The sequence below is a fragment of the Lytechinus pictus genome, chromosome 16 (genome assembly GCF_037042905.1).
Source record: "Lytechinus pictus isolate F3 Inbred chromosome 16, Lp3.0, whole genome shotgun sequence".
NCBI lineage: Eukaryota > Metazoa > Echinodermata > Echinoidea > Temnopleuroida > Toxopneustidae > Lytechinus > Lytechinus pictus.
The window spans coordinates 474853-546941 of record NC_087260.1 but is presented as its reverse complement, the minus strand read 5'-3'; the positions used below and the strand labels follow the sequence as shown (position 1 = coordinate 546941).

Below are 72089 nucleotides of genomic sequence, written 5' to 3'. Positions count from 1 at the left end.
ATTAAAAAGTGATTTTTCTTTGCCACTTTCATTCACGTTTTCATTTGAATTTCAAATTGTCTTTGGTATCATCAGAGTGACAAAAAATTTAGAAGTTCAGGAACAGAAAACAATAAAATTTTTGAAAAATGGACCTAACCCCTTTTGACAAATGAGTTCTTCAGAAGAGTTTAGTTGCAAAAGGGGTTAGGTCCACTCCAAGAAAATCATTTTTTAATTCTCCCATATCGCAATATTCTTATACGAAACTGAATTTTCATGATACCCTATCATGAGAACATAAAATTAGGTATAAGAAAAATTTACCTGTCTTTATATTTTTTAAGATATTCTTTTCCAAAAAAATTATGTGTGGACCTAACCCCTTTTGCAAATAAACTGAAATGGACCTAACCCCTTTTGAAAAAAAAAGGTTTTTCTTTGCCATTTTAGTTTACTTTTTAATAGGAATTTCAACTTTTCTTTGGTATCATCTTATAGAGCTACTAAAAATCTATATATTGAGACATAAAAATCAAATTTGATGAAAAATGGACCTTAACCCCTTTTGCAAGTGAGCTCTTCATGTGTAGACCATTTCAAATCCGACTAGATATAGACGCCAAGTAATTGCAACGTATTGCTACGATGCATAGATACAACCTGTAGTGAGAGCACCGTTGGGTTTGGTAAATTTCTACAAAAACTTATGTCCATTGTGGAACACGTTTGAAAATTCAAACGCATTCCATTTGCGGTTGACCTTTCATGTAGTTCAGTAAGTGCAGACAAGAGTATTGACGGTGCTCTCACAGGACGGGTCTCAACAAAGGTAAGGTCATTCACGTATTTGATATGATTTACACATATGTAATTGGTCCTTGATAAACTGAGTTCATCGGCTCCAGCGTCGTTTACCACGGCCAGAAATACAATTGGACGTAATTTCTTGCCCTGGGGTACGTCCGCTGAAGTGATACACCAATTCGACAGAGCTCCTTTGTATTTCACCCTTTGATGGCGCTCTGAAAGAAAGTTCTCGATCCACTCCACATGACTGCCCTGCACGCCCATGTCTAGCAGTTTGCTGATTGCTACAGTATGATCCACTCGATCGAAAGCTTTAGAAAAATCGGTGACGAGGACTGTAGAGGCTGAACCACCCTTGTCAGTATGACTATGGAGGATGTGCAGAATGTCAATCAAACAGTGACTAGGGGAAACACCCTTTACCAAACTGAGCAGGGTCCATCCTTGGCATCATTGATTTAAGAACATCCCTAGCAACAAAGTGCTCTGCTACCTCCGCAAAGGTATCTGTCAGTGCAACTGGTCGCATACTGTCTACATGAGCAGGTGTTTTCTTTGGAAGAGGCGTAATGTGTGCTCGCTTCCACATTGGCGGAATAGACAGTTGGGTGTAGGATGCATTGATGATATGGGTCAGAGGTTTAGTAAGTTCATATGCAAATATCCTGATAAACCTTGATGAGATTCCATCTGAACCGCAAGATTTCCTAACCTTGACTTTCCACAGCTCCATGAAGACTTCCCATAGAATGACATGTCGAATAGGTTGTGATGGAAGGTAAGCTGGCAATCGTTCTCTATTGTATGGACAAAGATCATATGCCACAGAAGAAAACTTCTCACAAATTGTGTTTGCAATCTCTTTGTGATCTGAGGGATTTAAATTCGGGACGCAGATTGCGAACGATGTGTCTTTAGTCGATTTGACAGTCCCATAGGCTCAATACAGCAACCTAGAAATGTTCTTTCCGATGAAGTTTTTTTCTTCTTTTTTTCCCTCCCATCTTTTTGCTCCATTTTTTATTTTCCCTCCCTTATCCCTTCTCTTTCTCCTTTTTTCTTTGCTTTGCGCTCCACCTTCCCTCTATTCTCTCTATCTCACCTTTGCCTTTTCCTCCCCTCTATTTTCTCTCTCTAATTTCTTCATCTTTTCCTCCTTCCTTACCATCCATTCTCCTTTTCAACTTTTCCTTTTTTTTTCTTTTCTTTGTCCTCCCGTTCCCTCCAAATGGTCTCCAAAGTGGCATATTTCCACATATTACATGTATATCTATGGGAAAATGTGCCATTTTGGAGCCCCAATTGAGGCAAAAAGTATTTCTGCTATGTAGAAAGCCACTTTTCTTATTTTGAAACTAAGTGGAGTCAAAGTAGTAGACTTTTCTTTATCTGCTGCTAATAAGTGCTGGCACAGCAAAGCCTATCCCCATCAGGGCGTTGCCAAAATCACCCACCCGTTTTCCGTATTTTTCCAATATATGGGAAAATCTGCCAATTTCGGAGCCTCTGAAGAGGGTAGAAGTCGATGTGCCAACACTTTTTTACATGTAGGAAACAGAGAAAAGCATTTTATTTAATTTTTAAGTGGTTTAACAAATAAAAGTGGCTTTACTATCTGACCAGAAATGCCCTTTTGCCTGAACGGCGGCTCAAACACTGCATTTTTTTTCAATAAAGAGGGAAAATACGCAAAAAGTTAGGGAGACTTCGGCAGCCCCTTAAGCGGGAAGGCTTCGGTGTGCCTGCACATCTTCATTTAGCTGATAGAGAAATCCTACCTTTTCATCTGCATGTGCTTACAAAACAATAAAAGTGGCTTTACTGCATAGCGAAAACGCCTTTTGCCTCAATAGTTCTCCAAAATGGCGAATTTTCCGAGAAATGGGCAAAACACGAAAAAGACATAGGGGTGACTTTGGCAGCCCCTGATGAGGTAGGCGCCACAGGGTAATTAGAATTACATTTACTTGTGCGTATCTTAAAATGATACAGATTAAAGGACAAGTCCACCCCAACAAAGCGTTCATTTGAAAAAAAAAAAAGAAAAATCAAATAAGCATAACACTAAAAATTTCATCAAAATCGGATGTAAAATAAGAAAGTTATGACATTTTAAGATTTCACTTTATTTCACAAAACAGTTATTTGCACATCCTGTTCTGTATGCAAATGAGGCGACTGATGACATCATCCACTAATTTTATTATACGAAATAATATATTTTCCTCCTCTTTGTCAAGTGAAACAACGATTAATTCCTCAATGAACATGTGGAATTAGCATTATTTAATACAATATGGTTCAGTCAAGTTGGTAATTTTTGTCACATCTGTAAAAAAATGAAATATTGTCTATTTCAAACAATACAAAACAGAAGAAATAGTGAGTGAGGGACATCATCGACGGTCTCATCTACATGTCACTGAGATGTGCATATCACTGTTTTGTGAAAATAAGAGAAACTTTAAAATATCACAACTTTCTTATTTTACATCCGATTTTGATGAAATTTTCAGCGTTATGATTCAAATCAACATCTTCTGGGGCGGACTTGACCTTTAGTAGAAAGGTGAGATAGAGACAGTTAGAACGTGCTTTTTGTGAAATTTGTGGTGAATTGTGGTGAATGATAGTAAAAGATGATTGATTAAGATTATTGATTAATTTGAGGAGTAATTTTTTAATAATAATAATGATAATAATGTGACTTATAAGGCACCAAATCGACTCTGTAGATTGATCAGGGCGCGTAAAGAGCTAAGAGTTAAATAAAACAAAGTTTTTAGAAGATTTGTTAAAGTCCCGACAGAGGAACATTTTTAATGTCTTCAGGAAGGCTATTCCACAAATTGGAACATGCAAAAGCAAGTAATAATTCCCCCCTCCCAAGTTTTTTAAACTTTTAGTATAACAAGGTAACCAGAAGTGGATGAGCGCAAAGACCTACCAGTATCGGCCGCACAGAAACGCTGTTAGCGTAACATTTCGCTAACACTGCGCTAACAAAGGGCCATGTTACAGCCGGTAATGTCGCCGCGATGGCTAATGTCAAAGTAATGCATTATTTACATCTGGGATCAACGCTTGACATCCCAATCTGGATATCATTCATTACCAAATCAGCCACTAACATAATGGGTAGAATAATAATAATAATAATCCGGTTTTTTATATAGCGCTTAATACATCGGAACAATGTGTCTAAGCGCTTTACAGATATATTATTACCCCGGTCATCGGATTCAATCAGTCATTCACGCACACAATGTGTGCACATCCTCCACTCCCTGGGGAGTATTAGAATGACCGCTCATACGGCAAAGAAAGCACTGTTAAAACGCTGTTAGGCGAGAGTGTTGTAAGGGGATTTGAGTTAGGCAAAATCTATAATTTGTGCGTAGTGATCTAGATTTAACTTAAGATTTAGTTATGATTATTTGCACATCCTACAAGTTTAAATCTTGTCTAGGAAAGGGTAAATGAATTTAATTCATTATCATATATCATATAGGCCTTCAAAAATTTTCCTTATTATTACATTTTCAAACATGAAATGACAGCAAGTAGTTAATATATATTTACTAATTTAATGTAAAAAATATCGAATAAGCTTTAAAAAGATCAATAATAATAATAACAATAATGTATATTTATAGGCGCTAAAAACAAAAATTAGCCTATCATGATATTACGATGGAGATTCTGTACCAAAAAAAAATGCAATCCCGCTTTTCATCAGTTTCTTTTGTTTGAAAATGCCCTTCACAGACTTCACTCATCATGTTCATGATATAGTATTTGCCAATGATGATTATCATGCGATAAATTTCATCAGCTACATGTATTGTTTTTCTTTCTAATGTAGGGTCTGTTCTTAAAAATCTCTTCAAACACTTAAAAATGATATTATATCTTGGAACCAAAAAAATGATGAAAAGGATCATATCTTGGCACTAATCAACATCCCCTGCTCAGGGGTACTCCAGGCTGAAGAAAATAATACGGTTTGAACAGCAAAGTGAGACAAACAAAACACTGACAAATTGGTATAAATTAATGAATACAAAAAATTATGGTATCTTAAAATTTTGCATTCGGCCCTATTTCGGTGAATTTTTTTTTTCTTTGTCTTCAGGAATATGCAATGAGGGTCTATTGTATCGTACAAAATTAGGTTCATTTAAATTTTGTCCACCCAGAATATTGCTTCAAAGATCATCATGTTGCTCGTGCGACAAACATACATTTGAGACAATTACGAGTTAATTTTAATAAAATCAGAAAAAGGGGAAAGAGTTAGAAGGATATGGCACCATCGTTTCATTGATTGCATATTCATGGCCACATGCTGCTCAGTAATATAATTTGCAAAATACAGTGTTAAAATTAAAATATTCAAGATTCTTTTTTTAATCAGATTTTGATGACATTTTCAGCAATTTGCTCATCTTATTTTACTCCATTTATTCACATATTGTTGTGTTGGCCCGGAATACCCCTTTAATTCGGTCGAGGTCTATTTTAAATTACTTGGTATAAGAAAGGGAGACCAGTTTAAAAGGGAGAAATTATTCACTAACATCGTCACTGTTGGTGCCCTTAGCACTTGGCGGCCGCATAGAAGCGTTGGGACATTTCGCAGTCCTCACGGACGCTAATATTAGGGTCCCCTAACACAAAACTTAACGCTTAATCATACACTTGATTTTTAAGATTGATTGTGCATTATAGTCAATAGAATCAAACGTAGAAAACTGCTCTACAATCAATGCTAAGCTTTGTGTTACAGGGGGGTTACAGGCCCTACAGATCTGCTTTTCGTGTGCAAAATCCTTTTCCGCGACACCCACCATACATGCATGTATATTACGACTGATGGCTGGAGATATTCGAAATGCAGGACCTAAAATAGATTATGACATGGATAAGAAAGTGGTTTTTCAAACAAATTGAGTACATATTGAGTGAGGAAAAACTTACTGATTGAAGGCTTAGATATAGATCATTACAGTCCATCGAATCGATATTACATTTAATGTGGATTATTGGTGGATCACTGGCAATTGATTTCATGGGTCAGATCAACCTCTCCAGCCGAAAATTTCACACGCGTTGATATGTGCACAGCATATGCAATACGTTTGAACTCGTTTCTTTTGTTTCTTTGTTTCTTTTGTTTACTCCTTCTACACAAACGATATGCCTCTCGCACACGATGTTATGGGCATTATGTTTTACTTTCCCCAGAAATGGGGGATTAGATTCAAATTCCGGGGGGACCACTTCCATTGATGAGTGGATACCAGGCACGACCATGAGGTTTCGAAAAGTACCCTAAACAAGGGAAGCAATTCTTTTCCAGATTATGAAAATGCATCTCTTAACAAGTATTTGGCTTGTGAAACCCTACAAGTATTGGATATATATCCTTTTTTTCAGCATTTTAAACATCGTTTTGACACCCTTATTACGTTACATAGGCCTATAAGTAACGTACATGTACCTGCCCACTCTGTCTCCTTTAACGCGTGTTCGCTCCTGGTATCCACTAATCAATGGAAGTGGGCCCCCCGGGCGGCCTCTCGAGCTCTAGGAGGAGTCAAATGTGGCTTTGGAAAGTCGTCCTCAATCGGATATATCGCTGTTACCATAGTAGCAACCAGAATTTTGCACACGAAACGCATATTGAATGTTTCCGTCGCAGATGCGAAACGAAAAAAATAATCTCATGTCACACAATTTGCATTGCAGGACAGAGTTTTACGACCATGATGACAAGCCCAAAAAGTCTCTTCCAAAATCAACTACCGTCGTAAATAAGCGTGCGCGTCTTCAAACGAAAGGTCGGGGTTAGCGTAACAGAACGCTAACAGTAGAGCCAGTCACACCTTTCACGGGCAACCACTGCTAGACGCATTGTTTTCACTAACAGAGCACTAAAAGTAGGCCTACCGGTATCGATAAACTTACAGAAGCTTAGCCGAATTCCTAATAATCTAACAATAAAAGGCCCAGCAGAAGCTAACAGTGGCGCTAATGTTAATAAAAATCACGTCTGTAGTAATTGATAAATGAAGGACTGTATTGTGGAGCTGATCCAAGAATACTATGAAAAGCAAGCAACAGAATCTTAAAGATAATCATATTTTTTTTATAGGGAGCTAGTGCAGCGGATTGAAGATGGGAGTGAGATGAGAGCGTTTATTTGACAAAGTGACGATTAATAGCAATTACCATGATTACCAAGGGTATGTGATTACTCAAAGACGGAACAGTTCAACGGACTTGATTTTTGTTGGCTGATACCCTGTTTCAGCATGTGCCTTTCAGTCAACATGCTTCATATATGGAGCAGCAAACTTGAGAAGCAGACGATTTTTATGATATAAAATATGATATCATTCGATCCGCTCACACATGCATAAGGGCCTCAATAACATTGAGCGATACACGATCTATACATGTTATGTGCCACGTATATCTGGAATATTATGGAGAAACTTGGGAAAATCTCATTTTAAATGGTAAAATCAATAATAAAAATAAAATAATAAAGGATTTGTATAGCGCACGTATCCACCTTGCTATTTGCTCAAGGCGCTCCTATATTACCCCGGCTAAGCTATTCTACCAATTCTGGTGCGCACAGCTTTTTTGAGGAATTACTTCCTGCCGGTACCCATTTACCTCACCTGGGTCGAGTGAAGCACAGTGTTGATAACTTTCTTGCTGAAGGAAAACACGCCATGGCTAGGATTCGAACTCACGACCCTCTGTTTTGAAAGGCGAGAGTCAGAACCACTAGACCACGACACCCCCACGATCAATCCCAATATTGCCTCTACGTTAAAATATTCAGACATTTCCCCAAATAAAACACATGGAACTAAGATTAACAAAGGTAAACAAAAACTGCACATCGATTTTCCATTATTTCATTCATTTGTTATCAACTGCGCATATAATTTGTGAAATATTAATGTCCAATCACGAACTGCTTCAGTCCCTTCTCACGGTGACGATATAGGACCAAAGAAGACTAGTATGGAGAAAATGTTATTCAGATGATAATTACAGTCAACTGTTAGTGAATTCATTATCTAAGCGATGAATGTCCATTTCTTCATAGGTCTATGGTACAATGAACGTGTCCAAAGTTAATTTACATACTTGCACCTGAAAATTCCCAAACACAAAAGCCTATCCTAGGATGAATAAAATAAGGCATGCAGTTCAATTAACACTTGCATTGAAGACTCTATAGACTAGACCCTTTCACACTAAGAAATTAAACCTCTTACAGCAAATCTATTCACAGACATTTCAATGACCTCTGGCCTATTATAATAAAATAAATGACCTCTTTCACATTAGAAAATTAATCCTCAATTTCATCATTTATCTCATCACTAATCTCATTTAATCATCTTTCACTATCATTCGCCACAATTCACCACCAATGGCAAAGAAAGCATGTTTTTATTCTTTATTTCACCTTTTTCTTAAGCTGTATTAACTTCAGATATTCACAAGTAAATGCAATTCTGATTCCAATTCGACACATGATATAGGTTCGTTGAAAACTAGGCTGAAAACGTAGCATATAGACTGTCCGGCGGGCAATCAATCTTTTCTGAAATCATATATTCGTTAGCAGAGACATAAGATGAAAAGATGTTGTTTGGAAGATTTAATATCATGCAAAATGGTGGAAACATCAATAAAGTAGGCATATCATTCGCACACTTCAGCTATATGGTGAAAATAGGCCAAAAACGCACGATTTCTTTGTCCGCACCATATTAAAAAGGGGGCTGAAATCACAGTCTATAATGTCATTTACAATTACTGACATATATATTTTCTAAAAGTGGAGATATAAATGAGGAGAACGATATTATGCTTCACAAGAAATATATCAAAGAAAGTACACTAAACAAGTAAAAAATTCTGAATCGATATTCGACAAATTTTGAGGCAAGAAATCTCCCAAAGTAATGATATGCACATTTTATGACCTAATTTGCAAAGGTAAACAATAATTGCTGTTCTTGAAATTGTGCATGTCACTTGTGCATCAATTAAACAACATATTTTGAAAGTTTTATAAAAAGAAAAAGTTTGGCTTGGCTGAGATATTTTACCTTGACTTCATGCTATGTGTAGAATGTCTAAAAAATGCTGAAATAGGGCCATTTTGTAGTGACGTCATACATTACGTCATTAATCATCAATATCAATATTCATGATTTTCGTCTTCGGCTGCATGCATTAGACAGGTCCAGATTTGAGATAAAGACAACGTTAATGCCCTAGCCTAGGCTATAGCCATAGCCTAGCCTAACATTTTGTCCTGTCCACGCGCATGCGTAGTCTTATTCCGAAGACGAAAGTCATGAATATTCATATTGATGTCCACAACTGCGGTGGGAAAAAATAATTTCGCGTCCGGCTTTCGGTTGAATAAATCTCCTGGGCTGCCGAAATAAATATATGGTAATACCATATTTCGAATAAAATGCGACTAGAGAGCGTAGAATTTAAAGCATGTTGGGGTTTCATTTTAGTTTTAACTTCTCATCAGAGTAGGCCCTATACAAATTATGTGAGCGGGAACTGTTATTACTTTACCAGAGGTGGATCCCGCTTATGCCAATAGGGGGGAGGGGAAGGGGCGAAAAAAAAAATATATGTTTCTCTATCTGACATTCTAAGCACTCTTTTTAACCGTGACAATGACGGGTATACGTATATCTGTGCGAGCGCAAAGCGCGAGCTGAAAAATTGACATTCTGACCTCAAACTTGGAAAGTCTATATAAAGCACTTTTGTTAATCAAGAACAGGGCGGGTATCTATCTCAACATTTTAAGCGAGAATGAAGTGCGATCTGAAAAGGTTTGAATATCCGACCTAAAACTGGAAAATTTTAGTATTTCTTATAACCATGAGGAGGATGGGTGTCTATTTAAATAATTGATGCGAGCGCGAAGTGCGAACTGAAATTTTTAGCTATTTTGACCTAAGATTATGAACTAACCATTAATTGTTGATGCAATCGCGAGCGCCAAAATCATGTTTCACATGAGTTTGCCCCCCCCCCGGTTGAACGTCAAATTGACGCCCCAAAGGTCGGATATCAACTCGACGCCCCAACATGCCCAAGGACAAACATTAAATTGGCACCCAAAAGGTTGGACATGAATTTGGCGCCACTCCCTAAGTTGAGCATGCATTTGGCGCACCGGGACGAACATCAATTCGGCGCCCCCTAGGTCGGACATCCTTTCGGCTCCCCCCTCCAAGTCGAACCTCAATTCGGCGCCCTCAGGTCGCCCCTCCCCCTTGGTTGAACATAAATTCGGCTCCCATCTATGTCGAACATCGATTCGGCGCTCCTAGGTAGAACATGAATTCGGCGCCCAAAGGTTTAAGATTAATTCGGCACTCCTATGCCAAACTTTAATTCATCGCCCCCTCTATGTTGAACGTCAATCCGGTGCCCCCAAGTAAAACATCAATTCGGCGCGACCCTGTGTCGAACATCAATTCGGCGCGTCTAAAGTAAAACATCAATATGGCGCCCCTTAGGTCGAACATCAATTCGGCCTCCCTACGCCGAACATTAATTTGGCGCCCCTTCCACCCAGGTCGTACATCGATTCGGCTTCCCCTATGTCTAACAATCGATTCGGCTTCCTTTGGTAGAACATAAATTCGGCGCCGAACTTTTATCATTAAGATGGTACAGGTGGGAATGTTTATTTCAAATGCGATTACATTTGGGTGGTGTAGTGTGCTGCGGACTTAAAACTTCCTGAATGTTATCCCACTTACGCACATATAGAACGACGCGAGTCTGGTCATGCAACTTTGCTATACCATGTTACATCGTATTACTTTGGTTCCTAGGTTTGACTTTATTCTCACTGCTAACCAAACCATTGGTAACTACTGGTTGAGAGTAAAAGGCCTTGCAGATGCTATTGCGGTTCAAGAATTGGCCGTCTTGAAATACGAGGGAGCCTTCAGCGATGACCCAACAGAAGATGAACTGTATGACAGAGATGGAATCGTGCTACAAGACCTCAACACTGCTTCCTCGGATACGGACTTTACTTATAATCAGATGGTATCGAAAGGTATGATAACTGGACTTAATCATTACAGTCTTTTTGCAGATACTGTAAAACGGTGATGTTAGAGCTTAAATCAATTTGGGTCCCTAGATCAGGGACCACACCAAGAGTTGCTAAACAAATTACCCCTATTAATTGTGAATACTAGTTGTGAATCTTTTATTGGAATTTTGTGAACATTTTTAAGTAGAAATAGTCGCGATGTTTCACCAACTACTGTTGGCTTCATCAGGCAAATGAAATACCAGCACATCTATCCAAGCGAAACTGCGTCAAGATCATTCTGAAAAACATGCACTTACGGTGGCATTGCATTGGATTCCATTTAAATCTTACACTGCACTTGCTGAGCTAAGTAATCTTAACAATCAATATGAGTTGATTTCTAAAAGCTTGAGTTGAGATGACACCGGGAATTACTATAAGTGTGTGATGTGACACATGTGCATGCCGCATATATTGTTAACATGCAATCGCAAAGAAATTGCCGCTCTACGTGGCATATCAGAGCGGATGCTATTTTGCTTGATGACGGTCTCAGATTCCGCGGTACAGAGAAATTTTAGGAGGTCACGCATGCGCAGATCGATTTTCGGCTGAAGTTACCATCCCGGTTTTCTCCCGTCGCATAACGATAGCACTTTATTGGCAGAGGTAAAAATGCCCGGTCTTAAATACAAATCCATTATTGCCCTGCATTTCTCATAATAGGGAAGTGTCCTGGACGTATATTGTATTCCTTTAATGTGCAGATTTGCAAATAACAACACAATATCAGAGTAAATTGCAAACATTTGAATAGCTTGTCCATTAAGAATAGTTGTATGATAATTTTAATGTAGGACTAATAAAAAGTGTTACATTTTTTTCAATAATAAACAGATCATCGACACCAAATTGATACAGTAATAAATACTTAAATAATTAAATACCGTATTACAGTATCCAATCTACATTGAAAGTTTTCATTTAAAAAATAAAATAGTAAAATTGAACAAAAGAAAACAAGAAAATCAACTCTACAATCTACTGTAGTGGTTCTCTGAGTGAGGGGCGGAGCTTAGAGTTGTCACAACACAAAGCAGTACTGCAAAGTGTTGCTGCCCTCTATATTCGTTGCGCTTATAGTGAATGCAGGTGCAATACGCGTAGCCGGGCTTACTGGATGAAATGCACATTGCTGCTGCAAATCAGGTGCGCGTTTGAATGTGAATTTATTAACAAGCTTCATTCATTTGGCATGAACAGTTTGTTTTACAATGTATACAATGATAACATTTTAAACAAAAATATCTGTAACAATATGCCATGTATGTCGTATCAAGAGATCAAGATATTTTCCATAGATTTCCAATAAAAATGCATATAATCTATATACAAATAGAAATGACGTATTGAAATTTAACATATAAGCTATCTCCAGTATTTATCGAACACGGATCAGGTAGTAACCTATTGTAAATATCATGATAGAAGATATAGGATTTTAAATAGCTTGAACGAAAGAGACTTAGCAGGTGATGTTAAAACCCACCTCTCTTATTTATAATGATGAACTTACAGAAATAATAAATTATGTTTTAATTATGAAGTTTGAAATAATGTTCCTTTTCGTTTCGGAATTGTCTTTCCTATTTTCATCAATTTACGTAGGAAAAAATTATTGTTCGTATTTTCTTCAACTTCAAATATTCTTATTCATGCAATGGTGCGACATTTCGCATTCGGTGAAAGAAAGAGACACTTTATTCAACCCGGCGAACACCTCGTTGAATAGAGCATCTTTATTTCACCTCATGCGAAATCCCGCACTATCGAACTCATGCCTATTCACTATTTGTATAATAGTTTCATATCAAAATCTATTGGCTGAAAAAACCCATAAGTATGCATGCATTACATTGTCAGTACAATATACTTTTATGGCAACGGGTGGAACCCGTGTAGCTGGAAGTATTTCCACACTTTCCAATTCCAGTGGGTTCATTTTAGCTCAAATTAACTCATGTGAAACCTTCAACGGTGGTATTCTTAAAACCGTGTTAGCACAAAAACGGTGTTAGCTAACACGATTGGTATTCTGAAAATCGTGTTAGCCAGCGAACGTAGAGGGCAGCCACACACAAGCGTGTTGCTCTAAGGATAGTCAACTCAATACGCGCATGCAGCTGAGCTGCGTGCACATTTTATTATTCATGCCAACGAAATCAAACGCCGATCAAATAAAACAACAAATAAGCGATCACGAAAACAATATGAAAGGATATAACTACAACGATATCAAAGATAACATTAAAAAATTACCTATTGGATTATAAATACTTTTAAAAACATACATTGATATTCAAAACTTTACAAATATAAGTTTAAAAAATAAAATCATTACCAACTCGGTGATTGTTGTTATTAGTGATTTCAACAGACTGTATTAAGTGATTTGCGCCGAGACAATTTTGTGACCACTCGCAAAGCATTTCGGGATTGAATATGAACACCTTATTTTCTCTGAGCTCTTCGCTGAACCCATCATCACTCTATGCTTAAGCTACGTATGTTCCGTCGTCTCCATAGCTCTTAAACTCTAGTCTAGCACTGGTACTTGCGGCTAGGCGGGACACGACGCGTCGTGGCGACCAACCCGTCGATCAGCATTTATCCACAAAACCCAAAGGCTGTGACTCATTTATTTATTTATTTCTTATATATAAATAAAGAGCCGGCATCAATGCCAATGGGTATTAAAAAATGGATTCACGTATATCCATAATGTTATAGTTTCTTTTCAGCATTTTCCCAAAACTTCTAAATCTAGATCTACATCCAATCATTACTAAGTGAAGTCTACATCTAGCTTAGATATTGATCGATAGACCTAAGTCTAAGATATAACTTTATTAGTCTAACTAGAAAAAAGGCTTTGAACAGTCTCGATCTGTTTTTCGATGTTGTTCCACACTGGATATCTAAGTAGATCAAGCACTAGTAGAATCTACTACGACTTGTTGGTAGGAGATATGCAAAAATAAAAAAAATAATAATAATTAACTCAAAACAGACGGATTTCACCTGTCTATAGGACTCCTAGATCATAATTGAGGGTTGGTCCATGCAAGCCCGATGCTCGGTTTGGTCCAATTAAGGCCAGTCTGCATGGGCTAGGTTAGGATTTTTTTAGTCCGTAGGCCTACCTGAGGGTTAATTCCTTGACACTCTTCTAAATCTAGAAGATTCTATGGTTGACAAGTATCCGTTAGGCCTAACGTTAGACATGAAATCCTCAAAATTCACTTTAGAGAATGCATAAAATCACAAACTCAGTCACTTTGCTCTTTCGCTTTCGAGTTTAAAAAAAAATGGTAAAGTTGCGCGCTATGCCGGCCAAGCCCAAGCCAGGCCCAGAAAAATTTACATTTGCAATATGATAAACAAATCATGTAAAAGTCTTTAAAACATTGATTTCAGAGAATCAATGATCAAATTAAGATATACATGCCGTCTATCAAAACGACTTCTGCCCCAACTAAGAAACTAAGGTCTAACGCAAAATGGTGATGGCACTCCGTGGCACGCTGCAAAACGATGTAACATTGCAATCAGTTTGGCTCAATTGGCTGATTTTTCTCAGAATATTATAGAAGTAAACCAGGGAAAATGTGGATAGGTGGCCGTTATTTAAGCTTTAATATGGCTTTAGAAGTTTGGTTGCTCGAACGACCTTCGACGCAGCCTGGCTGTGCAGCTACAGCGCAGCGCGCGGCCAATGCAATGCATCCGATGCATGGGTGTGTTTTTTCGCCGTCCATGCTATGGTCTCGGACTCGGAGATGAAATTTCGACACGAATTTCGGGGACACAGCACCTTTATTTCAGATGTTAAGACTTAAAAGTCAAATTTGAAATCTAACCTTAAACAATCATCGTTGATAAACGTCAGTCCTGAAGCCATTGCACTTAAAATCAGACCAGGCAAATTAGACGCCATCGTCTATGTTACTAGAAGATCTATGACGAGTCGCCTGGAGCCCCAGCACAATCAACTTCACTAGCTATATACGCGACCGGGCCAGACTCGGCACAACCACGCCAGAAAAACGACCTCGATTATGACGGTGCTTGTCTATGCATATATTATTGGTGCAGCGAAATTTAGCAGAATAAAATAACAGACCAAGAGTATCCTCGTTATAATCTTATTATAAAATGAGAAAAAAAAGATAAATCATGATTATTAAACTATTTTTTTTCAAAACTATTAATAATATCTTTGATATTATTACCCAGAATGACCGATCTAAAAAGGATCCATGAACAAAATGTTTAAAATTAGCAAATGAAAAGAAAAATCAATTCTACAAAGTTCGATAAAACCCACCTTAATTTTTAGAGTGGTCACTAATTTCGAGCGGAGAAGACCTTCCTTAGAGCAACAAGCTTGTGTGTTGCTGCCCTCTACGTTCGTTGGTGTTAGCATGAAAACACGTGGCCCAAATTGTAGCACCGCGCCTTTGCACCGCGCAGGTCATGAAAAAAGCAGTGCGCAACGCGCAACTCCCATGCGCGCTGTTAGGGAGGAAGATGACACAAAATTTGGTATACTTATGGGGTGTTGCAAGAAACTTGCGATTGAACGCAACTCCAAAAATTGAGCGTAAGTCCTCCGATTAAACGCAAATCTGCAATTGAACGCAAGTTACGTTCAATCCTGTTGCAAGAAGAATTTGCGTTTGATCAATTGAACGTAGATCAAGCGCAAGCTTTGCAATTGATTGCAAATCGAACGTAACTTATGTAAGATTTTGGAGGATGCGCACAATTTGCGTTCGATTTACGTTCAATTGATTGTCCATAGGCTTGTGTACCAAAAATTCTCCAAATTTTTTTGTTTTGTATTTTGTTTAGAGAATTTGTGTAAATTATGCCATTTTCAATTTTCCATGGGTTTTTTTCAAGAAAAACTTGAAATAATGTTATTTTCAATCTTTATAGGCCTCTTCAGCAATTATGCCATTATTTTCACACAATTTAAGAACATTCTCTCCTAATATCATTTGAAAGTGTGTCAATCAACAAAAATACTCTGATCTTGTTATCAGAGGTCATGGCATATTCAAATTGTGACTTCTGAAATAATTTGTATGAAGAAATGTTGAAGAAATAATAACTCTCCATAGGCACAAAAGCCACTCTTTATTCAAACACTTCATGCACTGGCAAATGCTTATCAATATTTCTGAGCGTTTGCAGTAAATACAACTCAGAATTTGTTTTGCAAGAGCACTAAATTGCTTAAATGCTTTCATTCATACATATCATAATGAATAACATGCCCAATTGAGTTTTTTTAGTTTGATTTTCAAATAAAACATACATTTCAGGAGATTGCTACACTTCAAAATCTGAAGCTCTCCTGCTTCTCTCTCTTTAATCATGAGATTGCATCGTAGATATATATCACACTTGCATACAGGGATGAGGTCGAGGCTGATTCTTCCGAGTCATGAGGCAGCTTGAGAGAACTTCCAATAGATTCTGTACAGTGACTCGGACCAAGGCCAGCAAAATGTTGCCGTGAGGTCAGCATTGACTACATCCCTGCTTGGACTTGAAAAAGATCCATTGATCTGTGCACAAAAAAGAACACTGCTCAAGACATTCATTATTGATGGACCTTTTATTTTCATTTTTCAATGTTTCTTGCTCCCGAGGAATTACTTCTGAGATTCAGTTATATGAAATGAAGTTTCATATCATCTACATCAAGTGTTTCACCACAGAATGTCTTGTTTGAAATTGATGTGTATCATGCAGAAGACCACAGTCCTTAAGGTTGGCATGAAGAATCCATAGAAGTCCAGTCAGGAAAGCCACTAGCGTCTCTGCTTGAAGGAACAAATCTGGTTTCCAGAAGCAGTCTAATTTGAGATGAATTTAAAGAGGTCCATGGAGTGAAGTTTTTAAACAAGCAACGCCCTCATTCTCAAGTCCACTCTAATAATGATGTTACTATACAGACAGGAGCAGCTCTGAATTCAGTTCTGATAATCAACCTGTTCATAAAAAAATAATAATATGGGAAATAATGCAAGCCCATAACTATACATAGCTTAGGTTAGTTCAAATGTTGTCCTTTCAGTGCAAGAACGCCCTTAGCAAAACATTTGTGTGCACCCCATCGATGCAGAAATGCCCCTATGTCTGCTGGTAAGGGCGTTGTTTGCACCCAAATGATGATATGATAGAGGGATAGTGGCTTACTCCTGAGACCATAGTAATTGGCAATTTGCCATGATGTAATCTAAAAAAGTGTGAACTGATTGTTTGTCCTCAAATGAATCATGAAAATTAAAATATGCAATAAATTAAATCAATAAAAGCAAAATACACACTTTCATACAGTCTACCTTGGATGAGCATAACAACCACCCCCTCCCCTCCCCCCCCCCCCATCAATGGGGGTGTCTTCATTGCTGAGAAGTCCAATTCAAGATAGAGATTTGTGTTTGCCTTTTTCATTTTGCATTATCCTTGGGTCAATGTGTACAGACTTCACCCCCATCCTCATTACGATCATGGTGAATTATTAATAATAATACAGTTTACATGTAACCTACCATTCAAGAGTTGATAAAATGAATCAATCAGCTGGTTGCAAGAACACACATTGTAGCAGACACAGTTATGGTGGTTCTGAGGTTCCAGACTTCTCTGTCATAACTGTAGTAAGCAATTAAAAGCAAAAAGCAAAGAGATAAAACATGTTCATGAAATTAATATACAAGTTAAGCTCAGTTGCCAGTGTGTTAATCATTATAGTAGTCCAAGGGTGTTTTGATTAAAGTCACTTCTGGCCTGGGGAGGGTCACTATGGTTCCTCAGCCATGGGTGGCACAATAAAAAAATTATGAAATCATACCTTTTGCTTTAATTTACTAAGAAAAGCTCGTAATAGAATGCCAAACTTTGGTGTACATATTCCTTTCTAGAGCAATCCTAACAACTTTACTTTAAAAAATCTGGTATCAAAATAAATTCCTTTCAATTTTAAATTCATTTCAAATATTTTTTCTTAACTTCTTAAATGTATTTTTTTAATTGTTATTTTCAAGACAAAGTTCATCAGTGACATTAAATTACTATTGTCAATAAAAAAATAAATTCCCCAGTTATGAATATTGACTTTTTACATGTAATCATGTTTTTGTCTGACATGTACTTAAACAAAACATAATGTTGCGAAATTTCCTGACCCTGTACCTGGGAATGGCAAATTTGGTATCAAAAGTTGTGTGAGACTTGAAAGTAAAACGTCAGTCAGCGGTGCGGTAATAAAATTTTGAGTGGCAGATTTATTCTGAAAAATGTCAAGGGGGACCATATGCCCCCCCCCGAGTATTGTGCTTAATGTAAAAGGATGTAAAAAAAATCATGATTATGCATTCAATATTAATAATGATGCACCATATGAGACACCCTTTAACTGAAAGCACCTGGAAAAGCACTGTAATCATCCATTAAACAATCTAAAGTGAAAAAAAAATGTGTCATCTATATAGCACCTCATGTGCTTGCATAAAAATCAAGAGTCAGCTACATAGTAGCCCGGGGGGGGGGGGGGTACTCACGAAATAAGGCATATGGGGATATGCCGCAGGAATGGGTCGCCTTTTTTGAAGAAATCGCTAAACATGGGGTATGGTTTTATGCTGGAAAATCCCTACGCATGGCCCAATTTTTAGATAATGTCCTTAAACATGGGTCAATATTCTACTCCAATGTCTTAGGTTCAAATACATGTACAAAACGACCTTACATTTTGGGCGATAACCTTTTTTTTTTTTTGCTTGTCAAGTTTTTCCAGGCGGAAATGTGCCCCCCCCCTTTTGGAAATCCTGGATCCGCCCCTGTAATGAATCCCTAATAATGGGTATCTTTTTAGCCAAAATGACCTGTAAATATGGGTACGGGTTTCGAACTTTCAGCCGCACACCTTTGTCTAAACCAAATCCAAGTACCCCCCCCCCCCGGCATAGTAGATCTACATATTGAATCTAAAAAATAAATGTATTTACATGTATATCTTTTTATATTTATATGTGATGGATATTAAAAATGTGACTCATACGGCACATCATTACAAATCAACGACACAAATAGACTGTCCTTGCAAAGAACCTTGTGTGCAATCTGCCCGTAAGAAATTTAAAAAAGAGCCCTGGGCGGGCAACATCCTATTCAATGTTAAAACTTCCCCAAGAATGTGGCAGATGTGGCCAATAGATTCTGAAAAGTAGCCCGATACATATAGACCCCCTATACCTTTTTTTTTTCTTGTCTGGCGAGATATACGGAGTCTGGAGAACCCCCCCACAAATAAAATAATAATAATAATAATAATTTTTTGTTTTAATCCTCCAAAGACAAAAGTCGAAACAGCAAAATTTTCACTTTATCCCAGGCCAGGCCAAGGAAAGTCATAAAAATGGAGGTTAACGGTAGACTACCTCGAGCGAAGTTCGTGCAGGCTCCACTTCACTACCGCTACACTACGCTCCACCTACCCGAACTTCGAGACCGTGAACTCTATCTGATATTCCGGGTGACAAAGGTGGGATTTTATGGGGGGAAATTATAAAATTCATGCAACATCACGATCTTTAAAAACAATTAAATTTAATATTCTTACTTTACACCAAGTTTCACTTCTTTTCCATGGCCATGCTTCTATCAGTCTAAAAATGGGTGATTTAGAGCCAACATGAAGTTCCTCACACGTATAAATAATTCGCTGCCGATTTCAAAACATTGCATGCACGCGCGATACGGCAGCGAATTATTTGTGTGTGGAACTTCATGTTGGCTCTAAATCACCAATTTTGAGACTGATAGAAGCATGGAAAAGTGAAACTTCTTGTAAAGTAAGAATATTAGTTTTAATTGTTTTTAAAGATCGTTATGGTGCATGAATTTTATATTCCCCCCCCCCATAAAATTCCACCTTTTTCACTCGGAATATCAAATAGAGTTCAGTCTCGAAGTTCGGGTAGGTAGAGCGTAGTGTAGCGGTAGTGGAGTAGGGCCTGCACGAACTTCGCTCGAGGTAACGTTAGACAGACTCTTAAAAAAAGAGACAAATGGAGAGGAATCTTTTTTTTTTTAAATGTCTAGACTCTAGTCTCTAGTAATGGAAGTCTTTAAGTTTAAGTTTAATTTCTATTTTACTGGATGGCTATTCGCCGTTAAAACCGATATAACTTAAAAAATCATTTCAAATAGGAACAAAAATAATCTTAAAATGTCATTTTCGATGTTTCATACATAATTAGAGCCTACACATTTACTTGCTTCTGGGTGATTTTTAACAGCACTGCACCGGCAATGACCTGCCGTGTTGTTGATACAACCGTGCATATCCGACATAAAAAGTCAAGTGTGGGACTGATTTTTGATATTGTACGGTAGAAAATTTGTTGAAGGTGACATTTCGACCGGCGATAAAGATACATTTTCACCTTTTTCAAAATAATTTTTTTCCCTGGCATAGGTCTACAATATATAAATTCTCTAAAAACATACATAATGGAGAAAAAATTGTCTGAAAAATGAATATTTTCTACTTTCTTCCACAAACAGGATTATTGCAAGGCATTATTTTGCTTTTTCGGCTAGTCTTGTGCTGCAGACCCTGTTTACAGCTGCAAATCGTCTGCAGATCAGCTGCAACTTGCGTTCAATCGCAAGCCTTTTTCTTGCAACGCAAGTTGGCGATTGATTGCTAGTTGCAGTCGATCGGAATCGGCTGCAAAGTTGCAGTCGATTTGCAATCAATTGCAACATAACTTTCTTGCAACGCCCCATTAAAGTGGTGTTAGCTAAAATCAACGAACGTAGAGGGCAGCAACACACAGCAGTGTTGCGATTAGGAAGGTCCACTCCGCTCAGATTTTGTAACCACTCTTAGCTCCGCCCCTCACTCAGAAAACTATTTGGGTAGATTGTAGAGTTGATTTTTTTTTCATTTGTTCAATTTTATTATTTTTCATGGATAATGCAAACTCCAATAAACAATGTTTAATATTATTTTAAGAAAGTAAATGTATTTCGCAAAAAAAAGTAAGACAAAAGGTTATCATGATTTTTGCACATCAATAAAAAATACACAGTCTGATGACTTTGTATTTACCGTTCATCTGCTTAATTTCGCTTCCCCTACCAAAACTACACCAGCCAACACCAGAGCCAAGACCTTGATATTCTGTCCTGACACCGCTGAAACTTCGCCGGTCGTCACATATTGGTACGTGCGCGCACTGCGCGAACGACAGTGCTGGCCGCATACTCGATGCGAATCGACCAAGCTAGATATTGACTCGAAGGATGTGGACTTAGTCTGTCACTGTTTTGGCACTAAGGCAGTTGAGCAACGATAGATTTTCAAGGTTAAAGTCTTAAATTTTAACTTCCAGTGTAGATTGGAGTCTAAAAATAGGAATACAGTATGGAATAACCAAAAAATCCGACCCAGCTTTTTGCAATCCATCAAGCGGAGATCGAATACGGCCATGAAGACGATACATATATCAACAATCAAATAATGCGAGCGCGAAGCGCGAGCTGAAAATTTGACATTCCGACCTAAAAACTTGACATTTTTAGCACTTTTTATAATCATGAACAGGATATGTATATACCTACACAGTTGATGCGAGCAGAAACAAAATTGAGATTTCAGACCAAAAAAGCGAGACATTCTAAGCACTTTTCTAATCATGAAGAGGATAGGTATATAACTATACAATTGATGCAAGCGCGAGCGGAAATGAAAAAGAGATTTCAGACCTAAAGACGGGACATCTTGAGAACTTTTCTAATCATGAGCAGGATAGGTATATAACTATACAATTGATGCGAGCACAAAGCGCGAGCGGAACCAAAATTGAGATTTCATACCTATTAACGGGACATTCTATTCATGTTTTGTAAATCAAGAAAATGATGGGTAATTGGATTTCTTCCTGCATTAATAATGTGAGCGCGAAGCGCGAGCAGAAATTTTTTGATATGCTGATCTGAAACCTTATAATGTAAACACGTTTAAAGGAGTACCTATACGAATGTAGTATGGTTTGAACAGATAAAGAAATATCAGACAAACAAAAGAATAAAGATTTGATCAATATCAGATAAGGAATATCAAATTTATTGCATTTTAAAGATTAGCATTATTCGGGTGAAACAGTTTTAGGCATGTCTTCATTAATATTCAATGAGCAAACTGATGATGTCATATCCCCACTTGTTCTTTTGTATTTATTATATAAAATTAGGTTTATTCAATATTTTCCCTTCAAGAACCAAAACAGTTGAATTGACAACTGATTTAGTCCATTAGATATTCTTTGCTGCAACTGATTTTATTATAATGGAGACGTATTTATCATTCACACTGGTATGAAAAAAATGAAACAAGTTTGATTCCATGTAATGATATAATAAATGGGAAAGTGGGGGTATGACATCATCAACCCACCTATTAAATATTCATGACGACATGCATATCACTATTCTCACAAAATATTGCTAAACATTAAATTAAATAATTTAACTATTTGTTATTATATCCCTTACTTGAGATTGTTGTATTGAGAGTGTACACAAGAAGAAAAAGAATAATTTTACTACGAAAAACGTTTGCCATGAAATAGTTCATTTTTCCTGCTGACGTCACGCAAAGTCCATTTTTTTCCCTAGGGAAAAAGTGAACTATACCTTTTTTTTTACCCCCCCCCCCCCTACCTCGCGATTCTCGAGCTGTGCGGCGCGATGCGAGCAGATCGAGCGCTGCTCAGCCAAACGGTACTCTGCACTGCATGCCACGGCAAACTTTCGGCGAGCTGCACTAACCAGGTGCGCTCGCTGAACAGACGATCCATACAGCAAGACTTACTATTTTCTCAACGATTGTTCTATATCGACTTATTAAAAATCGTTTCGCTGTAAAATGGTATGAGTGGAAGGGATATAAAACAAAAATACAATGACCCATTCTCGGAACAACCGCGTAGCCAGGATTTCATTTTGGAGGGGGCGGTAAATGCACGCAAAGCGTGCCAACACTTACAGAGCGCGCGAAGCGCGTTTCCTAGGGGGTGGGTGCAGGGAGGGGAAGTTTCCCCCTCCCGCGCGAAGCGCGAAGCATTTGGTGTTTTATAAATTAAAATGAAAAGGAGCCGTCTCTCTTGTCCCTAGTATACCTATATCAGCTCCAATTCAGTTGACTATATTGTGATTTTGAACCTTTTTTTTCAACAGTGATTGTGAACGCACAAAAGGAATACAATGGAGGAAATTAAAATCATAATAACCCCGCGCGAAGCGCGGAAGCTAAAGCGTTATATCGATTTTTTGCCATGAAAAGGGTCCCGAAAAAAGGGTATTCTCAAAGATATATTGAATACTTCCCTTGGAAAGATCAGATTTGATAACAAACAATTTAGCGACAGTGTATATCTTTAACTCGCAAAACAGAGGAGAAGAAGTGCATATGCCGGGAGGAAGATATTCCTCCCCGCGCAGAGCAATAAAACTCTGAAATTTCAAAGGGCGGACGTTTCATCAAATGCAGATATCTCTAATACCCCATCGGCTCTAATTCAATTGATTTCCTAAGATTATTAAACTTCACTACAAGGAAAATAGTGCACAAAAAGTCGAAACTTCTGTAATTTATTGAAAATAGATAAAAAAGGATGCCTAATTTCTTTGACTTATCCTGAAGCGCTTCATTTTGAATTATAAAGAAACCTAAGTGTCATTCAAAATTTCAAACTGAGGGCGCAAAACAGGACAGGAGATGAATGTGCAGGGAAATGTAATGAAGATTAATAGAATTTGATAAAAAAATATTGTACTTTTTTATTTTACGACACGAATTTTATACATTCCTCTTTTTAAATTAGGAACCTGTTTGCCCCAAAATTATGGTTGTTTAGTAATGAGCTGAAAAGCATGAGAAGTTGACTTTATGGAGGTGACAGCAGAAATCGATATAAAGATTTCACCCGCCCGGAGGCGAAATTATTTTTCCAACCGAGTTCTGGACCAACATATGAATATTCATGATTGCGTCTTCGGATTAAGAGTACGCATGCGCGTGGACTGGTCGTAAGCATTCACGTTGCTCAGAATGAATTAGCATCGTCAAATTACCGGTACCCTTACATAGTTACATAGGCCTTATAGGCTTAGATCTATGTATATATATATATATATATAGGCTAGCGCATTAACTTTACCTCAAATCTAGACCTGTCTAATGCCTAGTACTAATCAGTGTTGTAGTGCCTTGATGCTCGGCCTTGGCCTTAAGGCGCCTTAAGGCCTACCTTTTCAAAGCCTTGGCCTTGAACATTCAAGCCTTGGCCTTGAGAGGGCCTTGGCCTTGAGGATTTTGAGCCTTGAAATTTCAAGGCATTTTCAAGGCATTTTCAAGGCATTTTCAAGGCATTTTGTATTTTGTACTTTCATTTGGTTTAAATAAGTAATTATAAATGTTTCAATTGTTTTTTTTTTTAATATCTAATGACACTAATGGTCAATACTACCAGTCACCAGTAACATTAGCAGCAGCAGTAGTTAGTGTACTAGCAGTGTCATCAATTGTTATTGTCACCATTATCAAGAATTTTCAAACAAAGAATACATCAGTTATGAAAAATAGCATTATGTATTGGTAATGTGTCGTAATCATGACTAATGATGATAATGACAGTAAATAATAATGATCATGATCAAGATAATAGTGCTTTGATGACAATAATAAATTTGACATCTGACTGCAATTTTGACAAACATTTTCATACTTTAAACATAGCTAACTCTAAAGAACGATAACAAGGTTGATTTCTATTCCATTAGGATTTTCCTTGTATTATTTTCTTTGGCCAACAAGAATGTTTTAAGTCTTAATGATATTCTGAAAAGATTTGGTAAACTTGATCACAGTCTTCCATTTTGTTATATCCAAATGGTAATATGTCAATGGCATGATGAGCCAGAAACTTTGAGGGGCCAAGCATGGCATATAGAGCAAAATTTCTGTCAAATAAAGAACGAAAGCGATTGAAGCGAGCGAGTGAACGAAACTTTTCCCCCTCATTCTAGAGGAAAAGCTAATTTTGCGATAGATTGTTTAAAAACTAATATCACATTTACTCCATCTTTTCCTTTCCCTTCCCCCCTTGTCTATTCCTGGTTGTGGAACTTCTTCTTCTCTCTATCTCTTTTCTAAATTGTATATTTGTTTTGGGTCAGATTGACAAAACAAAGGGGAAAAAATGTTTACTTCTTTTTAATCATACATCGTTCAACAGTGAATTTAATTTCTCTACAGTTTCAAGGAAATAAACAACGTATTTGTTTTTGTGTCAATATGGTTTCAAGAAATAAAGATTAATAAAAAATAATAATTGATTAATTAATAATTATTAATATTATCAATAAGTATTAATAATTAATGATTGATTAACTGTTTAAAGAAATGATTAAGATTTACCCTCTCCCAACTAAGGATATGGGATGCGCCCTGTTTATTTTATATCCTTTTGAATATAACTTTATTTTGTTAGTATTCTTTATTTTGTTTTTTTAAGGTAAAATAAGTGTACAAGATACAAGAAATGAGAATTGAAATTCAAAAGTGGTTGTAAGCAGAACAAAATATGAAAACTGACAAGAGTCCTAAAATGACTCATTTTCAATTTAGGCATTTGAAACTTTTAGATTGCGCTTTGTGCTCTATTGCCCCCTGTTGCACCCACAAATGTAATAACGCCCACAAATGTAATAACACTTTACCCACACATGTAATAACGCCCACAAATGTAATAACACTTTACCCACAAATGTAATAATTTTTGATCGCCCACAAATGTAATAATGACTTTACCCACAAATGTAATAAATTTGAAGGGATTTTTGGCGAATCCGTTCTAAACTAAAATCCTATAGTAATGCGTTCATATAGCACAAAAGTGCAAAGTCTTTTTTCCAGACCCGATTAATTAAAAAATTATTATATAATTTAAAGTCTTTTTTTCCAGACCCGGTTATTTCAAAAATTATAATATAAGTCCAAAGTCTTTTTTTTTCCAGACACGGTTATTGAAAAAAATATAAAATAAATCCAAACTAGGAAACGATAATGATATTCCAGTGGAATGAAAATGAGAATCGAGCTTAGTCTTTTCTCCAGACCCAGTTAATTAAAACTGATGGAATTAATGTCTTTGTTGTTGTTTGAACTTACACGGTGTGTATTATGAATATATGCGCTAAGGGGAAATTAAGAATCAAGTGTAGTCTTTCTTCACACCCGGTTACTAAAAACTAAATCCTCATAGTGATGCGTTCATATAGCACAAAATTGCAAAGTCTTTTTTCCAGACCTGGTTAATTAAATATTTATGACATAAGTCTAAATTAAGTCTTTTTTCATGCTTAGAATGTCCAGTTTTCAGGTTGGAATATCAAAAAAAAAAATTATTTTTTTTATTGGTGAGTTATGTATCCTAATGAAAATGCAGTAATTAACTGCTTCTCTTACTGGTCAGTATATAAAAAGAATTTAGCGAGCGCAAAGTTATTTTTAGTTAAATACACATATTTTTTATGATTACAAAACCAGCTCAGAATATTTAATTTCCATGTTAATTACACGACATGTCAAGAAGTTTGAGCTGGTGGTTCGCGCTGGCAACATTGCGCAAGGATGCCCTTTTAACAATGATTAGCCCCAAAATTGATCATAAATCAAGTTTTACAACTTCAGAATTGATTTTTTTCAAAACCGCTTGCTCGCTATGCTTTGTCGCTGAGAAGTAAAACCTAAATCAAAATATCTATCTTATAATTAAAAATCACTTTAAAAAGCCTTTGCTCAACTTAATTTCTACAAAACACACAATTACTTCACGCAGTTCATAATCTCATTTTGAAAATACATGTATCTGTTTGCACACAAAACTCATTTTGATAAATGAGTGCCTTTTTGGCGTTGACCCCCCCCCCAATAATAATTTTCTGCTGCCCCTGTCCCAGGGAGTAGAGAAAAACATACGTTGAGAATGCCAGGATCAGATGACCGTGGTAATAATAATTATTGTAATGTAAATCGCCTAGAAAAATTATGGATTATGTGTACACAGGTAACTATATCATTTTTCTTTCTCGCTCAGTCCCCTCGCTCACATACATTTTACCATGACTTTGTGTGATGTCTGCCGCCTAAGTATTGTTAGTTCATTGTTCTGTATATCGTAAGTTTGAAATGTATTGGCCTTGAGGTTTTCAGGTCTTGGCCTTGGGTTTCCATGCCTTGGCCTTTGGTATTGAAGCCTTGGCCTTGGCCTTGGAGGTTTGAGCCTTGACTACAACACTGAATAGCCGACTAATGCCATGGTTAACTTCAAACTGGTTAATTCCGAACTTTACGTTTAATTAGGTTTAGACAAAGCTTATTCGCCATGGTTTGTCTAGTCCGTATACAAAACTAGTCCTAGATCAAAAAAAAATAATAATTATCTTAGTTCGAGTCTAATCTCTAGATCTAGACTCTATGCTGTATCAGCATGGAACCACTAGTGTACCAAAGGGGGGGGGGGACTGCCCCTCTGACGAGTCACAACTGATTCAGGGGACGTGCCCCCCCCCCCTTTGGGAAGCCAAATTAATAATTTGTAATGTAAAAATGCAATAAAAAGACGTACATGTATGTCCCTCTTTCCTCTTTTGAACGTGAAGATCTTTTTTTTTTTTTTTTTTTTTTTTTTTTTTTTTTTTTTTTTTTTTTTTTTTTTGGGAGGGGGGGGGGGCTTGTCACATTTTTTCGCGGGCGAAATATCCTCCAAAAATTTGCCCCCTTTTTGGAAAATCCTAGGTACGCCAGTGCATCAGTGGCGTAGCTACGGGGGGGGGGGCGAGCCTGCGATTTGGTGTGCCCCCCCCCCAGTTGTCCCCCAGAAAAAAATTGCCAGAGCAAAAAAAAAAAGGGGGAGAAAGAAAAAAAGAAGAGGAAAATAAGGGGAGGAAGGCGAGTGAATGAAATAATGTGAGGGGAAGACTTGAAAAAAAATCTTTCATGTTACTATATAAAATTTTTGCTTGCGCTTCGCGCCAGATTTGCCTGTTCGATGAGATTCATATCTTGCTCAATAGGCTGATATGGAGCGAGTTTTGAAGTCAATATACAAAACATAATTTAGCTCGGACTTCGTTCGAGCTTTCATTATTTTTTTTTCATTTACAAATTTAAGTGCTCTGTAAAATGTCCGTCTTATGGTCTACATATCAGCATTTTAAGCTCACGCTGCGTGGTCACCATTGTTTAATTTGCCAAGTCCATAATGTCTACGTGTATTCCATAATGTTCCATTAAACAAATGTATTCAGAATGCCCAGATTCTAGGTCTAAATCTAAAACATGCGCGATAGCCTGCATGTTCTTTATTTAAAATGTACTTAAATTATCCAGTTTCACATCAGAATATCAATAATTGTCTGCTCACGCTTCACGATCGCATTATTAATGAAACCCAATTAACTATATCCTATTTATGATTACAAAAATGAATAGTGTCCTGCTTTTAGGTCTAAAATCTCAATTTTTTTCCTCTCGCGCTTCGCGCTCGCATCAATTGTTTAGTTACATACCTATCCCATTTATTAATACAAAAAGTGCTTAGAATGACAATTTTTTAGGTCGGAATGTCAAAAATTGCTCGCGCTTCGCGCTCGCATTATTGAAATATATACCGTCTTCGTGGGTAACTGAAAGCAGTCCTTAACAGGTCCCTTTTTGATAATGCTAGAACAGTTAATACAAATTTCTGCTCGTGCTTGGCGTTTGCAGTAACCATCTAGTTACATACGAATCTTGTTCAGGATCACACATACCATTGCCCATAATATAAAAAAAAAATCGCTCGCGCTTCGCGCTCACACTTTTTATAAGGCTTATGAGATTGGTTCATGTTTATTTTGTTTTATAAGAATAAAACTAAGAAGTGACTGATCGGGGAAAACATAGGTGAAGATAATTTCGGGCCCCGTCCCCTATTGGCGAAAGTCCGATCCGCCCTTGTGACACATACACACACACCGGAAAAAATGGCCGGTGCCCCCCCCCCTGAAAAAGCAAGGACCCCCCAGTGCCCCCCCCCCCCAGGGAAAAATCCTAGCTACGCCACAGCAGTGCATGGAACGTTTTCTAACGTCAGGCACAAACTAACGTCAGTGATCTTGATCCCCGTCTTCACCCCCAAATTAAGGATTTCTTAGCTGAAAAAAAGAATTGACAAGCAAAAAAAAAAAGATCTTCACGTTCAAAAGAGGGGACATAAGTCTTTTTTTTTGTTGCATTTCGACATTACAAATTATTAATTTGGCTTCTCAAAGGGGGGGGGCACGTCCCCTGGATCAGTTGTAAATCGTCAGGGGCAGTCTGCCCCCCCCCCCTTTGGTACACTAGTTCTTCCATGCTGATACAGTGGAGATCAGAGTCTAGATCTAGAGACTAGACTAGAACTAAGATATTTTTTAAAGATCTAGGACTAATTCTGTATACGGACTAGACATATTAAACCATGGTAAATAAAATCAAACGTAAAGTTCGGAATTTACCGGTTCGAAGTTAACCATAATTATGGCATTAGTCGGCTATTACTATTAGTATTAGGCATTAGACAGGTCCAGATTTGAGGTAAAGTTAATGCGCTAGCCTAAGCGAGCCCTAGCCTAGCACATGTCTTGCAATTAATGGCAGCTAGTTTGATAAGTGTTTAAGAATTGGATATATATATATATATATATATATATATATATACATAGATCTAAGCCTATAAGGCCTATGTAACTATGTAAGGGTACCGGTAATTTGACGATGCTAATTCATTCTGAGCAACGTGAATGCTTACGACCGGCGCTCTGGTCGAGGCGAAGTCCACGCGCATGCGTACTCTTAATCCGAAGACGCAAGTCATGAATATTCATATGTTGGTCCAGAACTCGGTGGGAAAAATAATTTCGCGGCCGGGCATGCATGGTCGGTCAAACCACAATGGCGCTGGATTGTGTAGGCGTATTGATGTGGTGCAGCGAAATTTCGATGGAAAATGTACCAAACTCACATATCTTTGTTGCCATTATTGATATGCAAAATCATAAATTCGTAATCATCACCACGTAATATTTAAGCAAAAAAATATAAATGTTTTATATTTTTAAGTGTGATATTTGATGTAAAAACTTTTGAAGCAAAAATGTTGAAACTGAGGAAACGAAAAAAAAATCAACTCTACAGTCTACTATAATGGTTCTGTGAGTGAGGGGCGGGCAATAAAGGGCGGTCACAAAATGAGCTTGGCAACAACGGAGTGAAATTATCAGATTGTTTTATTGAATGACAGAATTCATCCTATTTAATGAAGATTAAAAAAGATTGAGACAATGATTAAAGTGATAATTTTATTTTTAAAATAAGGTTCATTTTTAGTCTTTTGTTAATATATTTTTATTTTTCTATTATCTAAATCTAGTCTAGTCATAATTTTCTATTTTAGTAATAATTCCTGGGTGTATTGTGTCGGTACGTGGTTTCGTTAGCATGCTTACCAAATTGTGCACGTACTTCAATTGTATGCGCGTATCGAGTGGACCTTTCTAAAAGCAATACTGCAAAGTGTTGATGCCCTCTACGTTCGTTGGCTAAAATTTTGTTTAAAGATAACACGAACATTTAACACTGCGTTAAGGAGAGATTAAGTTGGGGATGACGATGGCTGCACTTTTTCTTGTATACACAAACGTAAAAAAGAACATATACGGGCATATATATATATATATATATATATATATATATATATATATATATATAGCTATCGTCTGGCAGAATTTAATGTAATTTTCTTTTATTTTTCAGCTTTATTTTCCATGTACATTTCTCTCCAATAACAATGATTATTTATTTGGTAATTTTTCGCCATACTTTAAAAAAAAGACAAAAGGAGAGGAAGCCAGTTAAAAACTTTCTTCTAAAGCAAAAACAGAAATTGAAAAGAATAAAATTAGCGATTGGGGAACTCTTCTATAATATTCAAAAAATTTCAAACCCTTTTTTCAATGGTTGTATAGTTTCAATGATTACAACGTTTTAACTCTCAATGCTTCTAGGCTATCCTTCAATTATCTATCCCGCCAGTCAATCTATATGCTCCGGATGGGGGGGGGGGGGGGAAGCAAAAGTGAATGTTTTTTTTATTTGGCTGATCGCTCTACGCATCAAATTATAATAAAAAATACAATTTTGTATGTTTGATATTTCTATGTCAAGTTTGATTTTTCATGCATTTCAAGATTGCATTGCATATTTATTTTTTAAGTTCTCAAAATTATTGGGGCATGTATAAATTATGCCTGCCCCCATATTTTAGGGGGGATCGTGCCCTGCCCGCTCTACAATCGATGGAAGCCTCTGTCTCCTGATTTCGTATCCATGCTGTCTGAAATAGTCTATTCTTAATTGTCACGATCACACCTCCCACGTGTCTTTCTAGCTCTAACTTTTATTTAGCTGTATATGCGCTTACCATGTCCTTGCATGTTGGATGAGCGCACACCATGTCCTTGCATGTTGGATGCTAGCTCTCCTACAGCAACAGTTCTTTTTACTACTTCTAAGCTGAAATTTGTGTTTTTATTGTTAGCAGTAGTTTATTTAGTCATTCAGGAGCCTACTAGGAAAGAAATGGCTCTGGAGATATTTTTCTTGATATGATTATTAAAGCTAAAAGCTTTTGAAGTCTTGCTGCTTTTTTTGGCACTGTAGCCATTACACACTCTACTGTACTGTAAGTAGCCTTAACCTTGTATTGTTATTGCCTGTCTGAGCTTGAATGTAAGTACTATTATGTAATGCAATGGCTTTTATTCATGTCTGGCTTATCGTATCATTGTATGTGAGTGGTGGCTTATTGTGCGAACATCCATTCACTATTGTTGGTTGTCCTGTCAGTGATACTGTACATGTGTATCAAACCTATAGCAGGATTTGCTTTCTAAAAAGAAGAATTCCATATAATGTTAACTCGCATGCAAGTTTCCAGCTTGAACTCTTGCATGCTGGTGATGTACACCCAAATCCTGGGCCAGATAAGTTAAATAAGTCTGATGGAAATAATCATATACCTATGATAAATGCTTGTCCTCAGCAATTATCCACACAGCACATATTTAAGTATAGTATAGCTGAGCTAAAGCAATGGAAGGACAGTATTACTCAGTTACCTCGTAATGTAAATCAGACTATAAATTCTTATGGACTTCGACGTTGTCAGAAGAAAACTCGGAGGAGTTGTCGGGGAGGTAAGCGTCGAAATTGTCGCCGGGTCAGATCTAATGGTATGGCCAGTGTTCCGCAGTCACAATATACATATTTCTGTATGATCAATATGAGGTCAATTCGGAACAAAACTTCTGAATTCGTTGACTTTGTTATTTATCATGATCTAGACATTGTTGGTATCTGTGAGACGTGGCTGCATCCAGATGACGATGCTGTGATTGCAGCCCTAAATCCAGGTGGATATTGTTTCCATCATGTTCCAAGACCTGACAAAAGAGGTGGTGGAGTGGGGCTTTTATATAAGGGTAACATTGACATCAAACTTATTCCTTCCTCACTCAATATAAGCTCATTTGAACTCATTGAATTCATTGCAGTACAGAATTATGTTTCTTTGAGCCTTTGTGTTGTCTCCAGACCTCCGACTGCATCATCTTCCCTCAATCTGTTTATATATGACTTTACATGTCTGCTAGACTATCTTCTTTTTAAGAAGCCCTGTATATCAATTGTATTCACGTAAACAAATCAACACCAAACACAATACATTTCCTTGAAACTCTTGATGCTTATGACCTGACTCAACATATTCAGGTCCCAACACATATTCATGGTAATACTTTAGACTTGCTTATTACCCGCCGGTCAGATGGAGATATAGTAACTGACATCCATGTTGTAGATGGTCTTTCCGATCATCTTGCCATCATTTGTAAGTTGCTCCTAACTAAACCTGCTGCTGAAAAGAGTGTGATTCATACACGTAATCTTAAAGCTATAAATCCTGAGTTGTTTATGGCAAGACTAACTGAACTGTCTTTATTTGAAAACTGCTCAAGCAAAGATGCTTCAGAATCTGTTGATAATTACAATTCTCTTCTTAACAGCGTTTTAGATGAGTTTGCACCTGTGAAAACAAGACTTGTCACAGTTCGTCCTAATACTCAATGGTACTGTCAAGAAATTTCTGGGGCAAAAATCCTTCGTAGAAAATTAGAGCGCAAATGGCTCAAATCAGGTTTAGAGTCTGATCGTGAGAAATATCGTAATCAGCGGCAGGAAGTGCAGTCATGCGTTCGAGCTGCTAAATTATCATATAACTCCCTTCTTATAGAAAACTGCACAGATACGAGACAGCTTTTCAAAGTTGCTAATGTTCTTCTAAATAGAAAAAAGCCTACTCCTCTTCCTTCCTCGATAAATCTTGTGGTTCGTTTTAGCAACTTTTTCAAAGAAAAAATACAAGATGTTATATCAACACTCCCTAACATTGGAGGGTTTGATATACCTCGAACCACAGATAGTACGTTGGATACACTCTCCCCAACTTATTTCGATGAGATGAGGTCCATCATAATGAGCTCATCTTCTAAATCTAGTGACCTTGATCCAATACCAACATCACTTCTTAAAAAATGTCTCCCCACTATCGTACCATCCATTGTGAACATAATAAACGCAAGTCTTGTTTCTGGAATAGTGCCAGACTCTATGAAGATTGCCTCAGTTCGTCCCACTCTGAAGAAATCTAACCTTAACAGTGACATTCTCCAGAACTATAGACCCATCTCAAATTTGTCATATTTGTCTAAATTGGCAGAACGAGTAGCTTTTTCACGTCTTCGTACTTATCTCATTCAAAACAATCTGATCGATAATCTTCAATCTGCATACCGTCCATATCACAGTGTTGAAACTCTCTTAACCAACCTTGTAGATAATGTCCTTTGTGAAATGGACAAATGCAACATAACACTTCTGGTGTTACTTGACATGTCCAGTGCCTTTGACACTATTGATCACTCGATACTTGTGAAGAGACTTTACTCTCTCGGGGTATCAGGCACTGCATTACAGTGGTTTACATCGTACATAGAAAATAGAACCCAGTATGTCTCTGTAAATAACTCTAAATCTGACAAGTGTCCCCTCTCTTACGATGTACCACAAGGCTCCGTTGGTGGTCCACTATTGTTTTCCATTTATCTACAACCAATAAGTATTATAATTAAGAAGTATAATATTAACTACCATTGCTACGCTGATGACATTCAGCTTTTTGTTTCTGTTCCTCCTAAATTAGAAGTGATAGCCGAAGCATTGAAAAATATTGAAGAATGTATTCAAGATATGAAGCTATGGATGAATTCCAACAGTCTGAAGATCAATGAAAATAAAACCGAATTCATAATTTTGGGCTCCAAGAACTCCTTAATGAAAGCAAATCACAATCAGTTGGTTCTGCATGTAGGTGATAAAGTCATTCTCCCTGTCTCAAATGTGCGGAACCTTGGTGTTATATTTGATAGCAACATGACCTTTCATCAGCAGGTGTCTAGTATTTTCAAGTCAGTGAGATATCAATTGCGTAACCTGGGATTTATACGTAGGTTCTTGACTGACAAAGCATGTGAACAATTACTGCATGCATTAATTTCATCTCGTTTAGATTTTTGTAATTCTGTTCTCTTCGGACTGCCCAAACACCAGCTAAACAGATTACAGTCTCTTCAAAATTCCAGTGCGAGACTTCTTACCTACACACCTAGAATGTCTTCAATCACACCAATTTTACGTTCTCTTCACTGGTTGCTGTCAACAAAAGAGTTCATTTTAAGCTCATGTTACTTGTTCATCTAGCCATTCATGGGATGTCGCCACAATATATTAAAGATACGCTACATCCCTACAATCCAACTCGTACTTTAAGATCTGGAAGTGACAATTTGCTTCTGATTCCTCGTACCCGACATTCTTGGGGGGATAGGTCCTTCTCACAGGCTTATTATATTCACTCGCGTTCGTAATCACTCGCGTCGCGTTGGTAATCACACGCGTTTATGATTTTTGGCGATTTTTTTTTATTTCGGTGCGATTTTTTTTCTAACAGTGTCTTCAATTGGACAAACGTACTGGAAAAATAAAATGAAATTGAAATTCGAGTTTCGTTTTAAACCGGCAAGTGCCTTAAATAAGATGTAGGCCTACTCGACTACTGTTTTAACATAACAAACAAGCAAATCAGCCATGTGGCTCAACTAACTTAGAATATATCCGGACTTCTACTGTGTCTTATACGAGGACTCCGAGTCGGAACTTGCCATATCTGCCACATCGATATTACATCGTATCATTCCTATATGCGGACATGCCTGCATGCAATGGCCCCAAGGCGGCCGGACCCGGCCGCGGTCGGACACGACGTGCATCGGTAGCATGGAGCAAGCTAACGTGAGTCGAGCTGAGTTAGATCCCACGTTACATATGAGGCGCCGATTGTACCAATATTATATAGAACAATTATTTGTTATATAATCATTATTTATTGAATAATAACTATTATTTATATATAATTTACATTTTGTTTGAAAATAATTACTATTATATAAAATAAAATTTCTAATTATATATAATTCCAAGTAATACTTCATTATTTGTTAATAATAATAGTTCGACATTCCATTATTTATAAATAATGATTATTTGTTTTTCATTATTTATAAATAATGATTGTTTGTTTTTCATTATTTATAAATAATGATTATTTGTTTTTCATTATTTATAAATAATGATTATTTGTTTTTCATTATTTATAAATAATGGTTATTTGTATATAAATAACGATTATTTGTATATAATGGCAAACTGTAAAAATCGTTTATAAATAATGATTATTTATAAATAATGGGATATTGAAACAAAATTGTTATTAATAAATAATGAAACACGATGAATTTTCATTATTTATAAATAGTGAGGTAGATATTTCATTATTTAACAAATAATCGTTATTTATAAATAATGGAAAACTGGAACATTAAATAATGATTATTTATAAATAATGAAAAACAATTAATCATTATTTATTAATAATGAAAAACAAATAATCATTATTTATAAATAATGGAATGTCGAACTATTATTATTTACAAATAATGAAGTATTACTTGGAATTATATATAAATAATTAGAAATGTTATTTTATATAATAGTAATTATTTTCAAATAAAATGTAAATTATATATAAATAATAGTTATTATATAATAAATTATGATTATATAACAAATAATTGTTTTATATAATATTGGTACAATCGGCGCCTCATATGTAACGTGAGATATAACTCAGCTCGACTCAACTAGCTTGCTCCATGCTACCGATGCACGTCGTGTCCGTACGCGGTCGGGTCCGGCCGCCTTGGGGCCATTGCATGCAGGCATGTCCGCATATGGGAATGATACGATGTAATATCGATGTGGCAGATATGGCAAGTTCCGACTCGGAGTCCTCGTATAAGACACAGTAGAAGTCCGGATCTATTCTAAGTTAGTTGAGCCACATGGCTGATTTGCTTGTTTGTTATGTTAAAACAGTAGTCGAGTAGGCCTACATCTTATTTAAGGCACTTGCCGGCTTTAAACGAAACTCTAATTTCAATTTCATTTTATTTCCCTGCATGTCTGTCCCATTGAAGACACCGTAAAAAAAAAACCGCACCGAAAAAAAAAAAAATCGCCAAAAATTCAAAACGCGAGTGATTACGAACCCGCACGCGACGCGAGTGATTATAAACTGCCTTCTCACATGCTGCGGCCAAGTTGTGGAATCAACTTCCTCAGTCACTTCGCTCCATTAAAGTACATGAAACATTTAAAGTACACCTTAAGACATATATGTTCAGCATTTAATACCTTCACAACTAAATCTATATACACTGTATAATTATGTACTATTTTTAAGAAATAATATTTGTTTTGTATCCATTTAAGGTACACTCTGTGTCATCACACGCTGGTCTGACTAGTTTCCTATGGGGGCTGGTGCCATTATTTGCTAGAGCTCCTGTGAGTACTGAGCTGACCGGGCTTGCCCCTTAAATTGTCGGTGAACAAGCACAAGGGCACCAGGCCCCACCAGGATGTAGCTGGGAATTTCCAGGATGATACTTGTAGTGACTCAAGATTTCTATTTATAGTAGCTGTTTGTAATGTACGTGTATATAATATTTGCTATCTAAAGGAACTGTTGCTGGCCTAGCGCCATGAGCGTCTCTGGACGGTGTGCGCGCTATATAAAATATCACTATTATTATTATTATTACAAAATGATGTCACAATGCAGGATACATGTCACCGTGCGCGCATCCCATTTTTCCTGAAAATTTTGTGCGATTTGTTTCTTTAATATCACATTTGATTGGATTAAATAGATGCGGAGTGGGAGGAGCTGAAAATGAGAAATGAGATAACACGCAGATAACACGGTTTTCAGAATACTGATTTGGGGTATGTTAGGGGCGTGTTAAATCAGAGAGGTAACACGATATTTAACACCAAAGTTAATGTGATTATCAGAATACCGCCCAGGTGTTTACATGTGCATTCATAATCGATGGGTATGCATGCGAAGTGCTGTTGTACAAATCTACGAACTTGCCGACAGATATCCTTTTATTACTTACCTCATTTAAATCATTTTGGCCAAAAAGGTGTTTGATTTTAATCATAATCAACTAATAAAGTATAGACCATAATGACAGGACATGAGTCCATACAAGAGCTATAAAGTCAATGTGATTGACTCGATGAATCCGGTCCATGTGTATATTCATCGAGTCGGCCTGAAACCGGCGTCAAGCAGTCTCCAAAAAAATAAGAAAGTGTTTTTACACACAACCTCCGTGTACGCATACGGTACGGCCCAGAGGCAAGGGCCACTTGAAAGCGAGCAATACCGAGGCTAATACAATAAAGCTAGATCGATAACGTACACAACTATTTGCGCAAGTCAATGATGAAGTGATTCCCGAAAGCCAAGCTCAGTTCGCTTTGTGTTTACACATACGAGAAGGCGACCTGAAACCATTTCCAGAGGTGGACCGTTATCGGGGCGGCGATACGTTCAAGGCGGCGTGTGGCCGGCCTCACGCCGCCTTCTCACGTACATGTAAATGGGGTCTAAGTTATGATGACATTTCTAACTAATCTTGATTAAAAGATTTCAATGTTGACGCTACCCTCTCCGCCGTCGGAAAAGCGGCGTTTTTCCAACGGAGGCTCTATTCCCCTCTTATCTATTTCATCTTGCTAGTTTTGCCATCAAATACGTCATGTATAAAAATTATTTGAACTGTCTTTGTAACCTTGATATCTGTATATTGTTTATTTCAACAGATTCTTCGGATATACCTCAAGTAAAAAAAACAACCTTTTACATAGCTTTTGACTTTTATAAAGTAAGTACTTTAGAAACCTCTACTATCATTTGAATGTGAAAACTGGTAACTGATAACAGTTTTAAATAACGTCACTTGAGCAAACAATTATATCTTGGTTGTTGTTGTTGTTAACTTAATTTCGTGTGTAGTGTAACGATAAAATCAATCGGGTGCAAGAAAATGTGCGTAAACGACGTGCAGGGGGAGCATATTTTATTCAGTTTGATTGTACAACTCATAGCAAGTAAACGTTGCATTTAGAAGTCAAGAGTAATGATAGTGTGACATTGTGCGTGCAATTTAATGTTCAACTCAAAATTGGCCAAGAATGATTTTTTACTTTCATAATGACATCACCTTCACATTTGATGACATCACAGGGAACAATCTTCAACTTGGTGTCAAATTTCTAGTGGTCATCTTCACCATGTGATGGGTCAAAATGGGGTCAATTTTTGGAAAATGTCCCGATTGTGTCGGATAATTTATAAAATTGTTTGTATTGTTATACTCAACAAAAAGTGTGTACAGCACCATAAATCCTTGACCTCCCGTTAAAAAGTTACGACCGGAAAGGTCAACGAACTTTTATTAAATGGCAAATTACACTTAAAATGGTGAGAAATCTATTTTTTTACAAACTATTTTGTTTAAATGTGTGTACTTTTTTGTTGTTGGATAAATCTAACTTAGAAGTCACATCCAGAAGATATAACGGGTCAAGACAGGGCAATCTGGGAACAAAATACATTAATGTATTGTGCGTGGGGTGTGCGTGCAAGTATCTATAAATCTACGGGAGATACGTTTTGTTTTTACTTTACGCGGATATAGGTGTAACATGTCCCAATAAGTTTTGTTAGGAATATTTGTAGTTAACACCACTCTAACATTGACATTTACTATGCTCTTTTGCAAAAGCTGGAGACCACAATGTGAAATTGCCTGATTACTTTTTATCTGTCCAACACTGCGGTCTTTTATAGTGGTTGGGAATGTCTCGCAACCGACTAATACAAATGGATAGGTGTAATAATTAGGCTACGCAGAGTCTACTGCGTAATGGAAATCACTAGATGATGAAAAGTTATAATTGAGTAAAGTGCCACACGGAAAAGGGGGAATTTTTCAAATAGTGCTTCTAGACCATTTTTTACGCTGAATATGAATATATGAGGTAACCAGGTTGTATCCTGAAATATAACCCGTGAGGGTGCTTTATTAAAAATGGCCGCCGAATTTTCAGAACATTTGAATTTTCGTGAATAGATTTTGAAATTAACATTCAATCGCCAAAAAATTATTGTCATATAAAATAAAAATTAATTTCCTACAATTTGGTACTATTTATAGAGGACAAGTAGGTCATCTAGCTGATATTTTATTTATAGAGGACAAGTAGGTCATCTAGCTGATACTTTAAGTAGAAAACTGCATTTTTTGTAATTTTTCAAAAAGAAATTTTTGCAAATTCATGATTTTACATAATTATAAGAAAAATGAATCAATTACCTTGTAATGTTCCAGAAAACCTTATTGATATACTATTATCATTTGGATAAAATTCCAACTATGTATCATTCTTTTTAGCAATATTATAAGTTATCAAACTTGAATACTCAAATTTCAGAAATGTCGCCTTTTGTATGCATTTCCATAGACTAATACGTGTAACATGTAGAATGTATAGTTAAAAATTAAATGCAATTATTTCCGCTTGTTAATCACTTAGAGCGTTAAGAGTAGGCTTTTCTCTATCAGCTACATAAAACAAAATGTTGGCACATCGAGGCCTAACTCTCTCAGGGTGTCGAAATCCCCCCCCCCCCACCCTTGGCTATATCATTTCGTTGTATATTACCTATTTCTTGGAAGATCACTATTTTTTTTAGCACCTTTCTGCTATAGTACAGCCACTTTAATTACTTAAAAGAGTAGGCTTTGTTCTACCAGCTACATAAATAGGCGCAAGCACATCGAACCCTAGCCCTCTCAGGGGCTGTCTAAGTCACCCCCTTCTGTATCATGTATATTGCCTATTTATTGGAAATTTCACCATTTTGGATCACCAATTGAGGCATAAGGGCGTTTCTACTATATATCATACACCCCAATTCTATTTTCTTGCAATGACTTAGAGAGGAAAGCGTTAAGAAGCGCTGGTACATCGAAACCTAGCCCTCTCAGGGGCTGTCTAAGTCAACGTTTTCCCCTCTGCCTTGTATATTGCCTATTTATTGGAAATTTCACCATTTTGAACCACCCATTGAGGCGAAAGGGCGTTTCTACTATATAGTACAGCAAATTTTATTTTCTTGCAATGCCTTTGGGGGGGGGGAGTAGGCTTTGCTCTATCAGCTACATATAAACAAGTGCTGGCAAATAAAAGCCTACCTCCTCCGGGAGGTCGTAGAAATCCCCACATGCCTCTTGCAATATTGCCTATTTATTGAAAAATTCACCATTTCTAAGCCCCCATTGAGGCTAAAGGCATTTCTGATATACAGTTCTGCCACTTTTAATGCCTTGAAACTATTTAGGGAGGAAAAAATAGGTTTTGCTTTATCAGCCACATATAAAGAAGTGCTGGCAAGGGAGGCTGTCGAAATTTCCCTATCCGTTTTGCATTATTGCTAATTTATTGAAAAATTCACCACTTTGGAGCCACCATTAAGGCAAAAAGTCATTTCTGATTTTGTTTCTGCCCTTTTACCTCCCTTAAACCACTTGGATAGAGAAGAATAGGCTTTGCTTCATCAGCTACATAATGACATGCTCGCAATTAAAAGCCTATCCTCTAAGGGAGGCTGTCGAAATTACCCTATCCCTTTTGCATTATTGCTAATTTATTGAAAAATCACCATTTTGGAGCCCTCATTGAGACAAAAGGCGGTTCTGATATATAGTTCTGCCACTATTATCGCCTTGAAACTTCTTGAAGAGGAAAGAGTAGGCTTTCCGCTATCAGCAACATAATAAGAAGTGGCTCTACTATATACCAGAAACACCTTTTTGCCTCAATGGGGGCTCCAAAATGGCGAGTTTTCCAATGAATTGGCAAAAATCATAAAAAGGTGGGGTATCTTCTATAATCCCCTGAAGAGGGTCAAGCTTCGATATGGCAGCAAAACAGTGCGTCCCACAATAAAACAAAACCGAGAATTATCGATAATATATCTCATAACTTAATCACAAATACAATAGACAAGTGACCTACCATTGTAAAGCTTAGAATCTCTTCTTTCATCTAAAATTACTTACCAAAAAGTCACCTGGCGGGCTGTATCTGGGTTTCAAAAAGAACACCACATGGAGCGTTGTGGCCCAGTGGATTAGTCTCCGGACTTTGAAACAGAGGGTCGTGGGTTCGAATCCCAGCCATGGCGTAATTTCTTTCGGCAAGAAATTTATCCACATTGTGCTGCACTCAACCCAGGTGAGGTAAATGGGTACATGGCAGGAATTTATTCCTTGAAATGCGTGTGCGCTGTAATCTTAGTAATTACGGCTGCCAAGCTACAGCTGGGGTAATAATATTCAAGTCCTTTGGAAGCGCATAGAGACATTATTTATAATTGTGATATGCGCTATACAACAACTGTATATTATTATTATTATTATTCTAAAAAGTTCAATATCTGCTCTTTAATTTGATACCTCAATTACTGAAAAAAGTTAAGAAATAGCAAAGTTCTGGTTATTTAAAATAGGTAGGACATTTGTCTATTGTATTTATGATTAAGTTATGATAAAAATCATCGCTAAATCTCGGTTTCGCTTTTTGTGGGACGCACTGTATAAAGCTGAAAGAGAGGAACCTACTCTTTCCTCTCCAAGTGGTTCAAGAAAATGAAATTGGGTGTTTTATAGAGCAGAAATGCATATTGCCTCAATGGGGGCTCAAAAATTGTGAATTTTCAAATATTGCAAAAGGGGTGGGGTGATTTGACAGCCGCCCAGATGGGTAAGCTTCATTGTGCCAGCACTTCTTTATAGGTAGCTGATAGAGCAAAGTATTCCTCCTTAATTAGTTTCAAGGCAGTAAAAGTGGCAGAACTATATTTCAGAGATGCCTGTTTACCTCAACGGGGGCTCAAAAATGGTGAATTGTCCAATAAATAGGCAATAATGCAAAGGGAGGGAAGGGGGTGAGTTTGGCAGCCCCCAGAAGGGGGTAGTTTTTTTATTTGCCAGCACATCTCACTTTCATAAGGGGGTTAATATTCTTAACGGCAATTTTACATTTCAAATTTTAAATGTGCCTCTTAAAGGCACAAAGGGGGGGGGGGGGTCTTGAGTATGAATTTACAATTCTCCACCGTCTTATTTTTACTTCATTCCCATGAGATTATTCTTTCTTCCAGTTCAGCAAGAAGGAAGAAACCACGGAAGACAAAAGAACAAGCAAATTTATCCACTCTCACTATATTGAGAAACTGGTTTCGGGTCTAGTTTCACGTTGTATGCTCTGGAAAAGACACTTGATAACTTAACACAAATTGTGTTAATGACATGACAGCACATAATCAGAAATGTGTAGTCCTTCCTGGCTCCAGAGAGCAATGGTCATATACCACATCAGTATGATTTTTTTTTCTATTTATCCTCAATCGAGGTACTTTATAGTCCATAAAATATCAAAATATATAATTTTTACATCACAAAAAATCAAACCATATCGCATGACAATATTTTACAGAAAAACATACAATACAAATACGTTACTCATTCACTTGAAATAATACGCATCTTCTGTAATTTTCAGTTTCGTTAAATCTTTTCTTATAATACTTCAAGCTTAATATGTAAAATCTTATTTCTTCTCTCAAATAGATAGTTTCAATATATAATTTCCATTTAATACGTGTTTTTTATCACTGCATTGCTTGACATAATTCTTATAAACTGTAAATTAGAATAATTAAGGATGATATTAACAATTTTTTTTTGGTTACCTATATTTTAATTATCCTACAACACTTTTTTTAACAATTCAAATATCAAGATAAAAAATGTTCCGAATAAGACACGAGACTACTTTCTAAAATATCCTGACTTTCGTGAATGTCAATAAAACATGACGTACAGTCTCATGGCAGTTGCAAATATGACATAAATCATCATTCGAAATTTCTCATCTGCATGCAATCTCTCTACTCGGCAATATTTTGTGAAAAACTTGAATTGTTTATTTTCATTTATTTGCTGGAATTTGAATTCAGATACGTCACTCTAATTATATTCATTCTTTTAAAAATGTAAATTAGCAGGTTCTTCTTTGTGTTTATCTAAGAACAAACCACATTAATATGGACAATTACCATGACTACAATGATCCTGAGGGGTATTCTGAAAAGTCTCATAAGTTTGCTCATAACTTTCCTCATAAGTTACCCATATAATGGAGCGCTAATAGACCTCTAAATTCGTATTCTGAAAACTCTTAACTCACTTTTGGCCACTCTCCTACTGAGCCGAATTGGCCAATAAAATGCGCTCTTAAAACGAAAAATGTTCTACTAGCGCGCAGTGTCTCTTCACTTTATTGACTTGCAGCGGAGCGCCTGGCCCAGCTGCTGCATGTACACTGCGCCACGATCTTGGTACAAAGATTTTTTGCTAAAAAATAATGTTAAAACATCAGAGATTAGAGTTCGTTATGTTGTTGAAGTTAAGTGTTGTCTTGTCCATTTCTCTCTCATTTTTCTTTTACCGTTGTTGTTTTTCTCTTCTTTTTTTTTTTATTTCGAACGCGTTCTGATTTCCATATCCACCTATTTGAATCCATCCGTAGCTTTCTTTTTTTTCTTTTACAATATTTTATTTGCCTCTATCTCGGGGCCCTGCTCGGGGAGGGGATTCTTCTCTAACATTAATTCCTGCTTATTTTAAAAATAATATATTGTTCCTTTCATCATACGGAAAATCTTCTCCAACAAAATGCTGATATAAATAAAAAGATTTGAAAAATCAGACAAGCATGATAAAGCCGAAAATCGAATGTACAAAAGTTATGACATTTTATAGATGGGGAAAATAATGGCATCGCTCATATTTTTTTTTTTTGGTATTTGATTATAGGAGAGAATATTCATTTAAATACTAAAGGTGTCGGAAACAAAGTTTGATTCATCCCTGAACATTGCTGCACCAATACCATGATTTGGCATTCTCAATTATCTGTCAAAATGGAGTGAAAAAAAAAAACTGTACAATGCTAATAATGAAATAACATATAGGCAAAAAATAGTCATATTTCCCCTATGTTCACAATTTCTATTTCCCTTTTCCCTCTTTTCTATTTTTTTACTACCAAATTTATTCCCTATTCCTTATTTTAGGCTTATATTTGTTTCTATAATCCTTCTTTCTATTTATTCTATTCCCTGTTTATACCTTTGTCTCCTTAATTGTCTTCCTTTTGATGACAGTAGTAAACAGATTTTATGATATTTATAAGAAATGAAAGCCACAATTAGCAAGATATGATGATACTTAATGGACCTCTTATCACCATTATCTATCCCCATCGGAAAATCCGCTTATTGAGCGCTATGAAACTTTGCAGAATACCAAAAGTCTCGTAACTACTCAATCAAGTCTTCGCGCGATGATAACGGAATTGCAGGTGCGCGCAACGCAACCCTGCCAAATAAGGAAAGGGGCACTTAAGTGACTTTTAAGAATACCAAAATGCTAATTGAGCGCTAATTGAGCTTTCAGAACACCGCCCTCTACCTGTTGCCTCTTTGTCATAAATAATTGATAGCCGCCACGTATTACATGTAGAACGAGCCCAGCTTATTACGCCATGCTCAATCCTTAATTCTAATCGTATGTTAATCCAAATTTGAAGTTAGGCACCTTTCCTGGGAGCACTGATCAACTGTTGTGTAACTTATTCTGTTAATATGGTATTACCACATAACCCTGTACAATACCATTTCTTTTGATTACCTGTAAAAGCAAGTAGAGGAAAAGGTGTCTACTTCATACAGTGCGTCCCACAAAAAACGAAACCGAGGTTTAGCGATGATTTTTCATAACTCAATCAAATATACAATAGACAAATTGCAAAGCTTAGAATGTCCTCTTTCAGCTGGTATAACATACAAGATTTTTCATTTACGCATGAGAGAGTAAAAGCAATTTGAAGAAAGGATAGCAAAAAGTCATCTGACGAGGGGTACCAAAATTTCAAAAAGAAACTCACATGCCTAAAACTTTCAATATCTGCTCTTTATTTTGGTAGCAAAATGGCAAAAAATGGTCAGGAAAAAACAAAGTCATGTTTCTTCGAAACAATGCTTGTATTTCCATAATTTCATGAAACATACGTGTTTTCAACGGTCCCCCCCCCCCGAAACTATCGCACAGATAACAAAAGACTTTCTGCATGGCTGATTGTCAACAAAACGGAGTGTCGAGTAAGTCTAAAAGCTTTCCTGTAAAACCTCTTCACATCACAAAATTATTGAAATTCAAGCCTTATTTCAAATAAACAGAACTTTGTTATTTGTTGATCGTTTTCTGTGATTTGTTTTTGAAACTCAGATATCGCCCGCAAAGGGACTTTTTGGTTTCCTTTGTTCAAATTGTTTTTGCTCACTCATGCATGAATGAGTTCATTTCAAATGAAATAGGAGACCATACACTCAGCAATGATAGGTCATTTGTATATTGTATTTGCGATTAAGGCATGATAAATCATCTATAAATCCAGGTTTCATTTTTTGTGGGATGTACTGTATATCAAAGACTAATATTTTGAAATTGAATTGAACTTGAATCGGGAAACTCGGGATGAGTTGCAGTTATAACATCATGAAGATTGTAAACTTTTATGGGCACAGACAATTTGCTGGTAAGGGTTAGTAAAGTCGTTTTGAGGTATTCCTGGAATACCATGATACGTACCTTGCTTATTCAACATCTAACCCTGCATTTTATTTCAAAATGAGCTCATTTGGCCCCTTCTTAACTACCCACCAAAATTAGCCTTGTTACCGCTGTAAGTGTATTTCGCCTTGCAGAAATTTTCATTACTTTTTTTGTGTGAAAACCTCCTCCTTTTCTGTTATTTTCCAGGTCAACAATTATAATTTTCACGACCCCGAGTATTACCCAATAGAGGAGATTTCGCGATCACACCATCTGTACTCGCCTCAACTAAATCACGTGTCTTTCAAATTTGTTTCGGCCCCGCCACTAAGTCAGGGGCGTGATATTGATCCAAGTGAAATCTGTGATGCGTATGATGTGCTAAACATGACACACTGCGCAGAGGAGTATTGTGAATGCGCACAAGTGATCACGGTAGAGCTTGGTGAGGTGAGTTTAATCATGGAGGTAGAAACTTCATGGTTTGATAGGGCGGGGATGTTTTCTTGTTTTTATCTTCTTAATTTGGTTCGTTATTTTTGTAACTCATTTTATTTATCAAACTCGCCTACTTCTCAATTTTTGTTGCTCTAAATCTTAAATCCAGTCAGTCGGCAAGCCCTGAAAAAGTAGTTTCTTTTATCCAAGTGACATTTATGACTAGAGGGTTTTTGCATTGTTAATGAGCTTGGTGCGGACGAAAACACATCTTTTTATTCGGCCATTACTGCTCTAAATATTGACCAAATTTAATACCCCTTTCATAAACCTATCCTTCAATTAGCCGCCTAAGAGTAATGCGGATAATTCAATAAAAATTGCGTTCACGAACTCCAAAAATAAGCCGCATTATTTTTACAAGCGCCCGTCCTGAAAAGGCGGATAATCGTCATGACAACTGGACACGCCCCTCCGATGCGGTTGTGTTGGAAAAGGGTGACCTTGTGACCGCACCATGGCAATTATCCGCATTATTTGGAAATGCGTTCATAAACTCAAAATCTTGTCCCGGTGCTGCTATTATGCGGATAATAGCAGCATCAGAATAATGCAGATAACTCTGGTCTTCCTCCAATTTTACGACCAAATTATGCTGCTATTAGCCGCATAATTGGGTTTATGAAAGGGGTATAATGTTTTTAGTATCTTTATAAAGAAAAAAAGGCATTATTTTATGTCATGTGTGTGAAATGTTTAAATGATCTTGTAATATAGGTAAAACTTCTGATCTAAAACATGAAAGAAAATGATTATTTCCATGCAACGAAAGTTGTTACTTTTCCACTTAATTTCTGTTTGAGCCCAAATGATTTTTAAATCATGATAAAGCTGAAGATCTAAGCTTTAATTTGATAAAATTTTTATAAGAAGAGGTATTTTAGATGGGTCAGCAGCCAGCTTTTCATAGGCCAAGTACATTTAGCAGCTAAAAAAAAAACAAGAATACTGCGCTCTGATTGGTCATAGAGACCACACACCCACGCAAATTCCAATGTTCCCCACACTGTGCCTCTGCAAGGTCACACTCACATGTGGTAATCTCTTCAAATTACCCACGCCTGTTGTTTTGAAAACATTATTCAGCCAATCAGAACTCTGGATTTTATGTTACTCTGAAATTTCAGAAATCTCGTATTGCATCTTGATGGAAAACGCTGGCTGCTGACCCATCTAAAAGATGCCACATATCAAGAGTGTCATTGTAAAAAAGTATAGAGTTTGAGCTTTCTGATGATATATATCATGTTTGTGCCTAAAACTCAAAACTTTGCACAATTTGCAAGTGAAAACAGAGGAAGAAAATTCTGTTTGAGGCATCTTTTCAGGTAAAAAATTCACTTATTTATCCAAATATTTTATTCTAAAAAAATAACCAGTATAAAAGAGTAACATTTACTCTTTCCTATGGTACAACAATATACAATATTACTCAAGGAGAAAGTGGTTAAATTCTTTGAGAAAAAAGTCTCACAATTCACAAGATTTTGCAGGGACATGAATTCAGCCACGAGAGGACTTGGATAAATCTTGCTCATTTGCTCCTTAACGCAGTAGTGCAGTAGATATGTGAAAAAGATGCTCGAATCTGGCAGAAAGTGTAAAAATTGGCATACAGGGGTATTTTTGGGCGCCGATTTAAAAATTGCCGGCCCCAAGCGATTTGACCATTGGGTCGGCCGCCATTTTGAAATCCAAGATGGCCGCCATGAAAAATCATTAAATGTCATTTTCTTGAGTTTTACATGGCATGTGACATTGAAATTTGGCATATAGGGGTATTTTGAGGCACTGATTTCAAATATTGCCGGCCCCCGGCAATTTGACAATTTGGTCGGTGGCAAAATGGCCGCCATCTCGAAATCCAAGATGGCCGCCATGATATATTATTGCAATCATTTTCTCGAGTTTTATATGAACTGCGGTATTGAAATTTGGCATATAGACTTAATTTAGGGTACTGATTACAAATATTGCCGGCCCCAAGTGATTTGACCATCAGGTCGGCCGCCATTTTGAAATCCAAGATTGCCGCCATGAGAAATCATTAATGTCATTTTCTTGAGTTTTACATGACGTGTGACACTGAAATTTGGTATGTTGGGGTATTTTTAGGCAATGATTTCAAATATTGCCGGCCCCCAGCAATTTGACCATTTGGTCGGCGGCTAAATGGCCGCCATCTTGAAATCCAAGATGGCCGCCATGAAAATCATTAAATGTCATTTTCTTGAATTTACATGTGCTCTAAACTTTGGCAAATAGAGTACCTATTTTGGGGTGCTGATTTCAAATATTGCCAGCCACAAGTGATCTGACCATCAGTTCAGCGGCAAGATGGCTGCCATGAAAAACCATATAAAAATAATTTTCTTGGATTTTACATTATATATGACACCAAAAGCCAAAGTATGTGGCACTGATTTTTGCCGGCCACCAGCAACGTAACCACCGGGTTTCGGCAAAATGACCGCCATGAATTAATAGCAATGATAATTGTCTTGAGTTTTATATGAACTCTGGCCCTGAAAGTTGTCATATAGGCATATATTTAGGCTCTGATTATTGTCAGACCCCTGTTTGGTTGCCATTTTGAAATACAAGATTGCCGCCATGAAAGATAATTTGCTTAAGTCTTACGTATGGCTTGTTACACTTTAAATTTGGAGAAAAACTTGATCTTTGCATCCTTGATCAATGAAAAAACGTAATAAATAGATGCTATTTTGAATTCCAATATGGTTACCAAGTTTGAATGATGTACAACATTATAATGGTGAGTAAAACCCATGGTATTGGCACTGAAAACAAATCCAACACAACCACATCTTTGTCCGTTGCAAGGAAAATACTTTGGCACCCTTAATTGCTGATATAGATGTAAGTATGAAGCACCATAAATACACAAACCAGCTAGCTTCTTATGCAGTTACACATTTGAAGTGGCTTTGGTTGAATAATAACCATCCGGAACAATCATTTTCTGTAGAGAGGCTGTAAATTATTTCTTTGGGTTTTATATGATCTGCAGTATTGCACTTTGACATATCGACGGAGTGCGGGGTGCTTATTTCAAATATTGCTGGCCCTCAGCGATCTGATCCCCTGAGTCAGAAGCAAAATGTCAGCCATCTTGAAATCCAAGATGGCTGCCATGAAAAAAGATCATTGAAAAAAATCACTTTATCTAGTATCACGTAACGTATTATTTTAAAATTTGGCATCTAGGGATATTGAAATTGCCCCCATTAATCTGTCCAATAGATATGCTGCAAAATTGCCACCATCTTGAAATCTAGAGAGGATCGACTGTCATGAAAATTCATTAAAATCATTTTCTTGGTTTTAAATAATTTGAGGCACTGCATTTTAGACATACAGGCAGGTTTTTGGCCGGCTGGTTTCAGAATATTGCTCCAATAATTGCGATATTTTATTACAAATCGACATGAAGAAAACTGCTCCAGACTTGAAGTACTGATGGTTATATAGTGGTATGATGATGATGATGATGATGAAATTAATATTAATGATTGATGATAATAATACATATTTTATTGTTCAAAATAGAATTCAGTAACAGAAATGCTCCAAAAATTTATTTTGCCCAAACCCTGTAGATCGTGAGCCCGGCAGCAACTTAGCAGCGCCACATCGAACGTTGCTCTATCCCTTAAAAAGGGAAGTTCACCCCGGAGAAAAGTTTGTTGTAAAATCACAAGAAAATATGATATAAAAAAGATATTGGTAAATCCATCAAAGATATTAGAATTTTAAGTTTTTTATTTGTGACGTGATATACTGTACGAGCAGCTGCCCCAATATGTTGTGTGATTTAAAATGGCAGATAAAGTGTGTTATGTGTTATATGTTCATAATCTATCCATATTTGAAATTAACATACAAGTTTTTGCTTCGTAGTACCAACTTACAGTGTCACAGGTAATGTAGAATTCAGGAAAATATTTTTGAAAGATATTTCGTAGTAGCCATCTTAGATTTCAAAGTGGCGGTCATTTTCAGCTGACCCGGTGGATCAATCACTGGGGCAGCAATATTCTAAAACAAGCAGGCCAAAACCCGCCTGTATGTCTAAAATGCAGTGCCTCAAATTATTTAAAACTCAAGAAAATGATTTTAATGAATATTCATGACAGTCGATCCTCTCTAGATTTCAAGATGGTGGCCATGCATTTTGCAGCATATCTATTGGACAGATTACTTGGGGGAAATGTCAATATCCCAAGATGCCAAATTTCAAAATAATACCTACGTTTTAATTATGATACTTGATTTTTTAATGATTTTTTATGGCAGCCATCTTGGATTTCAAGATGGCTGCCATTTTGCAGCTGAGGTATCACGGGCCTAAAACATTTCCCATAGACTCGTGTGTTAAAGAGGCGCTCTAAAAAAAATAAGGATGAAATTCGAGAATTGAATGTTTACTACCTGTCCAGTGGATAGGATACATGTCTGACATTCCATATCTGACCAGAAAAGGGTACCTCGACCTGCTCATTTTAAAAATAAATCGGCATTTATGAAGACTACACCTGACAGGATCAATTTCATCACTTGAGACAGTAAAATGGCAATACTTCTTCCGCCAGTATAAAAATAGTTCCAAAGTGGTGATATATCTTCCCAATTTGGAAAAAGGAAGTTCAGTAAAGTAACCCTCCCTAGAATCAGTGTTAGATTATCAATCTTATTCATTCATTTTTGTGAATCAGCAATATCAAAATTAAAAAGTAAATGGGTTGGCTCGAATGAATATCTTTGGCCCGTATAACCATGACTCAGGGGATCAGATCGATGAGGGCCAGCAATATTTGAAATAAGCTCCCCACACTACTTCTATATGTCAAAGTGCAATACCGCAGATCATATAAAACTCAACGAAATAATTGAAATATTTATATGGCAGCCAGCTTAGAATTCAAGATGGCGGTCATTTTGCCGCTGACCAAATGGTCAAATTGCTGGGGGCTGGCAATATTTGAAATCAGTGCCTAAAAATACCCCACCATACCAAATTTCAGTGTCACATGTCATGTAAAACTCAAGAAAATGACATTAATGATTTCTCATGGCAGCCATCTTGGATTTCAAAATGGCGGCCGACCCGATGGTCAAATCACTTGGGGCCGGCAATATTTGAAATCAGCACCCCGAATTAAGCCTATATGCCAAATTTCAGTGTCACATATGTAAAACTCAAGAAAATGACATTTAATGATTTTTCATAGCGGCCATCTTGGATTTCATAATGGCGGCCATTTAGCCGCCGACCAAGTGGTCAAATTGCTGGGGGCCGGCAATATTTGAAATCAGTGCCTAAAATTACCCCATCATACCAAATTTCAGTGTCACACGTCATGTAAAACTCAACAAAATGACCTTAATAATTTCTCCTTGCGGCCATCTTGGATTTCAAAATGGCGGCCGACCCGATGGTCAAATCACTTGGGGCCGGCAATATTTGAAATCAGCACCCCAAATTAAGCCCATATGCCAAATTTCAATACCGCAGTTCATATAAAACTCGAGAAAATAATTGCAATAATATATCATGGCGGCCATCTTGGATTTCAAGATGGCGGCCATTTTGCCACCGACCAAATGGTCAAATTGCCGGGGGCCGGCAATATTTGAAATCAGTGCCTCAAAATACCCCTATATGCCAAATTTCAGTGTCACATGCCATGTAAAACTAAAAAAAAAAGACATTTAATGATTTTTCATGGCGGCCATCTTGGATTTCAAAATGGCGGTCGACCCGATGGTCAAATCGCTTGGGGCCGGCAATTTTTTAAATCAACGCCAAAAAATACACCTGTATGCCAAATTTCACACTTTTTGCCAGATCCGAGCATCTTGGCCATTTTTTGTCACATAACTGCTCCACTATAGGGGCTTGCAGACTGACTGAATCATGTTGATTGAAAAGCATTTCCTGACTCAGGGGCATCAGCCTACACAACCAATCCAGGAAAGCTGTCCCTTTTTAAATAATCAGATACGTCTTGGTAGTCCCAACCCAGATTACTGTTTCATTTATAATGTTTATACATGTTTTTCTCCTTCAATTTCACCCAAATTAATAGCTTTCTTTTTTTTTCTTTTCTAAAAAGGAAGCATTATTTCATACAATCCACTCTTTAATCTACATGTATTGTTATCCATTCAAAATTGGTTAAATATATATTTATGTTAAAATGTTCATTATGTTAAAGGTATATACATTTAGTCTACTCCTAACCTTTCCCCATTCCTGCTTTTGACATTAATTCTCCCTCTGTATACTTTTCTCTTTGTATCCCCGTTCCAATATTATACATTAGTATACTTTGTTATCATTTTTTTTTACTGTTTCGCTTGTTTGTTTACTGAAATTTTACTCTGTACAAATTCATGTAATTTAGCCTTTGGCTGCTAATTGAATTTTTATCACAATAAATACCATTTATCTATCTATCTATCTATCTATCTATCTATCTAGTCGCTATTGTCAAAACACCTGCATGTTCTCATTAAAATGCACATAATACCTGCCTCGGCGACTGATCCAGCTCATTCGATTAATGAAATGATCGCGTTGAATGTCCATGTCTCTTGGGTCTTGCTACAAGACTAGACAATGGATTTTATGCTCCTTAATTTCACAAGTTTGTTGAACAAAATAAGAAATGATCCTTCCCCATTTATTTGTCCAATTCTCATTTTCTGTTCTCTTCCATGTCTATGTTTCCCTTCCTTTCCACTTCCACTGCCTTTTCTCTTTTTTTCTCTATCTTTCATTCTATTCTTTCATCTCCCTTCGGATTTTTTCTCTTCTCTTTTTTGCTCTCTCTTCCTCATCTTCTTTTTCTCTCAACTCTTCCTTTCCCTTCTCCCTTTTCTTCCGTTTCCTTGTCTCTTTCTCTCTCTGTCCCCTTCTTTTTCTCTCCCCGCTCTATTTTGTCCTTTCTCTTTCTCCCCTTTCCCCTTCCTTACATTTCTTTTCCCTTTTCCTCCTCATTTTCTCTGTCTTTTATTCTTTCTTTTCTATTTCTTCTCTCCTTTTTCCTTTTCTCCTTTCCCCTTTCCTTCTTTCCACCATTTCACCTTCTCCTCTTTCCTTTGTCAATTTCTAATCCCCTCATTCTCATTCCCTCTTCTCTCTCCCTTTCCCTTCTTCTTTGTTCTTTTTCCCCCCTTGTTTTTGCTCTCTCGCTTTTACTTTTTTCTTCATTCCCCCTCACTGTCCTTTCTTTATTTCCCCTTACTTTACCTCTTCTATTTTTCCTTATCTTATTTTTTTTCTTTTCCCCCTTCCCTTTCCTCTCTTTCCATTATCTTCTTTTCTCTCCTGATTGGTAAAACCACGCATACAATTTGTCACTCGTTTTTTCTCATTGTTCTTTCCCAGGAAAGGCGGAAGAGGTCTCGCCTTCCTTCGTCTTCCTTCTCCTTTTCTTTCTATTCTTTTTATATCCCTTCTCCTTTTTTTGTCATCCTCTCTCTTCTCTATTCCCCTATTTTCCCCTTTCCTTTTCATTTCTTCCCTTTCTCCAATTCCCCTTTCTTGTCTTCCCCTTCTCTCTCTCTCTCTTTCCTTGAGGGGAAGGAGGGGGGGGGGTTGGTAGTCAATAGTACAAGAAGAAGTCATAGAATGAGGATGAGGAGCGTGGCGAGGAGAGAAATTTAAGACAAGTATTGGTCGTGTAACTCTTTATTCCCTCTGTAATTCAATCGCAACAAAAAGTTTGTCTTGCACCACCCCCACCCCCCTCCCCATCCAAATATCATGGCGCCCCACCTGAATTCAATTGCCATAAACCTGCGAGAATCTATCTTGAAAAATATCATACATTATCTCATTTTTTTATCAGACGGTAGAAATTGTTTTGATTGATGAGGGAGTGCCTTTCAGTGCGAGCCATCCATTCCACCTTCATGGATATTCTTTTTATGTGGTAGGACAAGAAAAACTTAACAGTTCCACAAGCCTTCAAGAAGTAATGCAGCTTGATCAAACTGGTAATTATCATTTTTTTGTAATGAAAAATGTTTCTTACCCATTGATTGGTGGACGTTTAAACCCACACACACACACACACACACTCTTTGTCACCTTTTTTTTTATATCACATCCACCTACAATTTTGTTATACTTTGCAGCGGCAGATCCAGATCCGGAGTCTCTTTATATGACAGAAAAAAATGAGAATAGAATAAGCTATTACTCAAAATTGCATCAACCCATTGATGTCAGTCGGAAGCACAAACGATGTTTTCCCTTAATTTTTTTTTCAGGGTCCCCCAAAAAAAAATTAAATAAAAAATCTCCCCTCATTTTTTTATTTTATTTTATTTTCATTTTTATTTAAGTATTCATTTATTTATTTTATATACTTTTTTTTTTTTGGGGGGGGGGGATGTTATGCCCTCTAAAGCGTGCAAAAAATGTGCAAACAATAAAAAATTGAGCTTAGGTTATTTTACACCCTAAAGAGGTACGTGCTACCAGTGTTTCCGCAAAGGTATGAAGACTGATGCATTTTACTACTCTCTTCTTGCAGGAGATGGTCTTCCACGAAACCTTGATCACGCTCCACTGAAGGACACAGTAATCGTACCTGATGGAGGGTACACCATAATTCAATTCATCGCTGATAATCCAGGATGGTGGTTCTTACATTGCCATTTAGAGTTTCATGCTGTTGTAAGTACAGCCTTTCTATCCTATCAAAGTGTGTATTCTTGAAATCGGGATATCAATTTATATTTTGTGTGGAGGGGAGGGGGGGGGGGTAGGGTAGACAGGACAATGCTGGTTTTAGTTGCAAGATCTCTGACACATAAGTTCATAGTCGCCAAACTATCATAACTTAGGCTACCAACTTGGCGTGGGTGAAAGCGTTGACCATGGTAGATATACTTTCCTGGTGTTTTAAACTAAAAAAAAAAATCTTCAAAACAATGAGGGTAATCTAATTATCTAGATTATTCTAGAATTTTTTTCTTGAGTTGACTACTCAATTATATACGAATTATACAGAGTCGATGCAGTAAACTATATAGGCCTACCTTCAGTTTACTTTTACCATGAAGGCCTATTAGTTATCGAACGAACTTGTTCCTGTTCCTTACATAAATAAATGACGTTCAAATGAAAATCAAGAACATTTTGGTGGGAATTGAATTGAATAATTTCGATTGAATAATTGTTTTCACAGATTGGCATGGGCCTGCTCATACACGTAGGTTCTGATGATGATTTACCGCCCGTTCCCGAGAATTTCCCGCGATGTGGGACCTGGCCATCAACTTATAACCAACCTATACCACCTACTGAAGGCACAGAACTACCTGCATGCCGAGGTTATGGCGGTTCTTTAAAACGTAAAAACTCTACCACAATTCTAACTTTCTTTACCACGATTATAGTTCATTTTCTTTTTAGTCTTAATTAGAATTGTGGTACAACGCGAGGTTCAGCGGAGCTCGATCACATCTTACTAATTAATGTTGCCGTTGCTGTTATTGTTGTTGGTTTTTAGTTACTAATGACCTTAAAATACTTATTGCTGTGATATAGAAAACCATGTACAAATGTAAAGCAATTCAAAGATAGCCTGCTTTCTAAGATTGATAAGCGTAATTTTAGGAGGTTTCAATCTGTAAAAGATGTAATGGAGGACCTCATTTCGTCTTTACAGTGTGTGGGTTAGAAAAAAACAACAGGGGTACCCAAAGATCCCCCACCAAATCAGATTCTATTTGTTTCAAATTTTTGTATGATTGAAACTCATTCATGTACCTTATAATCTGACATTCCGGATTATTTTGCAGATTTTGTAATATTCAGGAACGTAAAAAAATATGTGAAAATCAGAGGACAATGACTTTTATATGCTAAAAAAATAATATCGATCAGTTTAAACAAAATCTTTCTCTTTGTGATTGGGAGAGGTATTTAATAGCAGAGATATAACGTTGCAGTTCTAATACTACATCTTTTTCTTCTATCTGCAAAGCTCCGTTCGTGACTAATCAGATTGCAAAAAGAAAGATATTAAAAAGAAACCAAGGAAAACAAAAGCAATTATGAAATCAATATGTACCGAGCAGATAGTAATACCTATTAAGACAACTTACCGTGACATTATGAAGGAGTTCAAGAAATATAGTAATAAGCTAACTACAGTACTGAATAATTCAATTCGTAAATATTACAGTAAGTTGTTATATTACAACCTATGTGACATAAGCAAAACATGGAAATTGATTGGTAAGAAACAAGCGTCGAGAAATACTGAGGCAGACTGCCCCCCCCCCCCCCTGACGAGTCACAAGCAATAAAAAAGGGTAATATATAAAAAAGGAGCAATATCCACGTCAGAAGAACCAAAAAGAAAGTGAGTAAAAAAAAAGGTGCACGATACGGACCGGTGCCTTTGCCACGCTGACCTAGACAGCTTGGTATAGGCTGCGCCGGGCCTTCAGCAAACAGACCAGGCCCACTGAACAGTGGCCAGGCCGGTTACACTTCGTTATTCCGAAGGATCGTAATTCCGAAGGTTCTTTATTCCGAAGGTTCGTAATTCCGAAACACGTAAATTGCCTATACCTCGATGTTCGTTAATCCGAAAACGTAAAAGTGTTCGTTAACCCGAACATTTGTGGCGTTATTCCGAAGGTTCGATAATCCGAAAACGAAATAAGCTTCGTTGTTCCGAAGGTTCGTTAATCCAAAAACAAAATAAGGTTCGTTGTTCCGAAAGTTCGTTAGTCTGAAAACGAATTAAGGTTCGTTAATCATTTCGTTTTCGGACTAACGAACCTTCGGAATTTCGAACCTCATTTCGTTTTCGGATAAACGAACCTTCGGAATTACGAACCTCACTTCGTTTTCGGGCTAACGAACCTCACTTCGTTTTCAGAATAACGAACCTTCTGAAGTACGAACCTTCTGAATAACGAAGCTTCGGAATTACGAATGTATGCGGGCCAGGCCAAGTGCACTACGCCGCGGCGCGCCGGCTGGCCCGACCACACATAAACGCTTGTACGTATGTCGCACTCGATCTAACCCATAGAGTTAACTCTACGAGCCGCTGCGAGCTGTTCGTGCATGCGTTTGAAAAAAAAATCTATAATTCAGGTAAATGATTTACTAGAGCCAATTTTTGGTTATATGAACCTCTAAATACTCAAGATTAAACAGTCTGTTGAATAAATTTACTAGTCAACCTTTTGATCGATTTCAAGAGGATAGTTAAGATCACATTTTGCACATGTGGCTTAGCAAATGAGCCAAATTCATCACAATAAATCCACCAAAAATATCAATGCTTTCACATTCAAAATGTTTTTCTATTCTTTGTGACATTAAATCAGATATCTTTAACAAGATATACTTGTTTTCAGACTTTAATGTGTAAGTGCATCCTGTGTGAACTTCTGTAGACATGCTCTGTATATTTCAGACAAGTATATAACCACAGGCACATAATATATAATTTAGTCTTAGAGACGTTTTGAAATATGGATTAAGAGCATCTTCGTATAAAAATAAAGTAAAAGGGTATCAAAACAAAAGTGATGATGTGGCCCCTCAATACCAGGTATTACATAGTCCCTTAATACCAGGTATTACATAGTCAAGGGTAGATTGGTTTCTCTGTTAAGGGTACCAAAACTTCAAAACTACCACTACTCCATCCCTGTCTCCCCAAAAGTGTAAATACCCACGCGGACTTGCTGTTATGCAGCAATGTAAAACTAGGCAAGGAAATTCTTAGCCAAAAAATGAATTGAATTACAAATAAAAATAATAAAAAAATCCACACAATGGCCCAATGGCTTTTTGATAGACATTGACTTATGGTTCACACATGTATTATATGTAAATAGTTTTTGTTGTTCTGTTCTGAAGCGCCTTGAGCAACTAATCAAGATGGAAAGTGCGCTATACAAATCTCATGTATTATTCATTCTTATTATTTGGGAGCCTAAACACTTATAAATACTGGAATACAATGTGCTGAATCATGCCAAATCAATGCTAACTGACCTACCAAGTTGGTAAATACATTTTAACACTATATACGCGTTTTCAAACTACACTTGGATAAAAAAGTAGGAACAATACGCAATGTCACGATAAGCCATTTCGATGACAAAATCGCACATGAATGACCCCCCCAAAAAAAAATATATGTGTGTGTGTGTGTGTGTGTGTAAAGAGTAGACTAGAATCAATGAAGCAAAGTATACATTTTGTTGTAAAGTTTTCGGCCCTGGCCTTCGTCAGTTTTTATTTGCTGACATGGGTCATAACAAATTCTTCTGAATTAAGGTTGTGTTGCCTACCGTGCGTATGTTATTTACAAAGTCAACATAGCTTTACAACATAGTGTATACTTTGCTTCATCCTTGATTCTACTATTATCTTCTCACATATATTATAAACAATGATCAAAGCAATTGGTACATATATCCACGCCTCTCCCGTTTATATATATATATATATATATATATATGTATCACTTGATGAAGACGGTATGTACTCGTCGAAAATTTGTGGACTTCAATACATTTTGTTGGATTAAAGCATGAAAGTTTCAACCTTGTTTCTCTTAATATTACTCCAACACGTGGAATATCTACCCAATATATATATATATATATATATATATATATATATATATATATATATATATAACTATATATGAATATATATCAATTTCGAGATTCATCACTCATTTAACTCCCAATCAATATCAATGAAGCTTTTTTAAAGCAATCATGAAAGAGAACATGTGAAAAATAACTATAAAATTTGTAACACAATTAAGCAAAGTTAATTTTTCTCTCAAACATGGTGATTTCGTAATGAATGATAAATGCTAGGGATAAGATTTATGAAGAAAAAGTCACAAATGAATCTGGCAAAACATTAAGGAACACTAAACTCGATACAAAGCCATTTCAATTAAAAAAATCTCTGCCTTCAATATGTTTCATAATTCATTATTTTGACTCCCAATTAATTTCAAGGAAGTTTTCCTTTTTGAAGAAATCGCTTGAAACCAAGCATGTGAAAAAGAATTTTAAAATTTGAAATTTTTTACAGCTAGACTACAACAAAGTAATTCTTCTGTCCAGCATGGAGATTTTTTTATGTATGGTAAATGCAAAGGGGACGTTCCGTAGTGGTAGGCTAAAGAGTGCGTTTTTAATCGAAAGTATACAATACGATTTTTATAAAAAACGACTATCAAAGCTGATGATTTCAATATTTTGTTTGCTTTCAACGTTTGATTTAACTCTCCTGAGAAACAGCAGAAATATTCCAAATCTGTAACTATGCATTTTGTACTACATTATCATATTTTATTCAAATATTAAAATTAACTGTTAAATGTATGTTACTGAAGTAATATCCTTTCCAGGATGTCTTACATGTAAGTATTGTGTCTCTGTCATGTAAAAAATAATATGGGTCACCGCTGTGGATTCTTTTGGAAATTTGAGGTATTAAAATGAATGAATTTTTTTTTAACACAACTTTTCAATAATCGATCTCCATTGTCAGTTTTTCCCCAAAATATGGTTGTGAAATACCTTTAAAGGAGATTGAAACCCTTGGAACCAGCTGAATCCATATCAAAGAAAAAAATAAAAGAAACATATTGTTGAAAGTTTGAGGAAGATTGAATGAATAATAAGAAAGTTATAAGCATTTGAATATTGAGATCACTAATGCCATGTAGATCCTCCCTTTGGCAATGCGACCAAGATCTGTGATGTCCCACACGTACAACTCCCTTATTACTTTAGTACTTATTTCACTTATATTCTCACATTTATAGAGTCTATCACAGGGTGAGGTGTTCCCTTTATGAGAGGACAAGTACAGAGGTTTTACAACATTATATCATTGATGAATCGTTTGTCATATGATTAGAATGAGAAAAAAGAGATGTTTTGGGGTATATTTTCAGTGTCCAAAAGGGGAGAGTTGTTCATCTGTGACATCATAGATCTTGGTTGCATTGCCGATGGAAAGATCTCCATAGCATTAGTGATCTCGACATTCAAATGCTTATAAATCTTTTATTGCTAGTCCTATTTTACTCAAACTTTTGTTGATCGTATTCTTTGATTTTTCTGCTTTCACAAAAGCTAACTTGCTCCAAGAGTTTCATTCTCCTTTAAGCATGACAAAACTGCATTTCATTAGAAATAAATCCAGTTACGAATAGTTTTAAGGCAATTATAATTTCTGTTCCACTTCTGATCTATCCATGTAGATTCACGAAGAAAAAGAGGAAAATGTCCAAAAATATTGATACTAGTCATAGAAAGGTCAGCAAAGTCATTATTTTTTTTTATCTTACATTGAAACTGATTAAGTATGATTATTAAATGCTTAGGTCCTTCCTCCCAAGTTGTATCCAATACCTCCTGTAAAAAAAAACTGTAGTGAAAATCAGCATGAATAAAGTGCTAACCCACTAATGGAACTTTAAGGTGTTATTGGAGACTAAGAATGTTGGTTAATCTTCTTTTATATATCATAAGGCACAATGCCAAAATGCTCCTAAAATCAATGATTGTGTTATTTTCCTGTGAAGTTCAACAAAGAGATAAAACTAGCAAAAAATCCAGTGATAAACAAACTTAGTATGAAAATAATGCTAACCCCAACAGTATAAAACAACTAGCAGAAATCACTCATTAAATGCTTTATTTTTTGTTGATGCTTTCCTCATCTCCACTCTCATAGATTGCTGAAGAGTAAGGGTTATATGATGAATCAGAATCACCATTTTTTTCAGATGAAGCAGTGTGCTCACTTTCTTTTTGAAATTTGAGGTATTAATATGAACTATTTTTAAACACAATTTTCAGTAATCGATCTCTATTGTCAGTTTTTCCCAAAAATATGGTTGTGAAATAACTTTAAGCATTACAGAATTACATTTCATTAGAAACAAATCCAGTTACGAATAGTTGTAAGGCATTTATAATTTCTGTTCCACTCCTGATTCACTAAGAAAAAAAAGGAGTTTGTCCAAACATATTATGTCTGTTTCCCGACACCCTGCTGTCCATGGTGGTCGCCATCTTGAAAATTGAGGATTAGCACTATATTCCTGCTGAGAAAATTCTTTTTCGAGGCAAAAAATGTCTATATGAATAGACCCACTTATTTATTGAAGTTCAATATAACATTTTTATGGATAATAGAGTTAGTGATTCAGGATGGTGTAGATGCATGTTTAACTTATTTGTCACAAAAGTGGGCACGTCGTGGTCTAGTGGTTCTGACTCTCGCCTTTCAATTAGAGGGTTATGGGTTCGAAACCTGGGTAAGAAATTTATCCACACTGTGCTGCACTCGACCCAGGTGAGGTAAATGGGTACCGACAGGAAGTAATTCCTCAAAAAAGCTGTGCCTATCAGAATTGGTACACTAGCTTAGCCGGGGTAATATAGGAGCGCCTTGAGCACCTAGCAAAGTGGATACGCTATTTATTTTAAAAGTGTGGGTTAACACTTTATTGCACCGACCCCCTCATTTTATAATTTTGCTGTTATTTTTCTTTAGCTGGCTTAGATACGCCCACAAAAAAAACCTCCAAACCAAGATTCTGTCAGTGACCTCATCTGTTAATCACTACGTAATAATGCAGTTGAAAAAGAATTTGACTTCACCTTCCCCTGGATTGAGGATAACTCGTATGTTTCCATACAATGGTCAATTTGTGCCTTGTATTGATAAAACTTTCTTAGCAAAGCAACTGTCATTGTAATTGAAAATATTTTGGTTGGTATTAGGTTGGTATTATGTTGGTATTATGTACAAACATATTGTAGGAAGATTCCCATCTTTAATGGTGCATTCCAGTATCTTTTTTCAATTGCATTAGTTATTGAGCAGTGATTGACAGATGAGGTCACCGACAGAATCTTGTTTTGGAGGATTTTGGGGGACGTTTCTAAGCCAACTGAAGAAAAATAACAGGACAAATTATTATAACAATATAAGACTCACAATAAAATATTCGTTTGGTCACATAAGTGATGATAAGGGTGTCATTAATAAACACAAGTCAACATGCATTTGCGTTAAATTGGTCCTTTAAAATTTTCGGATAAAACAAATGCAAAAGAAAAACAAGAAGAAAGCACTTTCATAGTATATTTTATTTTTTGACTATGGTATAGTAGTTAGCATGAATATACGAATACTGAAATAGGAATAAAAACGTAACAGAATAGCTCAGAAGAGCATTTGATAACTAACATTTCTCTTAAAACACAGTTATCACACACACGGTACATGTTTTCGTTTCCTTATTTTTTTTAGCTCTGGGAGATTCAAATGATTATAAAGGATAATACCGGCTTTCGGGATTTAGTTTAATAATCATTTCCTCTTTAAGGATATTTATAGCATAGAATGATTAAGAATATTCCAGAATGTCTCAGTTAAGCTTTATTAGGCACTATATTAAATTATATTTTTTTTTGTTATTTCTGGAATGTGCAAAGATAAACAACAGACTCCTAGTGTCAGTGAAAAGGACAATAAAATTAGCTATGATGTTTACATTGTTAATTTCACTGAGGTCATTTAAGAGTCTTCTAGAAGTGGACTATTCTAGAAAGACAATATCATTCATTTTAAAGGCAATACTAGAAGCTTCCGGAATAGTGGGAATTTATATACAGTGCGTCCCAGAAAAAAACGAAACCGAGATTAAGCGATGAATTATCATAACTTAATCACAAATACAATAGACAAGTGACCTACCATTGTAAAGCTTAGAATATCCTCTTTCATCTGAAATTACTTAGATTATTCCTTGTTCACGCATGAGTGAGCAAAAACAATTTTTAGAACGGATACCAAAAACTTCTTTAGCGGGGGGTATCTGGGTTTCAAAAGGAAAGCCCACATTTTTAAAAAGTTCAATATCTGCTCTTTAATTTGATACCTTAATTACAGAAAATGGTCAAGAAATAACAAAGTTCTGGTTATTTGAAATAAGGCTTGTATTTCCATAATTTCATTAAATAAACGTGTTTTCACCGGTTTCCCACAGAAGCTATCGCATGATGAACAAAAGACTTAATGCATGGCTGATCGTTAACAAAACGGAGCGTCAAGTGAGTTCGAACGCGAGCCTGGAGAACCTCTTCATTTTATGAAATTGTTGAAATTCAAGCCTTATTTAAAATAACCAGAACTTTGTTATTTCTTGACCATTTTCTGTAATTGAGGTATCAAATTAAAGAGCAGATATTGAACTTTTTAAAAACGTGGTTTTCTTTTTGAAACCAAGATACAGCCTGCCAAATGACTTTTTGGTATCCCCTCTTCAAATTGTTTTTGCTCACTCATGCGTGAATGAGAAATAATCTAAGTAATTTCGGATAAAAGAGGAGATTCTAAGCTTTACAATGGTAGGTAATTTGTCTATTATATTTGTGATTAAGTTATTATAAATCATCGATAAATCTCGGTTTCGTTTTTTGTGGGACGCACTGTATATAAGCTGGCAGTTTCTTCAAGGTCATCATCACATCAGATCAGAACTCGGAGTTTCACGCCAGACTAAAGTCTGGCGTGTATTCCAGTGGGAAATAAACTATGCTCTGACATATGAGCGTCAGAGCATAGTTTTTTTTCCAACTGGAATACAACGTTTATCTTCTGTGGGATTATTTGCACGCCATCAATGAACTGTTTGTAGTTACTTTGAGAGAGGAATTCTCAGTTCTCATCGTGATCATCAACCTGTTTTGATGACCGCTTTTTAACCCCTGGATTGCTGAAATTGACTGTTAATTATCATCAACATCGTCTTCATGGACATTTCAACTCGTTACAGTGACTCTTGTTATTCATCGTGCTTCAACATCTTTTTCATCATCGCCATCATTGTGAACTTTAATTTAAGGAATCTTTGCCAACCAACTTGGATTTTATCTGGATTTGATATAGGACTATCATAACTTTGGAATATAATCAGAACTGACCCCTAAAGACATGTAAGATGTTTTATTTTATTTTTTGTTAGTGTATGATCTATTTCCTGTAATAAAATATGGAAATCAAATTTAAACTAAATTTTCATTGTTATTTGTTGCAGTATCGTAATAATATATTATATATTATTATGCCTATAATATGACACACGGCTGCTTCGTTGAAGATTAGAGAAAACAGAGATTGTCCTCGTATTGATTTCATCACAATTATGTCATCTTCGTGTACACATCGTGAATAAAAACAGAACTGGCCGATTGTGGCACGACTGACACTGCGTAGATACGTGTCTTATGTGTGCAGGTCCAGGAGAGTGTTTTTATCAACAATGTTTTTTTGTTTTCTTTTCATTTCATTTCATTTAGGTCCACAAAATTAAAATATATACAAAGCAATATACATTTCAAAATAGTGGTGGACCAAATGAAATCTCATCAGGCTTGTTTGGATGACCCAAAAGCACATTCATAAGCGTACATAGGTCAATATAAGATAATTTAAAAGTGACAGGGGTATATTACCATGATAACAGTTATTCATGAATGAACCAGTTTGTAAAGAAATAATACTATGGATTGAAAGAATATTGATTTTGGAAAATAGAAGGGAAGAAGGATGTAAATGATGAGAATATGTTATAACTCTTAGTGCCCTTTTTGTAGACGAGATATACGATTGAGATTATATTTTGATGAAAAGCCACACACTGTGGAACAAAAAGTTAAATGAGAACATATTAAAGAATGATACAATAATTCAAGAACATTTTTGGGCAAAAATTATAATTTCCTAATAATTCCGATATTTCTAGATATGGTTCCATAGGTAAATTGTAAAGTCGTCGACTCACCACATGGTCTACCTTCATTAAGTCTAATGCCTTTCCGTCCATCAACATTTCGTCTAACAACTATTTGGTCCAATTACCATTTAGTCCAATCATCGCTTCGTCTAATCACCATTTTGTCTATTACATTTCGTCTAATAACCAGTTGGTCTAATACGCATTTTCTTTTCATTCATTTTGCACAATTAACACTCCAGTTTAATTAGACCAAATGGAATATGGAATAAATGGCTATTGGACTAACTCTTCATAAGACGGAATGGCATTTAGACTGAATGAAACTAGACCATTTGGTGAGTAGACGAACTGATGATAGACCAAAATGTAGTAAACGATTGGCAATTGGACGAATTGGCATTAGAAGAATTGGAAATAAACCGGTACCACATAGATGAATTATATTATTATTCCAAGACAACTTGCTTGTTTTTGTTTCTTGGTTGTAATTTTTATTTTGTCTGACAAATTGTCAAACATCATTGTCTAACATTATTTATGCTTTGATAGTCTGATCAGAGAAGCACAGTTCGAGTAAGACCTATCAGAAACAATGTAAGCACGCTTTATTATATATTTTTAAATTTTCTATCACCCCCCCCCCCATCGGGGGTGGAAGAAAACAGAGACGTTACTTGTATTATCTAGTCTGGTTATACCTTGGTCACATTTGCTCTACGGCGGCCATACGGCGAGTTGAAAAAAGCCGTTTTACCAATTTTTATTCAAACCACCGATATTCAGCTTGTACAAAAATGTTAAAACGGCTGTTTTCGACTCGCCGTACGGCCGCCGTAGAGCAAATGTGACCGAGGTATTAGGCTTAAATCGATTCCAATAGGGCACATTAAAGAGCATTTGTTTCCCGCACTTGCTCCCCATACACAAAAATTAAACAAATATATGTATTTTTATGATGATATAAAGTAGAAGAACACAAAATAACTAGAAAAGAACTATTAATCAGTCTGTTGGCCACTGTTCACGTACGAAGGCGCCATCTCGATATCGTCGAACCTATTCATTTCATCGCTTGTCGCACTTTTGAGTTCATATTTATTGTTGATCTCCTGCTCAACGTTGTCGTGGTCTTTGCCTCTAAGCCTGAATTCCGTAACTATCTCGTCAAAACTTCGATTTTTTGTCTCTGGTAGGTAGATGTAGATGAAAAGGGTTGTCAAGACTAAGAAGAAGATATACACGATGAAAGTATATTCGTCGATCGCTCCCTATGAAAATATAAAACAGAATAGCAGGTAAAAGGGAAATATGGCCGACATTAAAGCAATTAAACAATTTTCTAAACGAAAAGAAAACCATATCCTAACGAATGTCAAAATTTCAGAGCGCTTTCGACAAAAAAGACAAACTGATGGTTTCAATTTTACGGCATTAACATTGATATGTGCGGGATGGGTGAACTAGGGAGGTCAATAAAAAAAAAAACAAGTTGCGTGGTAGTATACTATTGCAGGAGATCATTCGCTTGTGTTATTCATTATTGTTTTTTATAGGACGTTCCACCGCTAAAATGAAGTCTATGTCATTTTCACAACATTTTGCAGAGAGTTACTTTGGTATCTATGCATTATGAGAATGCAAAAAAATAATATAGGTTCATGTGCTATTTTTCTTTCTACGGTACTTCAAAGTCGCCGTTTTTGAATGACATGAAATGCTGCGCAATCAAGAAAATGGGGACATCCCGATAGACCGCGGGTCCGATAGACCGCGGGTCCGTTAGACCGCGGGTCCGATAGACCGCGGGTCCGATAGACCGCGGGTCCGATAGACCGCGGGTCCGTTAGACCGCGGGTCCGATAGACCGCGGGTCCGATAGACCGCGGGTCCGATAGTCCGCAGTGTGTGTAAAATTATGATCAGATATATCAAATGTCATCGAGAGGTCCAAAGGTCAAATGATACGAGGCCATGGGGTTCTATCAGGTGCGGATCCATGGGGGGGGGGGGCCGAGGGGGAACTGCCTTAGCCCCCCCCCCCCACCCCCAGCTCAAAAAAAGAGGGGGGAAGAGGGGAAAAGGGAGAAAATAAAAAAAGAAAGAGGAAGATGGGAAAAGAAGATAATAGAAAAGAGAGTACGAAGGAGAAAGGAAGAGAAGAAAAAAAGAGAAGAAAAGGGGGAAAGGAAAGACAAAGAAAATGGGAAAAGAAAAGGGGAAAGAAGAGAAAAAAAGAGAGGAGGGAAAAGGAAGAAAAGAAAAGAAAGGAGAATGGAAAAGGAGGAAAAAGAAGAAAAAAAAGAGGAAGGAAGAGAAGAATATTTAAATAGAGGAAGATGGGAAGAAAGATAAGAAAAAAGAGAGAGAGGAAGAGGGGAAAAGAAGAGAAGAAAGCGAGAGAGAGGGGAAGGGGGAGGGAGAGAAGAAAAAAAGATCAAAAGAAAAAAAGGGGGAAAGGAAAGAAAATAAAAAGGGAAAAGTAAAGGGGAAAGAGAAAAAAAGAGGAAGAGGGGAAAAGAAAGAAAAGAAAAGAACGGAGTAAGGAAAAGGAGGAAAAGAAGAAGAAAAAAAGAGGAAGGAAGAGAATAATATTTAAAGAGAGAGGAAGATGGGAAAAGAGAAAAAAAAAGAGTAAGGGGGGAGGAAGAGAAGAAAAACGAGAAAAGAGAGAGGAAAAGAGGGAAAGAAAAGACAGAAAAAGAGAAGAAAAGGAGGAAAGAAAAGATAGGGGAAAAAGAGAAGAAAAGGGGGAAAGGAAGACAATAAATGAGAGAAGAAAAGGGGAAAATAAAGAGAAGAAAAAGAGAGAGAGAGGAGGAAAAGAAGAGAAGAAGAAAAGGGGAGAGGAAGAGGGGGAAAGAAAGAGAGAAAGAAAGAGAAAGGAAGGAAGGAGAATGAGGATAAGAGAAAGAAAGAAAGAAAGAAATGGAGATGGGAAACGGAAGAGGGAGATGTTGACCTGGACGTCGATTTGATGGCGCCAAAATGACGTTCGAACATTAGGGCGCCGAACTGATGTTTGAACAGGAGGTGCGCCAAATTGATATTCGAACTAGGGGAGCGCTAATTTGAATTTTGACCACATGGCGACAAATACATGTTTCAGAGAGGGGGAGGGAGGGCAAAGTTATATTTCACATGGGGGCGCCAAGTTTATGTTCAACCGAGGGCGACAAATTGACCTTGAACTTAGGGGGCTTAATGCAAATTCATTTTTGACCGGAGGCGCAACATTGCTCGTATTGCCTGTTTATAGTGAAATATATGTCCTGCCCAAAAAAACTTAAATTAATGCGGCTGAATTAAAATATCCCGTTTTTACAATAACAGACAAAACCAATGTTTTCGAGTTTTAAGTCTGTTTAGCAAGATAGATACCCTGTTCAGGGTCACAAAAAAGGGTTATTATCAAATTCAGCTCGCGCTACGCGCTCGCAATATTTGATTAATGAGGTATGCATCCTCTGCATCAATCCCACATGTAAGTGTTAGTGTTTTTCAAGTCAACATACATTTGGCCGATCCAGGGGGCAAAGATTTCCCCCCCCCCCCCATGGTGGCGCAAAAAAGGGGTAAGAAACAGAAAAAAGAGAAAAAGGACAAGCAATTAGAATAGGAATTATACCTTAGTCTTTCTTAAGTCAGTATATAAAAAAATTGAGCTCGCGCTTCGCGCTGGCATCAATAAATTGTTTAGTTATATACGCATCCCGACCTCGCAGTTTTTTATGCGAACGAGAAGCACAAGCTGAAAATATTTGATATTCTAACCTGACAACTGAAAATGTATTTTTCATTTCATCAAGTTTTCAGCTAGCGCTTCGCGGTCGCATTCATTTCTTAATAGATATGCATCGTGTTCATCATAACAACTACTAACATAGGCGGATCCAGGCGGCCCGAGGGCAACCTCCCCCCTATTGACAGAGCAAATAAATTGGGAAAAAACGGGGAAAGAAAAAAAGGGGGTAAGAAAGGAAAAAAAAGAAGACGAAACATAACAGGAGGAAGACGAGTGAATAAAATAAGGTCAGGAGAAGACTTGGAAAACAATTTTTGAAAATATTTAATGTCATTATATTAAAGTTTCGCTCGCGCATCGCGCTCGCATTGCCTGTTCGATGAGATACATATCTTGCTCAATATGCTGATATGTAGTTTAAAATATCAAGTTTTGATATCAATATACAAAACATAATTCAGCTCGGACATCGATCTTTCATTATTTTGTTTTATTTACCAATTTATGTTTTTAAGTGCTCTGGAAAATGTCCGTTTTATGGTTTGAATCAACATTTACAACATTTTGTGCGCTCGCACTATTTGGCAAGTAGGCCTACCTATTGTATTTTTGTATTTCATATAAGATTTTCTAAATATACCTTTTCAGGTGTCTCGATTGTAAAAAAAGTAATAATAAAGGCCTATGAGCTAGCGCTGTGCGCTCGCATTTTGATTGATGAGTTATGTATACCTATATATTAATTCTATAACAAACTACTTAAATCCCCCCATTAAAAAATTCCGGATCGCGATTTGCGCTCGCATTATTTGCTAAAAATATATCAACCAATGAATCCTATTCATGATTACAAAAATACTTAAAATATCCAGTTTTCAGGCCTCATGCACTGTCAACAAATGTCACACACTAGGCTTAACAGTTTAATAAATATTAAATAAAATTTGTATAAATTCATAATAACTAAATTGTCCCTTTTTCAGAAATAAATATCGACAAGTTTTAGGAAAAGAAATAGAAGACAGTCATCATTCTTATATGATGACAAAATGTCCTTAGGCCTAAAATGTCTCGATCCTAGGTCAAAATAATAATAAAATATCAGCTCGCGCTTCGCGCTCGCATTATTTATATAGTGCTATCAAATTTCACTATATACACAGTGCTGTAAACAGTGCTTAAATTGACCCTTTTCATATCGGAATTTCAAATATTATTTTCAGCTCGGGCTCTGCGCTCGCATTATTGATTTTTATGATGAAAAATGAAATGTATTCAGATTGCCAGGATTCTGTCGAACTCTAAAACACGCGCACGCATGTTTTTTTTAGATACAAAGCTTGATCTTATTCAAAATGTGCTAAAATTATCCAGTTTCGGATCAGAATATCAAAAATTTTCTGCTCGCGCTTTGTGCTCGCATTATTATTGTAAAAAGATACATAAAATTACCCATGCTTTTTCATGATTGACAAACATGAATCGAATGTCCCATAGGTGGATTTGAAATCTCATCTTTTTAGGTTGGAATATAAAAAATGTTCAGCTCGCGCTTCGCGCTCGCATTATTAATCGTTGAAATATGTATCGTCTTAATGGCTAACTACAAAACATCCTTAACAGGTCCCTTTTCGACCAGGCCAGAACGAATATTTAACATTTCTGCTCGCGCTTCGCGCTCGTGGTAATTATCTAGTTACATACGCGTCCTGTTCAGGTTCACAAACATCGCCCAAAATGTTCAATTTTCAGGACAAAATACATGAAATTTCATTTTTAGATTACATAGGGCTTAAGAGATTATTACACATTTATGTGGCTTATAAAGTAAAGCTAGGACTGTTAGGACATGGGCGTTTTGCCCACCCCCCCCCCAAAAAAAAAAGAGAATCAAGACTAAGAAAAAATAGAGAGAAAAGGAAATGGATTAGGATGAAATATAATATTATTTACCAAATATTATGTCAAAATCTATCACAACCTTGTATTTTTGTAATAAAAATGTCGGCATATTTGCTTGCTCGCTTCGCTCACTGGCAACTTCTTATTAATTTTATGCGATACACCATATCGAGCCCCCTCGAAATTGTTGGCTCATTACGGCACTGGGACAACCCCTTCAAAGAAAAAAAAATCAACTTTGAGCGGCCGATCGGATCGCGGATCAGATCGCGCTTCGCGTTCTCATTATTTATTTAGGCCATGTGAGATACCTCAATGTGTTTTTAAGAATGAAATCTCAGATTTTCTTTAATGTCTACCCCCCTCCCACTTCATTTATTTTTTATTGAACTTGGTGCCGTCGCCACCCCCCCCCCCCCGTGCACCCATGCTGAATAAATACGCCACTGATGAGGAGAATTAGTCGATTGCTTCGAGATTGCATTATTCCCAAGAGGTTATCATTAATATTATTGAAGGGTATTCTAAATCAACAGTACAGAAACTACAGCTCCCGTTCACACAATATTCTAGTAGGGCCTACTCTGGTTAGAAGTTACACCAATTTGAACCCCCCCCCCCCCCCCATCGCTCGTGCTTCGCGCTCCCATTGATATCACATTATATA

The 72089-nt window shown here is 36.7% G+C and overlaps 1 protein-coding gene across 1 annotated transcript; it reads left to right on the top strand.

The window, feature by feature from the left end:
- The first annotated feature begins 38479 nt into the window (after positions 1–38479).
- LOC129279215 (uncharacterized) lies at positions 38480–58321 on the top strand. The gene is made up of 5 exons (XM_064111297.1): positions 38480–38557; positions 46628–46870; positions 54796–54943; positions 55486–55628; positions 56143–58321. The coding sequence occupies exons 2-5, from the start codon at positions 46808–46810 to the stop codon at positions 56377–56379; spliced, it is 591 nt and encodes a 196-aa protein (XP_063967367.1). The 5' UTR covers positions 38480–38557; positions 46628–46807; the 3' UTR covers positions 56380–58321.
- Positions 58322–72089: the final 13768 nt, after the last annotated feature.

Bases quoted from the DNA above. Each gene is read 5' to 3' on its own strand.
- LOC129279215 (XM_064111297.1), top strand. From the start codon at position 46,808: ATGACACACTGCGCAGAGGAGTATTGTGAATGCGCACAAGTGATCACG. The intron at 46,871-54,795 runs GTGAGTTTAATC...TTTTTTTATCAG, and splicing joins TCACGGTAGAGCTTGGTGAG to ACGGTAGAAATTGTTTTGAT. The intron at 55,629-56,142 runs GTAAGTACAGCC...TTGTTTTCACAG, and splicing joins ATTTAGAGTTTCATGCTGTT to ATTGGCATGGGCCTGCTCAT.